This window comes from Lytechinus pictus, unplaced genomic scaffold (genome assembly GCF_037042905.1).
Source record: "Lytechinus pictus isolate F3 Inbred unplaced genomic scaffold, Lp3.0 scaffold_20, whole genome shotgun sequence".
Lineage (NCBI taxonomy): Eukaryota > Metazoa > Echinodermata > Echinoidea > Temnopleuroida > Toxopneustidae > Lytechinus > Lytechinus pictus.
In genome coordinates, this window is record NW_026974141.1 from 13,129,226 (window position 1) to 13,183,511 (window position 54,286).

General features: G+C 36.6%; 2 protein-coding genes and 1 long non-coding RNA gene across 5 annotated transcripts; all 3 read left to right on the forward strand.

The window, feature by feature from the left end:
• Positions 1–930: 930 nt before the first annotated feature.
• Positions 931–32,902, forward strand: LOC135157787 (ADP-ribosylation factor GTPase-activating protein 2-like). Of its 2 annotated transcripts, XM_064114675.1 has the most exons (14): positions 931–1,021; positions 1,208–1,336; positions 4,312–4,430; positions 5,820–5,892; positions 6,671–6,802; positions 12,443–12,620; positions 13,845–13,969; positions 14,431–14,591; positions 16,197–16,325; positions 17,144–17,296; positions 21,071–21,205; positions 25,163–25,289; positions 30,075–30,263; positions 30,737–32,902. In XM_064114675.1, the coding sequence occupies exons 2-14, from the start codon at positions 1,265–1,267 to the stop codon at positions 30,752–30,754; spliced, it is 1,611 nt and encodes a 536-aa protein (XP_063970745.1). In that variant the 5' UTR covers positions 931–1,021; positions 1,208–1,264; the 3' UTR covers positions 30,755–32,902. The 2 variants fall into 2 exon arrangements, 1 of the variants encoding a protein (XP_063970745.1); XR_010296756.1 differs by lacking the exons at positions 931–1,021; positions 25,163–25,289 and having other exon boundaries at positions 1,223–1,336.
• Positions 32,903–33,696: 794 nt separating this feature from the next.
• On the forward strand, positions 33,697–35,615 carry LOC135157788 (uncharacterized). Its single transcript, XR_010296757.1, has 2 exons — positions 33,697–34,218; positions 34,382–35,615. It is a non-coding gene; the product is annotated as an uncharacterized LOC135157788 (long non-coding RNA).
• A 2,273-nt stretch (positions 35,616–37,888) lies between these two features.
• On the forward strand, positions 37,889–53,080 carry LOC129283320 (actin nucleation-promoting factor WASL-like). Of its 2 annotated transcripts, XM_054919157.2 has the most exons (4): positions 37,889–38,679; positions 41,526–41,825; positions 47,008–47,416; positions 49,762–52,885. In XM_054919157.2, the coding sequence occupies exons 2-4, from the start codon at positions 41,551–41,553 to the stop codon at positions 51,214–51,216; spliced, it is 2,139 nt and encodes a 712-aa protein (XP_054775132.2). In that variant the 5' UTR covers positions 37,889–38,679; positions 41,526–41,550; the 3' UTR covers positions 51,217–52,885. The 2 variants fall into 2 exon arrangements, with proteins under 2 accessions (XP_054775132.2, XP_054775133.2); XM_054919158.2 differs by lacking the exons at positions 37,889–38,679; positions 41,526–41,825 and adding an exon at positions 45,445–46,702 and having other exon boundaries at positions 49,762–53,080.
• Positions 53,081–54,286: the final 1,206 nt, after the last annotated feature.

Sequence of the window (54,286 nt, forward strand, 5' to 3'; positions counted from 1 at the left end):
AGATGTCAGTTTATTTTTTACATCCGATTTTGATGAAATTTTTAGCATTATGCTTGTTTAATTGTAGTAATTCAAATCAACATTTTTCTGGGGTGGACTTGACCTTGAAATAAAAATAAACTGTGAAAAAAGGTTGACCGCGCAGAACAGTTTTGAAAATGGGAGGGGGGGGGGGGGCCGCGACCTCAGTATCAGATGGTATACTTTTTATGTTTTGTAAATGTCGGGGGGGGGGGGGGTGGCAGAAGCCCCCAGCCCTAGCTGTTCTACAATCCCTGTGATTCTTCTTCTTCTTCTTATTCTTCCTCCGCTTTTTTCGGAGATCAGCACCAAGATGCAGTAAGGCGTAATCCATTCGTCCATCCAGTACATTGCATTTGGAGGTTAATTTACATAATCAATTCATTGAGGACAGGAAAGGGCATGAGGGCATGAGGGCATATAAGAATTCCTAAAAATCATTCATTTTATTATATATAGAATCATAGTATGCTGTATACTCAAATCCCCAATTCCCCGAAGTTTAGTGTAGGCCTAATTTCCACAAATTGTCATTTTTTTCATTAACAAACTTTGGACAATAATAATCACAAGCAACGGCTGCAGAATTAGGCCCAATGAGGCAATGACCACAAATCATTGAATCAGATCATTTTGCCTCCGACGAAGATTCTGCTAGGATCGAAAGCTTAGGCCCCTTTTGACTTTCTCTTTTAAAAGATATATATAGACTATTATAGAGACAAAATGAAAAAAATGCGGCAAATGATTTTATACACTTCTTTTGAACTTTATTATTTTGTTTTCGTTAGATTTTCTGGAATTTTCAAATTCCTCCTCGACTAAACAGAATTTAACCCCGCCTACCCCTCTACCAAATCACATCTATCTCCTTAATTGCCCCTATATACTAAAATTGAGTACAGTATTTGGAAATGATCTATATTTATTACCCCGGAACCGGAAAATCAAAACATAAGACTCATCAACCTTTTTGGAATAGTCGACTTTACGACGAGGGGTATTCTAAAACATTTAAATTATATAGATCATATTCATTTCGATATAGAGACCATTATTTCAAAAATTCATTGTCGAATTCAAGAAAAATAAAATAAACTGTCATATTTTTTTAATAAGTGGAATAAGTCCGTGGTTATTTGAAATATTAACCATACATTTTTCCTTTATTGTTAATTAAATTGAGGAATCCATTCTACGTCATCATTATATTACGACGACTGCTGAAAAATACTACGGAGAAATGGAAGGTGGTCCCACAAAATCCGATATTCAGATGATTTTCAAGCGTCTACGTTCGATTACAACGAATAAAGTAAGTATTTGTGATGTTTCGAGACGATATGATTTAGTTTCTATGATTTCTCTGTTGCACATTTAATGAATTTACAATCAGAAAACGTAGCATATTTTCTCGTTCATGTTGTGTTGTGTGCGTCCCATTGACATTGCATTCTGCAGTCTGATGACATGACAGACTGAGCTGAGATGATATTGAGAGGGGGAGAGAGAGAGAGCATAAATGTGCCGGTGGAAAACGAGAAGATTTTGGGTAGATTCTAGGCCTTAAACGTTAAAAAACTGTTGACATAACTCAGCTCATCGTGAATATATATTACATCTAGAGATCTGACTTAATCGCCTTCAGCTTGACTTTGGACAAATTCAATGAAATTGTTGTGTGTTTTGGGAGTGACTTGATTTGTAAAATACTAAAAGTGCTTGTAAATGTCAGTTTGACAAGTTCAGCTTTTTGCACCTTGGCTTCATCAGCCTCGGCCTCGGGAAGTGTGCCGCGCTGCGCTGTGAGGAGAGTAATGCACCTAAAGTTAGACGCATCCCTCGACCCCTGGGAATGCTGCATCACTTGTCAAATGTGAGTCGGCAAGACAGAGTTCCATATGCCATGTATGCACCCCCACTAAAACTGAAAATAAAAACATGGAGAAGGTTCAGAATAATATATCTAGCCCTAATAGTAATATAGAACATATATGATGGGGGAGTGGAAATACACACCAAAATATGGCTTTATTCCGTCAAATTTCGAGCAGGATCTAGTATGTGTAATTGTCCATAGACATCGGTTTATTTAGTCAGTAAAGGGTCTGTGAGTCGTAGACTAGGCGAATTATCAGCTGATAATCGTTAGTATAGCGGGAAGAGGTCTTGACTGATAAAACAAGGTGAGTTCGAGTCCCAACTAAGGTAAGCAAGAGTGAAAAAATGATAGAAAAATCTGAAGTGAACGAACTGGAAGTCTCAACAATCTTTTGTTATATTTGGTGGGGGTCGCATATATGGAACTCTTTCCTGTGAGTCAGATTTTATTGTACCATGACGCACATGTGTGTCTTAACAATCATGCACCTTTAGTTTACTTACATGTATAATGACCCTGCCAAGGAATAAAAAGTTACACACCACAAAAGCCACCAGTTCAAGAGTTTGACGAACCATGACCATCTCCCTAACGCACCTTCGTCAGAGTAAAACGTCAGAGTCGGAAGAGTAATGTCTCGCTCTCGTGCGTGCAAGTGATCACCCAGTAAAAAATGTGAGCTTTGAGAAGGAACAATGCATAGAGGCCATGGCTAGACACATCGCATGAGAAACTTGTTTCATCCATTTGGGCCAAAACATGTATAAAATACAAGAAAATGTGTAGATCTAGTAAATTCCGATACACGCCGAAAGGAGATCTATGAAAAGCTGAAGTGCATTAAGATCTAAGGAGTTTGCATACTGTTTAAATAACTGTTTTGTGAAAAATAAGCGAAACTTTAAAATGTCATAACTTTCTTATTTTACATCCGAATTTTGATGAAATTTTCAGCATTTTTCTAGTTTGATTTTTCTTTGTTTATTCAAATAAACATTTTCCTGGGGAGGACTTGACCTTTAAAGGCCTGGTGACGTGATTTATATGGCGTATCCTGCGGAAATATACCCGTTTGTATCACTGAAGCATCATGACGCACCCATGTAAAATGACTGACATTGATGCACCCCAATCCTCAAACTGTGACAGACCAAATGTTTCCATGAAGGGTACCCTGTATCACTAATTTGTTGGTAAATGACCCGACCATGTCGCACCGTTCCCGTGGCTCGAGGGGTGCGTCTTACAATTGATAGGTGCATAATTACTAGTAACTAATAGTCAATAGCATAAAAGATTAAGTTACTTTCCTGATGCCTACGACCTGGCATTTTTTTTTGTATCAATGGCACATCACAAAATATTGCTACATCACGTATGCAATTTAGTACAAGATCTGGAGCACAATTTCCCGCAGGTGGTAAAATGAAACTTGTTTGAAAATAAATGTTTTGACAAAATGATGATTGAAATCTGGCTTTCCTTTGTAAAATGCTAGACCAAATTTTTTAAATAGATTTTTTGATGGTCCGTCGCCATTTTGGCTTGAAACTCTAAATCTACATGATCTAATGGAAACTGATTGCGCGATCGTTAGGTGGATCGCCAACCAGATGAAATGAAATCTATGCAGTGTTTCAATTGTCAATTTAGATTTCTTAAGCCTACACATGCACAATAGAAACACCAAAATGTAGTTACATGCATTTAATTGCATTGTTTGTTTTTTTATTTGAAAAATATTAGATGTATATTTTTAATTGAGAACTCAAATTTTGGCACCCTTCATCCTCAATTCTAATTTTCTTTTATTCATGGCACCAATTTCTGTGTCACTGCCATTGGCAAGTGCGCTTCTGTGTCACAATGAATGCCAAAATTTTGGTTCAGTCACTTCAGTTTCACAGTGAGTGCCAAATTTATGTTGGAGTAATTGTTTAGGTATAAGCCAACTATCAGATATTTCTTTAATACATTTGACTGTATCTCAATTATTTTATAGGGACGGTGATTTTACGTTAAAAAATGGTCTGTTCCGTTTCCGAAAACGTGTAATTCATTTCAAACTCGATCTAGATTGGAAATTCTATTTTGTCATGGAAAATTCATATGCCAAAACATGAATTCTATATAACAAAGGTAAATTCTATGAATTGTGACACAAAAGGTAAAGAACCCAAATGGATTCCTACTTTGATTTACAAGTACACATGTAGGCCTAAATGCAAAATCACTGTCCCTAATTATTAATCTCATTTGTGATAACGATTTCAAAATGAGATAATCAAATAAACCAACCATCCAAGTGTCTTTATTTAAAAAATGTGTCACAGGATTCTGAAAGAATGAAATACATGTAAGTGTTACGACTGTCATTTATCAATAACTTTATTGTTTTTTTGTTGCAGACATGCTTTGACTGCAGTTGTAAAAACCCAACCTGGGCTAGTGTCACATATGGTGTATTCCTCTGTATAGATTGTTCAGCCACCCACAGATCACTCGGTGTTCATTTAACATTTATCAGGTAATGTATGTGTACGCAATTAATTTCCTGGGGGCCGTTTCATTAAGCTGTTCGTATTAAGAACAACTTTAAGAACGACTGGTGATCCTTTCTTACGCGCTAAACCATCGCCAATGAATGTACCATTTACCACAAGAAAGGATCACCAGTCGTTCTTAAAGTCACTCTTAACTTACGAACAGCTTTAGAAACACCCGCCTGGTATGGTATCTCAATTTGCTCCACAGTTTTCTACAACTGCAGCAATTTTTTTTACATGTAGGACAGAACAGAACATAGTTGATTTTCATAACCAAAAATGCTAATCAAATTTAAGGAGTAAGAATATTCCCTGATGTGAGAGCTACTTGTAAATTGACACATTTTTTGTGTGTTGCCTTTAAATTTTTTTTTTTACATAGGACTGTGACAGAATATGGTTGATTTTTGTTCTCATAACCAGAAATATTAATCAAATTTAAGGAGTGACATTGTTCCCTGATGTGAGAGCTACATGTACTTGTATGAGCAAATTGACACAAATTTATTTTGTATTGCATTTTTTTTACATAGGACTTTACGGAATGAAGTTGAAAGATTTTCTTTCAAAACCAGAAGTGCTAATCAAATTTGAGGAGTAACATTGTTTGTTCTTTGATGTGAAAGTACTTGTATGAATTTTTTTAAACATAATTGAAAATTTTCTCTCATAACCAGAAATGCTAATGCTCCTGATGTGAGAGCTACTTATATGAGTAAATTGACACAATTAAAAAAAAAATAGTTGTATTAATTGCTAGTAGTATTGTAAGACTTGTAACATTTGTAAATAATTGGTATAATGATTTCTATTTCTATTAGGATGTCAAAAAATAATTTTTGTTTGCTCTTTTGGTTTAATTAGCACAGTGATTCATAATACTACATGTACAGTGTATACTTGTTTGCGTGCTACTTTGTTTGCTATTTGGGTTTATTTTTGCTCCCATTATACTGTATGATGGTTTGTGGTTTACTGGTGAAATATCATGGTAGCTGTGATATGTGTAAAATGATTTTTTCTGACTGTGATAGCCTAAAAAATTATTTTCTATGAATATACATTTTCTTACCAATGTGATTAGAATACATACATACATGTATGAATGCCCCTACATGAAAATGTAAACCTTATTTTATTTCTGTTTGTGTTATGATTAAGTTTTTATGGGGTGGGGGGCTGCCAATGTTTATCCCATACATGTACATGTACATGTATGTGATGACAGTGAATAGCTTTTGTCTACATTTTTAACAACTCATCTTTAGTACATGAATCTGTTTAAATGTAATGTCACACAAAGAACGAATGTCCTGTTACTGCTAAAATAATCCCCCAAAATGTTTGTTTTGCTTTCATTTTTGCTGTAGATCAACTCAATTAGATACGTCATGGACATGGCCTCAGTTACGTGCAATGCAAGTTGGAGGCAATGCAAATGCAGTAAGTTATTCTATTCAACCTAGGCTTCGATTTGCTGTCAACCATAGGTTTATCAATGTGTTTTTATTTGTATCATTATGTGTTTTTTGGGGGTGCTTTCAGTTGTGTTTTCTATACATGAAAAATGGAAAGTAGAAGATAATTTTAATCGCATTGATTTATATAAGCCTTGTTAAATCATTGATTTTCATCAGAGGATCCAGTGTTTCAAAGATGTTTAGAATAAACTCATGTTTGTGTTCAAATGATTCTTTGTTGTAAAAATAAAAATATTTATGCAAAAATGAAACATAAATAAATGCATGGTAGCTAGAAATGCTTGAATGTATAAAAATATCATTCATCATTCTCTGACGCCATTATAGATTGGACACGCATTGCATACACTCCAAGTTGACTTATACGTCATGACCATATGTCAAACTGCGCAGTTCATTGGCATGAGGGAGTCTCGGCACCGATCGACTGATTAAAAATCTCTCTCTATGGGTACCCCATAGTAGCTGTGTATATTTGAGTTTGATATTGATTTGATATTTATTTAGGACTCTAGTATGGAATAATCACTGGGTCTGGATGATTGACAGATTGTTAATTTAGGTTTATATATATAGCTCTACATTTACATAATGCATGATTCATGACACATACATGTTATTCTACTTTTGGTTGAAGCTTGAATTCATCTGGTATGAATATTCATCTCTATGTGTATCAATAATTTATGCATACACTGTATATTCATGACACTTGCATTCTCTATTCTCTGTTTTCATAGGTCGCTTACTTCAGACAGCATGGAGCTTCGACCAATGACGCTCAAGCTAAGTACAATAGCAGAGCAGCCACGCTCTACAAGTCAAAGATCAAGGAACTCGTAGCAGCCGCCATTAGAAAATATGGCAAAGAGGTAAGTTTCGAAATGGCATGAAGCATGCAAAGTAGGAAAAAAAATTATCTTGCATGTTGTAGCACCATTATGGGGAATCCCATACTATTTGTCATTCATATTCATACTTTAAATATTAATGTGTGAGATTTTATCCATTGGTTTTATTTATGGGTTTGTTTGGGGAAGGCACTGTACACTGTTTAAGATGTCCACTAATCGGGAAAGCTATGCTTCTGCCTTATGTCTGCATGCACACATTATGACCCTGTTCTCATTATATTACCTAAAACTATATAGTTTCTTGGAAACTGGTTCAGGAAACCAGTTTGGAAGATCGCTTTGCTAGCATTCTCATTTAATCACCCGAAAGTGGTCACTTCACTTCATTCAAAGCGGTCTTGCTGCTACGGGAACACTCTTGGTGTGGTGACTTGTTTCATGCAATATTTGAAACTGCAGCATAGATATTCTGCACACAGTGTGTTGAGTAGCACGCTCAAAATGTGCGAAGATTGCTTCCTGGAGAACGGTTGTGTCCTCATGTACGCTACAACCAGTTTTAGCAAGGCAAAGCGATCTTGAAAACTGCATCGCAAGGTGGTTTTCCAAACAGGTTTGGATGATCGCTTCCAAGATCGCTTTGAGCGTTCTCATTACGCGTTAAACCAGTTTCCACTAAACTAGTTTTCACTAAACTAGTTCCTAGTGAACTAGTTTTAGGAAGTTAATGAGAATGGGGTTTATAATACAGTCACATCAATGAAACCGACTCCAAATCAATCAACGATATGCCATTTAGAAATAATGCAGTAGCTTTGATCGGTATGGAATTGGTATCATTGGTGTGAATGTAGTATTACTCTCCGTGTTATTGAAAGATAACTTGTCATGGTTTATTTATAATTATATATGTAGATCTGCCTGTGCGGGGGGTATGAATAGGTCCTTGAGTGCACCGGTTCCATGACATTTGCTCCGGTGACAATAGCTTCACTCTAAATTCCACACACTAATCGAATGACCAGCTTCAACCCTTGGTTTAACACTATACCCAACCCTAAATCTGCTACGCTCTAAATTCCACACATTAATGGAATGACCAACTTCAACCCTGGGTTTAACACTATACCCTACCCTAAACCTAACATAAAACCCTATTGCAACCCTAACCCTACATCTTAGACAAAATTAAACCCGGAGCAATTGTCGTATGAGCAGATGTCGTGTCACCAGTGCACCTACTATGTTGGGAGCTGGTGTTCTTGAAACTGCCTTCTGCCTTGAACTTTGATATGGAGTGGATTATTATTTGCTGAAATCTGATATCATGAAAAGCACTGGAAGTGTATATGCAATATCTTCAGGGCTAAGCCAATTATACTTCCCAACAGGGAATAATTTGCTTTGCAAAATAGCATTTTTGGTCATAAGAGAAAAGCTCTCAACTTAGGAATGTACAGTCCTATGTAAAAATATGCTATACAAAAGACTTGATGCATAGCAGTCTTTTTAAAATGTGGAGCAAATTGTGATGCGATACCAGGAAAATCATTCCCTGCCCAACGACATATATTCCCTTCCTGTGCCTTCTTCAGGGGTTTTCTTATTAGGGGAAGTGAAGTACATTATACAGTGTTCTGGCTAGAGACCTTGTAGTGGTGGTTGCAATTCCATGGGCATGGCAATATATTTTTTTAGGTTGAGTTTAAGTGAATGAACATCATGTAATAGCTATCTGAAATATGGAAATCTTTAAAAATTAGAAGAAAAAAAATTAACAAATGTAAAGAGAATGCTTGTAAATTATGCAAGTAAAACAAGGAAGGATGGAACAGTAAAGACAGAAATTAACGCAAGTACAATTTGTTGTCTTCCCGCAGAAAGGCCGTTAACGTATTTTGGCGCCAAAAAATCTTCTTTTTTTTTAATTGCTGAAATGGAAAAAGCATGTCATGAACTTTCTTCTGGTACCATTCTCGAACCTAAATGCGACGTCATTATGACTTAATAAGCAAGAACATTCCCACGTGCTTTTAATAGACGCGTCCTTAGTCTGGGATCAAGACGCTTCCCGTTCAACGTGCGTGCGCGCATTGACCGTTTTGCGCTAGCAGCCTTTCTGCGGTCACTGGATCAGCGGATTGCATATTTTTCTTCCCGGAAAAAGGGCGTAAGGTATTCCTTAAGATTAGAATGCATTTTGAGTGTTTTAAATTAAAAAAAAATATCAATGAAGAAAACAACTTGCTTTGTCAGAAAGTATGAGAATTAGGACAGAATATAATACACTAGCTGCTAAAAGCACAAAAAGAAGGTCAAAATATAATTTGCGTTTTCTTGAAAATGTACTTTTCGCCACTAGCGTACCTACGGGGGGGGGGGGGGCAGACTGCCCCCCCTGACGAGTCACAACCAATGCAAGGGACATATCCCTGTCCCCCTGACGAGTTACAACTGACTCCCTGGCTCGCTCCTTTGAACTTGAAGACCTTTTTTTTTTGCTTGTCAAATTTTTTCCTGGTACGAAATCCTTTATTTGTGGTTGAAGACCTGGTTTTTTTTTTTTTTTTTTTGCGGACGAATTTGCCCCCCTGTGAAAAATCCTAGGTACGCCACTGCTTTTCGCGCATGTGCACGTTAACAGCCTATCTGCGGGAAGGCGACAAATTCCTCTATGCAAGGAGTTGTGTTTGAAACTTTTTTTTTCATATGATACATTGATAATACACAAGCATGATAAGAATAACATTAGACAGGAATAAAAGACATAGGCCTGTGATTCGCTCCATCTTTTATTCTGTAGATGGATAGGAGTAAGAAAGAAGATGTATTGAAACGGGTAAGTATATGATGGTATTGGATTGATCCTACTGCTACTATGGTGTTAAGGGGTAGAGCCAAGTAGGACAAGGCAGGGGCCGCGGAAGCGGGGGGGGGGGGGGGCTGGGGGGGCTTCAGACCCCCTACTTTTTTCCAAAACTATGTACAAAAACGTAAAAATAACCATACGATTGTGATTTTTTGCATGGTCAGCCCCCCCACTTTTGGCTCAGCCCCCCCCACTTTGAAAACCGTTCCGCGGCCCCTGCAAGGCTTAAACCAGGTCAAAAGGCTGAGAAATGAAATGTGCTGTGGCTGTATAGTGTAGTTGATGGGAGACTAATCCCTTTCGCAGAGCGAAATAATAGCAGGGCCCGCTGGGAGAACAGTTTTCGGAACTGAAGTGGCTACCCTGGGTAAATATACTGTTAATATTATTATTATTATTAATCCATCTGCGTCTCTGCTTGCACAGTCATCTGCTGACCTTATGGTCGAACTTGCTAAAGTAAAACTAAGCGATGTACTTGCATATGAGCCCTCGTACTAGGTCTAAAGGCAATTTCTGTCATTGAGTTGAGTGCCCATATCATCTCCTGAGTGCTTTTCCAACCTTTGCCACACTTTCCAACAGAACGAATTAAACCTATTGTCTCCTGCAAATGGTAGGTTTTTGTCAAGTAAGATTGAAGTAGGAAAGGGTTTTTCCTCCAAGATTTCCTGAAAGAGGGGAATTGAAAAGAAAGACTATCGTTATCCAGACCTTTAAAAAGTAAAAGAATTTTGGTTTTAGGTAACTAATTACCGGTATTTATATTAAAGCAAGGGCAATTTCTTGATGTTAAATATTATAAACAGAAAGGTATAATAAAACCACCATTCCTAAGGTGTTTCTTTACAAAAGGATCAACTCCATTTGGTTTCTTTTGTAGTTGCTAGTAAATAATTAACTATACAAGCAAAATGGGTCATCTGTAGCTAAGGGTTGGTTGTTGTCTCTACATGTACATGTAAGTCTAAAGCAAAAATAGGAAATTATTTTATTTTGCTTCTAAGTGTAATTGCTTGCAAGCATTATTCTAGCTTTTTTTCTTTTTTTTAAACCAATTTTTAAAAAGCTCTTTCGGTGGTTTTAATTTAAAGTGTGGTTTCCATGGGACTGCAAAAGGTTTTGGAAGGATGTGAATATTAAATAATAGCGAAGTCCATTACTTGCATTGCACGGGGAAAAAGTGTGTCAAAAGTGTGCAAAACATGCTTCTGAACCTGTGCGTAATTTTGCTGCATAAAATACAAATGTTGGTCTTTGCCATATTTTTACAATCGTACCCTTTGCAGAATGTTGGTGAGCCCGCACCGACTTTAATCTTGAACATTCATGGCTAGCTTTCTGTTCCTTTGTTGAGTTGTTGTTGTTGATGTTATGCTGATATTTGCTGCGTTTTTAGGATTCTTTCAAGGCTTTACAACATGTACGGGTTGAATCCAAGGTTCTGTATCATAAAACCTGTAAAAAAGTTTGCTAATAGCCAATCAGATGCTCCGATTTCAGTAGATTTTTAAAGTAATTGTATTGCAAGTTTGCTGAAATGTGACCCTCTGTTGTGTTTTTTTTTTCATGAAGCATTTTATCAGTTGCAAGTTACAAACTACACATTATTTGGGGCTGAAATTATTGCATTTTATTATTTTAGCGTAGAGCAATAGAAACAGTCTATAAAGTATGACTGTCTCTATTAATGGAGACTACATGTACTTATATCCATATACTAAACTGCACTACCAGTACATTTATGCTTTACATGTAGATTGATATTGCAGTCTATATGTAAGAATTAGACGTGGCATTTTTAGTAACTTGGACTTGGCAGTATTGTATTTCAAAACTTGATACACTTGACTTTGCTCTTGATTTTGTTTATGTTAAAGGCATTGGTAGTTAGTGATCAATGCAGCTGTGATTGAATAAACCTTACTGAATGCATCATAGCTGGGTAGACCAGTGAGCTAGAGAATAGATTATAATGATCCATATTTGTTGCTGTTTAATTTCATCTTGCAAAGTGAATGCAGTCATGAGTCATCCATTGGCACATCAATATTAATGTGGAAATTCATTCATTGTTATGTGGGCCAACTAATTGATGGAAGCCTGTTGTGATCATGTTTTATTCGACTTGACACTGTCTATTAGCATTTATCTTTCAGTGTTGCATTTTTTTATTTTGCAGTTTATCTGTCAGAAATGAATAGAGATTAATCATTAAAAGAATGCCAAGAAAATAACAAATTTGCTTGGAAATTGCCATATACATGCATTTCAAGTTTATGATACAGTGTCAATTAAAAAATTTTAGCGATAATTTTCTTCTGTTCTTTTACATTAAATCCTGTTTGACAATTTATGATGTGCTTGAGACATATCCTGTATCTAAATCAAGTCCTTGCAGGTTATCATTACCGTGGGAATCTGATTCACTCAGTAAATTCAGTGCACAACTTATGTACATTCTCCACTCCCTAGGGAGTATTCCAGCCAGCCGCCATGTGAGGCAATCTACGGTGACTTTCATACCCTCCACTCCCCGGGGAAGTATTCCAGCCAGTCACACAAGGCATTCACAATGTTGGGCTAATGCAATGACTTTTACACCCTCCACTCCATGGGGGAGTATTCCAGCCAGTCATGCTGGGCAATCGACAGTGACTTTCACACCCTCCACTCCGTGGGGAAGTATTCCTAGCCAGTTACCATATGAGACACTCGATGCTGGGCAATCTACAGTGACTTTCACATCTTTAATACCATGTTTGCCTTCTTTTGTTCTCACCCAACAGCTTCATCTTGAGGACTTTGTTCAGTCGCCTCAGCAGAAGGAAGTAGATTTCTTTGAGGAGCATGCCGATGAAGCGCCCTCTAACATCACACCCATCCCTGCAGGTACAAGCAATGGCAGGTTATCAAGCAATCCAGAACCGGTCAAAGTTCCTGCACCATCAGCCTCTCCAAAACCAGGTGAGACATCATTGCTTTATTGTCTCGCTCACCGGAGGTGAAGGCGAGACTTACGGATCCAAATGTCGTCCGTCCGTCACAAACCTAATGACACATAACTCCACAACTGTAAGTCGCTTTTCAACCAAACTTGAATGGTAGATGGACTTGGGGGACCTGCATGTTATTGCTGCAGTCGGAGGTCACATGGTAAGGTCAAAGGTCATTTTCAGGTCAACGTTAAAGTTTACATGCAAGACTCTTATGACACCTAACTCCGCAACAGTAAGTCGCTTTTCAACCAAACTCTGATGGTAGATGGACTTGGGGACCTGCATGTTATGCTGCAGTCGGAGGTCACATGGTAAGGTCAAAGGTCATTTCAGGTCAACATTAAAGTTTACGTGCAAGGCTCTTATGACAAGTGTTATTCCATCCCAGTCATTTCACAATGAAGTTTCGATACAATTCTGTTGCGTGCCCTCGCAAATCACGATATTTCTGGTTATTTTTATAAGTGGGCGAGACACAAAATTGCTTTTGCCTTGTTGAATGATTAATGGCTGAATTCTAATCTTATGCCTAAATTAGCATAATTAATATTATATATAATATAGTATAAATTTTAATGAATTTTTAACAATTCAATATACAATTTTGAAGATTGTGTTGGTGAGTGTGGCTAATGCAATTTCAAAATAGCCGTAGTGGGTGTTTTATAAAGCTATTCGTAAGTTCTGACTTGAAGCACAACTGGTGAATCTTTCTTGCGCTAAATGATCCTTATGTGGCTAACTTAGCATGTAAGCGAAAACAAGTTCCAGTCGTGGGTAAAGTCATATGGAACTTTATGAACAGCATTATGAAACACCCACCAGGTTATAATGGGTTAAGGGGAAGTTGTACCTAAAAATGAGTATGTAAAAAAAAAAATCAACATATGATGAATGATTATTTTAAAAAGTAGATGCTGGTGTATTTGTTTTAAAAGGGGCAGTCCTTTACGAAAAGACAATCGGTGTAAAAGCAGAATAATTTAGATTTCAACAAATCAATATACTCTGAACACAGAGAAATTTTATATTTAAAACTATTTGTTATATATATGTATATATATATAGATTCTATTAATTTTTTTCTTACTAAATGCCTTGTGGAGTCGACACCATTAATGTTTTCTTGATGTTTCAATACATCCTTTTATGTTGCAATAAACCCTGTTGCATATCAATGTACCCTTCTCAGCCCCCGAAGAATCAGTAGGTGCACCTAACGTTGAAGCCGCTCTCAGTACGTCGCCCTCTCAGGTCAAAGTAGAACCAAGGAAACCCACTATAGGACAGAGGAAACCTGCAAGCGCAAAGAAAGGGGTAAGATAACGCTAATCTTGATCATCCAGCAATATTCTTAGTATAGCTATAGGCACCATCTCAGGGAGAAATGACTGGCTGTGATTGTTAAAGGCCCCATATTTTAATACAATAATTTTGTTCATCCAGGGAAATCTTGTTATAAAACAAAACTGAATAATCAAACTCAGGTCCATAGAAAACTAGAAAAAAAAACAATTTAGTAGATACTAGTACTTTAACATATATATCTGCACCCACATAAAAAGCAGTGAGATCTTAATTTAAGCAAGAAGATTGAGAAATCCTTTTTACAGTTCCATTTGATTGATTTTAAAATTTAAGAAAATTTGAAAGTTCTGCTCTATAGGGTTTCAATTTTTTATCCAGTTTTGAATTTTAATGTATTTTTTTTCCATAAAATCTGTGAAACGGATAATAGTGTTAAAATATTCCTTCATTGTCAATTTTTTATCCAACAGCTTGGAGTGAGGAAAGGCAAAGGACTTGGAGCTCAGAAGGTCAAAGCAAACTTTGATGATATAGAATCTCAGGCTCAGCAACAGGATAAGATGAGGGAGGAGAACGCTAAGATGGTGGAGCTTCAGAAAGCCAAGACAAAAGAAGAGGAAGAAGCCAGGATGTAAGTCCTGCTCTTAAACTTTGTCTTTCAAAACATTTTGGCCGGAATTTACAAAGGTGGTTTTGAAAACCCACGGTTGAATAAGATGAGGGAGAGTGGACTCATTAATTCAAAACAGTGGACTCATGAATAAATTAGAGTGGATAACCACGGCAACAGGCGTCAATTTGGCGCACTGTGACAAAAGCGTGCATCAGCATTGGACATTTTTTTAATATACGCGGTAAATAGGCGTAATTCATACAGGAAATCTGCATAAACCATGGACTCAACCGTGGCTTTTCAAAACCACCTTTGTGAATTCCGGCCTCGGTATTCCTCAACATTGATATTGTATGAACCCAACTATATTAGAAAAGATGAGATTCATTAGTGATATAAAAACATAAAACTTAAATGATTTTAAAATGTCTTGGGTTGTCCTCGGAGTTTCCATGTAAAGATCCAAATGAAAGGTCATCTGATATTCTTTTAATAATAATAATGATATAATATAGGGTATTTATATTGCGCACATATCCACCTTGTTAGGTGCTCAAGGCGCTCCTATATTACCCGGCTAAGCTAGGCGTTCATAGCGCACACAGCTTTTTATACTTCCTACCGGTACCCATTTACCTCACCTGGGTTGAGTGCAGCACACTGTGGATCAGTTTCTTGCTGAAGGAAATTACGCCATGGCTGGGATTCGAACCCACGACCCTCTGTTTCAAAGTCCGAAGACTAATCCACTGGGCCACAACGCTCCACTCCACTTTTAGCCTTTTCTGGTGACAATTTTCCAAAATCATTTCAACGAACTCCAACTGATGCTCTCTATGCAAATAATACAGCTGACAGTTTCTTGTAGTTCTTCCAGCAATGCAAATTTCTAATGTACGCCACATAAATGAAAATCTCATTGATTCTACATGTGAGCGACATTTTTAACGGTAATCTCACACAAATATATTTTTTAAATCTTTTGGTGGGGGGGGGGGGGATTTAAGTCTTCTCTTAATTAATTTTGCTCAAATGTATGTCATCTACATGTATGTTTGAGGTTTACAGTTTGATATCAGTGTTATCAGGAGGTCATCATTTGTATTTCAATGAAATTAAATGAAATCAACAAAGTTGTTGAATATTCAAAATGTGACCTCTCCTACTTTTGGAACATTCTTAGAATATTAGATATGCGGGCTTTTCTGTCGTGTCAATAGTAAATTGAATATCATTTAATTTGTGTGACTAGCCCTGCATCAGGTCAGTAATTTCAAAAATGTTTACATCAATCTGAATTCCACCTTTTCGTTCCTTCTCTTTTTTTCTTTCCTGTTAATTTACTTCTTTTTTTTCATTTCAAAGGGGATCCACACTTTACAAGCATTGCTTTTAGTGGACCCCCTCATTTCCATTTATGCTCAATTTTATACTGGTTTTTTTTTTTTTACGAGATGTTCATCTGTAAAATTGTATCCGATTTATATTACTTTGTATTATGTTTGAATGGAAATAAAATAAAGAATTGTATTGAATTGAATCAATGAAAGAGCATATCCTTGATAGATGAATTCACCTGTTAATCTCTACTTAAGCCTCTCTTTGTTTTGATTATGTATTCAGGGCATCCATGCGTCTTGCCTACAAAGACATGTCAGTCGAGATGAAGAAACAGGAGGAAAAATTGAAGAAAGAAAATCCAAACAAAGCCAAACAAATGGAACGCCTTGGAATGGGTTATACTGGTAGAGGGTAAGTGTTCTTTGCAATTTACAATTCATTTTTCTGCCTAGCTAAACATCAGTTTGTAGTTGATGTTATGTCATGTATTGTGGGAAAAATGCTGAGGAAATATAAACTGTTTTCTTGTAAGTGTTAGAATTTAATCAGAAATTCCAAGGAAAGATTTGAATATATTGATCATAATTGAGTTTGTATGAAGATTGTAAATGAAGACATTGCAGCTCAATCTACACATATTATTTTTTAATTCATGATGAGTAATACCTTTTTTTTCGATGTGTTGGAAACTCTCATCATTTCCCTTATGTAACACACATTGCTGTTCTTGATTTTTTCTTTCTGTGCATACATTTACATATACCTCTGTTTTATATTTTGTCTGACATACATATCCACATTGTACTGCACTTAACCCAGGTGAGATGAATGGGGTACCTGACAGGAATTTATTCCTTGAAATGCCACCGCGCTGTAAAGCGCTGCGGGGCTAAAGCCAGGGTAATAATATCCAAGTCCTTTGGAAGCGCATAGGGATGTTAAGACATAATGTGATATGCGCTATACAAGAACTGCATTGTTATTATTATAACTTATCGTTATGATATGCTATTGCCATTGCAGCACAATTATTATTATTAGTAGTAGTTCATTTCTTGCTGAAGGAAATTACGCCATGGCTGGGATTCAAACCCACGACCCTCTGTTTCAAAGTCAGAAGACTAATCCACTGGGCCACAACGCTCCACTAGGGGTAATATGTGGGTGGGGATATTCAATCGTAGTAATTATTGATATTCATGGTGTTATATATTTTATTCTGATCGCAGTGGAGTTTCACATTCAGCCATGAACGATATGCAGACCATTGAACAGGTCAACCCGGTCAAATCAGGCGGTGGCAGCAGTCGGTCAAGATCTAGGGATTTCTTTGATGATTTTGACTCTGGCTTTTCACGTAGTTCATCTTCTTCCTCATCGAGGTAAGCCAGGGAATAATTTTACTTTCCAAATTTGATTACCATTTCTTGTTTATTTATTTATTTATTTCATTTTCAGGCAAGAAACATGACAGCAATAGAAACATTACAAAAGAAATGTAAAATTGAGCACCAGCCAATGCCTGGGGATCACCTAAAAGAATTGAAAATTATGTCGAGAGGTTCTCCACATTGGCTGGTCCCTACATGGAATGACACAAAATAGCAACAAATTCAAACATGTAATTACAATACTTCTATATAAATTAACCTTCATCGTAATATAAGGAGAGAAACAAAAAACAAGGTTATAGAATGAATACTTCAAGAAAAATGCAGATTGGGTCAAATCAGGAATGAGTCATTTATCAAATTAGAGACAGAGATGCTAGGTCAATTTATTGAATTTTGAGAGTCTGAAATGAATTGTTGTATATGACATTTGTCACGGTTATGTGCGGGTTTAACAAAAACAAAAAGAGCAAAGTAAGTATATAAACAATAATGATTGTTGTGATAGAAAAGCTTTCATCCATGCTCTGTACAGTCCTATGTAAAAAATTACTACACATTTTGTGGAGCTGTCCTAAAAAAATTGTATAGCAAATTTCGATGCGATACCAGGAAATTACCCCTGATAAGCAAAGATTCAGAAATTTTTAAGCAACTACAGATATTGTGACATTTGCTGATGATGTCACATACCTTTTCTTTTGTATTTTATTATATGATATATCAACTTTTCTAGAATTGATTATAAAAAGTATCTGCCATATTAAAGTTAATTGTGGTATTGAATTTGCCGTTCTCTTTCTATGAGTGCTATGAGTAGCTAGAAGAGCAAGCATTCTGGGGATCCTTTGTCAACATTTAGGCCCATATTATGAAGTCAGGTTTAATTAAAACTCAGGTTAAAATTTGTGGTTTTAGTATTGATAGCCCATTGTTACATAAATCACTAACAGTAGAGATATCATATTTCAGCTCATTTGGCTCTCATATCTTCATAATTGTCTAGGAAGTGTAAAAAGATGATTCTCTTCACCATCGATGGGTCAGGAAAGAGCACAGTAAACATAAGAAACATACAACTTAATAAAAATGTTGACACTTTTGGCTTCCCATAATTTTAGCACAGAGTTAGACCATGGTCTAAGTTAAACCTGACTTCAGAATACGGGCCTTAGCATTCAACAAGTTGTCAGATCTAACAACTTTCCTTGGTTTTAATTGATGGAAAAGCACTCGTAGTATGGTAACTGTAGGATAGAATAGGACTTTTCGGATAAAATGTCTGACAAGTCCTTTCATGAAGCGCTTACCTGTTACAAGTATGTACATTCTACCCCCTATATGGGCAACCTCCCTGAAATGTCTCCGCTGTGTGCTTCATATGATTTTTTTCATAGCTTGACTACTAAATGAAGTGAAGTGAAATTTGAGGAAAATAATGTCGGGGGGTGGGTTGAGTTAGCCAATTAAGACCGTAACGGAGCAAACTTTACAGATGCTACGGGACACCAGATCTGAGCTTCTTCGACTTTATTGAGGTTTGCCAAAACCAACAAAATGAAAGGAGTAACAAAACAACAACCCTGCAATGACAGAAATGAAATAAGATTATCAATAACACCATTTCAAAAACATGTCATTAGCACTTGCATCACACAATGTACATAATAGACTGCAGATATTGAATACATGGCAAAATATTGATATTGAAAGTGGGGTGTATTCATCTCTATCATTTACTGAAATGATAAAATACATGCATTCCTCAAAAACAGCTTGTAAATATTATCGTTGTAGCTATCATCTCAAAACTATTTAGTAGATGTAATAAGCATATTACTCATATTTAGTCAGATGACATAAGAATGCATCATACACTGTATACATCACGATATTCTATTAAAATGAATCATTTATACACAGAAATAGAAGAGTCCATGTAATTAATGCCTACCCAAAGTCAGAGGCTACTGGTGGTTACACACCACCTACATCACCCAGGATACCACAAAGGAGTAGCAGCTTCTACATTATTCGAAATCTCGATGAGGATCAAATGAGTCGGACCAGCTATAATTAAAGAAAGCAACAATCGTAACCATAAGATAATCATAACTCCAACTCATTATAAAATTGCTAAGAATTCCCTGAATTAATAGTTTAAAAAATATTATATTTCTCAAACAGTTCTACTACTTTCAGTGTGGATAATCATTGGTAATGATATACTCACAAATATCTAATGTTTTCTTTTGCACGAATAAATAATCCAATTAGTAAAAACTATGTTCATTAATTCCAAAGTTTTGATCAAGACCCAAGTACTTGATAGAGCAAGTAGCTCTATCGAACGGAGTCAAACTGCATATTTCTGTCTATTGAGCTTAACACAACCATTCTCTATTACAGTTTACTCATCTGATACTGCAATTAAAAGAGTAATTTAAGTCTACAAACAATCTGTGTATGCTCAGTAAGCAAAGAAGTCATAGATCTAACTTCTTAGTTCAGAACCATAATCAGAAATCATCACATCATATAATATAACGAGGTCAGCTAGAAGCATACCTTACCATGGGCGCCGCCATCTTGAAATACAATGTTTACTATAGAACGCCCTCTATGTTATCTTTTAAATAATCTACTAAAACTTTCTCTTCAATTCAACAAGTAATCCTAAATTTCTGACCTTTCAAATATCAAGTATTACTTATATTCATTATTCCCAACAATGTCTAGCACAAAAAGTAAACCAGTAAATATCCTCATAATTTGTAAGTTACAACTCGTCTTTGAACTTGACCGAGATACACTTGCTTTGCTAAAGTCATGAAAGTAAAAGTGACTAAATTCAATCTTAAAACAAGTCATTCTTTTCTCAAAATTTTGTCCATGATAGTATAGAAACGATTAGTCATTAAATTAATTACATTTTACTGTAATTCTATGCAAAAATAAGATAAAACGACACTTACATCAGCCCTTTCCCAGGCCTGCTTCGATTGCAGTCCGACCTGCACCAGAACCAGGACGTGCAATAATCTACCTAACGTAAAATGCCAACAAGCAGTGGAGTCACGGAACCACCCAAAAAAATATCATTCCGCTAAGGATTTGTTAAACTTTGAAACAGCCAATATGAAAAGATATAAGTATATATATTGTTTTCACTCAATATTACGAGAAAACAAATCCTTAAAATCCTTTAAAATACATAACAAGGATTAGAAAATAACTAGAATTATATTTTTCGAGGGTACATACATCGATCATCCTAACCCTATCCAGTGATCCGGCCGATCAAGAGAATTCCAAACACCTGTACGAAAATAATATGCAAATTAGGCACATTCTTCTCAAGCAACCAAATGAAAATTCCACTTTCCGACAGTAATAATATTAATAGATATGATTTATATAGCGTCTTTTCCATTTTGATTAAATGCTCAAGGCGCTTAGAAGAGAGCAAAACATAAAAGTAAAGAGAACTAAGAGAAGTACAAGAAAGGGTAATATTACAAACGAGAAAAAAATGTCTGTCTTCAAAACTAGTACCCGCTGGTGAACAAATGCAATTTTAGGTTGCCGTTAAAGGATGTTGCAGAGTTTGAGTTCTTCAGCTCCTGTGGTAGTGAATTGGGCTGGTCCGGCATGAGCAAAGGCTCGATTGCCCCAGGATTTTTTAGGATGGATGTGCCAAAAGATTTGATATTTCATGGAATTGCCCTTTTAAAAGCAACTTGTGTTTTGTATCTTTATTTTCAGAGGTTTCAAGGATTCCAGCACTGCCTCATTCTGGGATGACAAAGACGAGAAGAAAACAGATTCCAGCTGGGATATTATCGACAAGAGTGAGACGAGACAAAGCAGTTACGACAGTATCGCCCCTTTAGAATCAAGGTAACCTGCATGAAAATTTTCATTTGTATATGTGTGCTGATCATGGGGCTAGGTTTCACAAACAGTCAGGTTTTCTTTTAGCGTGTCTTGGGGGCCCTGTCTCATAAAACTTGGCATGTATATAACAAACGCTTGAATTCAATGAAATATATTAGTAAACAGCCAATCATTATTTGCATTCTCAGTTGCTTGTAAAGAAGCTTACATTTTGTCATTGAAATGGAGTGTTATGAAACATGGCACAACATCCCCAAGGTGGATTTTAATTAAGATTCAAGTGTGCCGCAAGTCACTCTCAAATTCCTTGTTGCTTGTGATATTTAACTTTTTTAGCTTTGGGTAGATAGCTCAATGAGGACATACATCACTGTGGAGCCAAAAAGGAGCTTAAATAATCGACGTATGTGCTTTGGCATTTGCAGGAGCTTATGTCACAAAAGTGTCACAAAGATTTAAGTATGGCTTCAAGTCGTGCTTAAATTCATGCTTAAGCCCCAATGCACAGAAGATATCTAACATGGAATATAACTACCGGGTAATGAACAATTGCGCGTGTCCCATGGCCAGGGCATGATCTGACCAACATAGCAAAGCTCTATACATGTATACTGCACGCAACTAGGAGTTTGAGAGCAACTTATGTCCCACATTTTTTTGTAAAACACCTTCCAGATCTTGTCTGTTTTCATTCATTGATATATGTGTGGTGTAAATTTCTATGCTAAAGGGGAATGGATACTGATATTTGCTTTTTAATCAATGGATTGGGCTGAATGCTTGGCAAAACCTTTGCTTGCTTTATCCCCCCCCCCCCTCAATCGTTCTCTTTTTTCTATGTTATGCTGTAATGTAAATATTTTTTATGTTACTGTTATTTACTCATCACCTTTCTGTCCTATATTTTTATTCCCTCCATTTCTTACTTCTTGTGTCTCTCCACCTCTCTCTTTCCTTCTCTCTTTCTATCCTCTCTATTTTCCCCTCTCCGTCTCTGTCTGTTTCTCTCTCTTTCTTTCTGTATCTCTCTCTCCCCCTCTCCCTTTCTTTCTCTTTCTCTCACCTTCAGTTCTACCCTCTTTCTCCCCAGCTCACTTACTCCTTCCATATCTTTTATTCCAATCCTGTTTTTTACTTCACTATTTATTGACCCGACTGCACCCACAAACTTGAATGGTAGCCATCCAATACACTTACCAATGTAGCTTTAAAAATATATATATTAAGCATCATCAATTTACATTTTAGACCTTCAAAAAGCATTTTCATCATAGTGTTTACATCTTTCTCTGTAATATTTATAGGCCAATTCCATTTTCCATCTGAAAATTTGTATTATTACAGTGTATTATTTAGCTTAAAAAGGAAAAGGTTGGTTGTCCAATCATGTCGATCCAATCAATCGTAACTCTATGGAAATCCATCAGTGTCATAATTTTTTCTACAGGAAATTTGCGCAATCTCCTTAGTAAACAGAGAGAATCACACTGAATCTTCAAGAGAACGATGAACGTATGAATATACATCATAGAAAATATTTTGAACAAACATGCATGCATGTTAGATGTTGATGTTGCTGGCTGTCCATAGTTGTGATTGATTGGATCAATCATAACCCTTTGTAAGACGGGGCCCAGATATGTATTCACTGTTTCATTATTAGGGCTGATTTTACACAAGTATACCTGTGAAATTTTAAAAAATGTCACTTTGAAAATGTGAGTCGTAGGACACAATCATCATATACATCCAGCTTGTCCGTTATTCATCACAATCTATCAACAAATGGGTCAATGAAATTTGCCTTGCATGCTTTTACAAATTTTTCAGTTGATTAATTATCCTTTGCTTTGCAATTGCACTTCTGATTTACATTGTGTGATATTGTTTAAAGGGGAATCCAGCCTTGGCCATAAAATGTTGTGTTGGGAGGGAGAAAAATAAATTAAACAGAATGGTGAAAGTTTGAAAGAAATCGGACAATCAATAAGAAAGTTATAGCTGCTTTAAAATTGAGATCACTAATACTATGTAGACTTCAAATTGGCAACGGCGTAAGTAAATTATGACAAGGGGCAAGGACAACTTTCCCATAGGCCATGTACTTTATTATCAGGGATTTGTGGTTTTCTCCTAAGTACCCATTCCCCTGGGGCAGTAATCTAAATATAACCCAGGTAGTATATTGTTGTATGTCCTCATGAAAGAAAAATATAATTTGAAATAAAACTTTTGGGGAAAATGACATTTTAGCCATAATATGTATTGGAGTACATGGAAGAGTAGTCCTTGCCTTACATCACTATGACATCCCATATGCGGCCAATTTGAAGTCTCCATGGGTATAGTAATTACCAATATTTACCACTTTTGAAAATTCATAATTTTCTTGTTGTTTGTCCAATATTGTTCAAATTTTCACCTATCAACTTGTCTGATTTTTCTTTTAATAAAAACAAGTTTTTATTTGGGTTGGATTCCCCTTTAAGTAGTAGCAATGAATTATGATTTCAGATTTGGAAAATTAATTGGCTTCTTCCTTGCAATTTTATTTGGACTATTAATAAAACTCCAAAGCAAGAGAAAATTGTTGATATTCTGCAGCATGTGCAAGAACATAAAGACAATATGATAAACCAACGCGTAACTGTGGTTTTTACAGGGTTCACTAATGTTTGCGAAAGACATGAATTATATTAAAGGACAAGTCCACCCCAACAAAAAGTTGATTTGAATAAAAAGAGAAAAATCCAACAAGCATAACACTGAAAATTTCATCAAAATCGGATGTAAAATAAGAAAGTTATGACATTTTAAAGTTTCGCTTAATTTCACAAAACAGTTATATGCACATCCTGGCTGGTATGCAAATGAGGAGACTATGACGTCATCCACTCACTATTTCTTTTGTATTTTATTACATGAAATATGAAATATTTAAATTTTCTCCTCATTGTCAAGTGATACAACGATTAATTCCTCCCTGAACAGGTGGAATTAGCATTGTTTAATACTATATGGTTCAGTCAAGTTGGTCCTTATTGTCAAATCTATAACAAATGAAATATTGTATAATTCAAACAATAAAAAACAAAAGAAAAAGTGAGTGATGGACATCATCGACTGACTCACCTATTTGTGCATATCACTGTTTTGTGAAAAATAAGTGAAACTTTAAAATGTCATAACTTTCTAATTTTACATCCGATTTTGATGAAATTTTCAGCACTATGCTAGTTTGATTTTTCTCTTTTTATTCAAGTCAGCATTTTCCTGGGGTGGACTTGACCTTTAAAAATGGCAAAGTCAACAGTCGCATTTTATGCAGCAAAAGTGCACCACAAGCTTGAGAAGCTTTGCCAATTTTAGAGAGAGTTGCTTTTGTTCAGTGCAAATTTCAAAACATTTAAAAACTTGCGATGTTTCGGCATCCTTTGGACACTATTTCTTCTTGGTAATTTTTGCAACCATTGCTGAAAAGCTCTTTTCACATGCGTAAGATCTTAACAAATGGGTTGTTCCTCCGATAACTCTTTGCAAAGTCTTCGTTTGTCTCACTCAAGCTGCGACGTTTGCACAAGATTCGCGCAAATATTTAGGTTGTGATTCTTTGAACAATGTTATTCGCATTTTTATTTCCATATGTTAACTGGCTGTAGTTTATCAATGGTACACACGGCATTTGCACAAACTTCATGAGAATTTCGCAAGAATAGTTTTAGGACTCCATTGTCACAATGGATTCAGGAGAATACTTCTTAGAATGTGAACTTTGCCATTTTTCTTACATTTGCGTCCTTCACAAAACAGCAGTGAGCCCCATGAAAACTGCGCTTTAGGGGTGAATCGGTCCAGATTCTTATGATAAACGTGAATTAATACAGGGATTGAGCTGTTTCAGATTCTTGGTGATTAATTGAAACTAAGTCTGTGTGTATAAATTTTGGAACATTACCTTAGGACCAAATCCACGCCCAGAAAGACGGAGTATGACTCTGGAGCGTCGTCAGGCGAAGCCTTGAAGCGTTTCGCGAACGCAAAGAGCATCTCATCAGACCAATTCTTCGACCAGGAGAAGAATGCTGATGTAAGCATACGCTAATTTCTTCATTGAAAAAAAAATGCAAAAACATTCTGACAAATTTTGACTGACATTTCTTTCTAATCTCATTCGTCTCATTGGAATGGTTTGGTCAAACGATTTTGAGTGCTATATAAACATGGTTTATTTCCAGTTCGTCTAATGCCAATTCGTCCAATGGCCAATTCGTCTACTGTCATTTGGTCTACCATCAGTTTGTCCACTATCCACATGGTCCAATTGCCATTTCGTCAATCACCATTTCGTCTAATAACCAGTTGGTCCAATAGCCAGTTAGTCCATATACCATTTGGTCTAATTGGACTAAGTGTTAATCGTGCAAAATGAATGAAATGAAATGGATATTACACCAACTGGTTACGAGACGAAATGGTCATAGACGAAATAGTGATTAGACGAAGTGATGATTGGACCAAATGGTTGCTATCTAAGATGACATGTTGATAGACGGAATGGCATTAGACTAAATGAATGTAGACCATGTGGTGAGTGGACGAATTGGCAGTTTACCAACATGATACCTGGGCCCTGTAACACAAAGCTTAGTGATCGATATTAGGCTGGTCTCTACGATTGATTGCATTGATTATTGTGTACGATCAATCATAAACCCACAGTCAATCGCTAAGTTTTATGTAATCGGGTCTCGTGCGATTCTTGGCATGGATAATGGAACTGAAGCCTTCTTCCTATTCTGAAGGCAGTGCAGCCTTGATATTCCAGTTCTGTTTCTTATCTATGATTTATGCAGTTTCTTTGCAAACTTTGAGAATGCCTTGCTATGTTTGATTTTTATTATTTTTTCTTTATTTTTTTTTGCTATCAGTTAATGCAACTTGAAATCCAGGTTGGATTGCCCTATAAAAGTTTTGATTTTTTTTTGTGTGTGGCATCTATCTTTTTTTTTGGTTAAGAAAAATGAATTGTTGGTGCAACAGTATTTCTACTGACTTTTTTTTTTTTTTGGGGGGGGGGGAGGTGGGAGGGAGTATTCTATCAACACAAACAAAGAGTAAATATATCAAAAATATGTGTTACAAGGAGGGAACTACATATGAACCAGACCTTAATTTTTGAGGAGCGCGATCGCGCTGGCGCTCCTACCGCGCTCCTAAAAAAAAAAGGAGAACAAAAAATTGCGCTCCTAAAAAAATAAAAATAAAAATAAATATTTTAGTCCCACATGTAGACTTCCATGGTGTTGCCATGAAAATCTACATATGGGACTACAATATTTACCGAGTTTAAATTCAAATCAGAGTCAGGAAAGAGGAGAATATTCTTCATTTTTGTGATAGTTTTCAACTAAATCAAAATAATTTCAAGGAATTATGGAAAATAGATGGCCATTTTTTTTAGCAGGAGCGCGATATTTTGTAAACGTATTGACCCAGGCCTACTTTCACCACAGATTAATTAATAGCTACACAGCAATTGAGCTCCTCAAAAAAATAAGGAGAGCGATTTATTGAGCTCCACGAAATTATAAACGTGAAGGACTGATGAACATCAGGCACTAGCATACCTGGGAGGGAGAGGAGGGGGGGGGATATAGAGAAAGAGTGCTATTCCCTTAAAAGGGTGGTACAAGCTGGAGATGTTTATATCTCAATAAATGGAGTAAAATTCACAGAGCAAAATGCTGAAAATTTCATCAAAATCGGAACAATTTGCATTGACAACTGATTATTAAAGTGCATTAGTTATTTATTGCCGCAACTTATTTCATCATAATGGAGACACGTCACTTACACATGTATGAAAAAATGAAACATTATTTCATGTAATAACAAAAAAAAAAATGAAAGTGGGGATGTGACATCACCCCACCTAATGAATATTCGTGATGATGTGCATATTACTGTTTTCACAAAATATTGATAAACTTTAAAATTCAATAACTTTGCTATTTGTTTTCCGATTTTGATGACATTTTCAGCACTTTTGCTCTGTGAATTTTACCCTATTCATAGTATACATAAATATTTTTCAGCTCGGACCATCCCGTTGATACCCATAGTGAAATAACAGATATATTAAATCATGGTTGTACCCTGGAACGCTTAACATAGATCGCTGATGTGGTTTACGGTACACCATGTGAAGTGTTGTAGAAACAGTGGATAGGAGAAGAGAAGAAATGGATAGGCGAGAAAGTGGAGATTTGAGAGTAGAGTATTCTTTCTTGAAAGTAGTCCTGAAAAGGACTGTAAACCAGGAAAGATTGATGAGTTGAGAACAGCTTGAGTAGTAGAGCTAGTGAGGAGATGCTGGCTTGAGTCGGCGAGTAGAGATGATGAGCAGTAGAGAGACTCGACGTTTCGGGCAGGTTGACTGTCCGTCTTCAGGAGACTCCTGAAGTCCTTTTCCTTTTCAGGACTACTTTCAAGAAAGAATACTCTACTCTCAAATCTCCACTTTCTCGCCTATCCATTTCTTCTCTTCTCCTATCCACTGTTTCTACAACACTTCACATGGTGTACCGTAAACCACATCAGCGATTGTACATACCACCATGCAAACCTTCAAACAACATCTAACATAGATCGGCGATCATTATGGCTGCTAGAAGGTCGTAGCAATCAAACAAATGGTTCACTTGGCTACCGATGGGTGAATGAATTAAAATCATGGTTGACCCAGGCTCACCTAATATGGGTTTTAGTGATCATCAATGCTGAGTGAAAGAACATTATGAAGCAGTCAAACAAAGCCTCCATCAGCTTAAACTAACACAATATTCATTTGAATTACCCTCGTATACTCTCATGCAATGCATCATCAATGTACAAGTGCACAGTTGTCCGCTAGGTCATCTAATTACAATATTTAGCAAAACTGTTCATGAATTACAAAGCATATTATTTTGTCAGATGCCGGTAGAATATCACCATTTTATTGCATAAAACTAAAATACCGGTACTCATAATTGTGGAATTCATTCGATACCCAGGAAGGATGTCGTGAGACACATTATCCATAAATCCATTAATTATTGTTCAGCCAATCAGATGCATGGATTTCAGTAGCTTATAACAATTACCAGTGAAAAATCACTGAAGGGATGCTTGGTGAAACACTCCCTGAGATTTGCCATGAAGCATTTTACACCGAAATGGCAATTTCAAATCCAGGTGCCCAAAGTAATTGAAACTTGCTCATGGTATTACTCCTCACTTTCCTCATTATACAAATGATATATGAAAATTTAAAATCTTATAAGGATTTTCATTTGAATTGCATAACTAATTTGGAAGAAGAGATATACCGGTACATTTATTTTTGGACATCAGTTGAAATTATGAGAGATTTGTTTCGTAGTACATAATATTAATATGATTTAATGGAAATTTCAATCTACTTCAGTATTATAGATTTATTATGACAATGAAAAGAGTTTGACTTTTGCTAGGTGTTTAGAGTGTCCTGCATTACTTAATTTTATTAAATAATATACTCACCCCCCCCCCCCCCGCCCCCATCTCCCTCTCAATGCATCGTGAATGTATTATGTGACTGTCATTATTTTCAATATAAATTGCATTGGTTCTATCTATTTTTTATTTTACAGCAGCATGGCCCCATCTTACAAAGAGTTACAATTGATCCAATCAATCGTAACTCTATGGAAATCCATCGTGGTCATAAATTTTTCCACAGGAAATGTGCAAAATGTCTTTTTTAAACAAAGGAGAACACACCGAACTGTCAAGAAATCAATTAATTTATGGATATACATTCATGTCTAGGAAAAAATTTGAGCAAACATGCATAGAATATGTTGACTTTGCTGGCTTTCCATAGTTGCGATTGATTGGATCAATCGCAGCTCTTTGTAAGACGGGCCCCCATGATGATCTCTGCATGATAGAAGCATTTAAAATTTATATATTTAAAATTCCAGTATCTCAAATCCAGAAAGTTGGGTTGGGGAAGGGAGGGGGGGGGGGGGCTTTCATGAAACATCACAAAGTGATTTTCATTGACAGATTCAGTCTCGACCAATCAGATACAACGATTTCAGTAGCTTACAAGAGTCATCAGTAAAATTATTACAGTTAAATGTTACTTAAAATACTTGACCTGTTGATTTGCATTTCCTTATCCCTCCCCTGCCCATGTCCCCATTTTGTCTTTAAAAAATTCTCAGGATTATGTTTCTCATTCTATCACAAAATTAAAAAGGGGTCATTTCCTAAAGCTGTTGGTAAGTTATTTATAATTGATTTTACGAATGACTGGTAATCCTTTTTTTGTAGTAAATGATATATATACGAAAAATTATCATTGCTATTATTAAGCTGTAGAGAAGGGGTCATCAGTCATTCATAATTTATGAATAACTTTATGAAGCACTCACCTAGGCTCTTTTCACTACAGAATTTTAATGATTTAGGGTCCGTAACACAAAGCTTCGCAATCATAGAAGAATATCGTTCTACGATGATTACATTGACTACAATGCACAATCGATTGTAAAAATCAAGCGTAGGATTAATTGCTAAACTTTGTGTTACAGGACCCTTGTTGGGTGTTTCATGGAACTGTTCGTAAGTTACGAGCGACTCTGAGACGACTGGTGCCCATTTCTTGGAAATTAAATTACCGCCGATGGAAATCCTGTGTGAATCATTTACCAAAAGAAAGGATCACCAGTCATTTGTCAAGTCCTTCTTAACTTACGAAAAGCTACATGACTACCCACCTGTTCTTATTGAATAAGTTGAAATGGGATATCAAGCCAAATTTTGTTCCTCATTCTCTCAATAGCATGAGAACCAGTCTGGCCGGTTCTCAAACTCGCAATCCATATCAAGCGACGACTTCTTCGGGAGGCCAGCGACGAGGGGGCCCTCCGGGGCTGATCTGGGGGCCATAAAGGACGGCATGAAGGACGGCGTCAATCAGGTCGCCGGCAAGCTGTCCCGTATGGCCAACGGGCTCGTCAACTCTATACAGGTCAGTGTTCTATTTCACGCTTTGACCCATATTCTGTACTGTGGGACCTGTTGCTATTTTCTGGTTCCTTTTATCATGTAACATAACGTATGGATAGCAAAGCCATGTACAATATCTGTGATGTGATTTTTTTTTTGGATGATGAAGATCAAGTTCAAGTTCCAATTTTTATTTAGGGGTCACAACTATGGTAGTTTTGGCATTTGGTAACTTTCGTGGAAACCTTGATTATGATTGGCTGCTGGGTTTTGTTACCATGGTTTTTGCCATGATAGTTGCCAAAATCTTAAACTTACACCGAGTAAGGACATACTCTTATTGAAACAAATGCAAGAATGAATGGTTTGCTAAATGGAGTTGGAATTCTGAAAGCTTCAGCATTTCTACACTTATCACTACTTTTTGACCTTCATATTTTACAATATCATGATTGTGATTAAATATTCTATTGTTTTGTTTGCTTGTTTTTTCAGGATCATTATGGATATTGATAACAACATGTCTAGTATAGTATACCCCATCCAAGTGTCTTTATGCTCCATTCAAAACCAGATAATCATAAGGGATCATCAACAGAAATCTCCAACCCACACCAAGTCCTCTAAACACAAAGCCTAGCGACTGGTCTTACAGTTAATTTTTATGACTAATTGCACATAACAATCAATTATGTAAGTTGTAAAAATTAGCCATATTATCAATTGCCAAGTTTTGTGTCATCTGGGCCCAGGACTTGTGAAACATTTGTTAATTTATTCATCTGATGTAAATGTGGGCGGACGAAGGCCATCAATACCAATCTTGTAAAATCTATCCAGGCGCACACCAGGGGGAGCATTTCATGAAACAGAGAGTGTTATAAGCAACAGAGAGTGTTATAAGCTACTGAAATCCTTGCATCTGATTGGCTCAGAACGAATTTGTCAGTGGAAATCACCAACAAGGTGCCGCATGAAACAGTCCCCGGATCCCAGTTCAAGGATATTCTCTTATAGCTTGTAAGATGGACTGATGCTACTACATAACATCTCTGCACGAAAGTAAATGCTTTGCTGGCCATTCACAAATGATAGATTGGCCAACTTCACCGTAGATGATTTCATGAACTCAGAACAGACCTAATGATTGAAGAATTTACTCCAAGCTGCAATTTTGTCCTATTTTTGATAGTTATTTATTCAAGTTCATTTTAAAGTCATTCAATGTTCTTCCAAGTTGTATGAATTATTCATATTTATTAATGTATGAATTATTCATGTCTATTAATGTATGAATATTCATATTTATTAATATATGAATTATTCATATTTATTGATGTCCTTATAAAATCATGGTGGAGGGATTTGATAGCAGACTAATATTTTCTTAGTACACCCATTCTCATATTCCGTATTTAAAACTTATTCCATCTTTTAAGAGTTATTAGCGAAATACCATTGCTATGGTACTTTAACTTTTCAGGGGATGAATCATGACACAAATGTCTTTGGTCTTTTCCTTCTAGCAACTCTTGTAAAGTTCGATAATTGATGCACGTCTGTCATTACTAGGCATTTGTATGTTCTGACTTTCCACATGTAAAATCAACACTGCATCCTTACACTCTAATTAGCTTGTACATTATTCATTTTCCACACACTCAATTGAGCTTGTATATTGTTAATTTTCCACTATCGTCTAACATCTCTAGCATGGTTATATGATTTTTTTTTTCATATTTGTCAAACAGTGTTTGACTGCTTGTTTTACGTTAACCTTTTATCTGTAATAACTTTTCTCGAGTTAAAGCAATATTATCATATTTCATGGAGACTTTGATACTATTCGGGTGCTTGTTCCACCCAACTGGAAAGAGTCTTAACAAGCAGTATGCACAATATGCAATGTGTTGTACATTCCACACATTGCCTCATATGGTAAAGTCAGTAGAGTTAGCTGGTTCCACTGACTGATGTAATTCTATTACATTTATTCATGATTGTGGGATCAGCAAATTATAATCCTCTTCCCATGAAAAATGAGGATATATGGTTTCAAGGTTAGGTATCCTCACACTTTAGTAACAGGGTATAACATCTTCTCCTCTTAACCAAATGTTTGCACCATTCATGCTCATCAAATTTTGTTGGTTTCACTCTACCTTAAATTGCCTGTCAGTCTGGGCCGTGTCTTACAAAGAATTATAATTGATTCAATTCAAATTCAATTTGTGATTGATCTGGAATTCTTATCTCTTAACTACACAAATTAAGATCAATTGAAATTTATTTATGTCAACTCTTTATGTGCCTGGTACGAAAAGATAAAATTAAACATAACATTGAGTCTTTTGCAGACTAACGGTATGTTCAAGAGTTGTAATCAGGGCTGAAGGTACGGTAGAATATGCAAAATGATACAAAATTATTACTGGTAATTAGAACTCAAAGCAGCAGCTGGTTATCAGTGATATGATAATAGCGTTGATCTCATTCTCTATCTGTAGCTTAATCATTCTTATATGATTCTAGTCAAAACTTTCTTATGATGGATTGTTTGTAGATTAATCTTGGATTTTATTAATATATTTCATTCAATATCAAATACTTGATGACTGTTAGATGCCTTATTTCAATTGAATTCCTATTTAACGCTTAGATGCTTTTTTCTTTAAAGAATGCTTGTTTTATTTTTGTATGTGATCATTTACATACTGTTAAATTGAAATCAATCCTCGTATTATACTCTGAACTGTCATTTTGTTAAAGTTTTGAAGGATATTATAGTACAAAGCAAATCATGCACTATAATATACTTCATAACATGTGTATGTAATTTAGTATTCTGAAGCAATCTTTACTCCTTTTTTTTTTTGCATTTTTATCATCCATTCAGAATTACTTTGATTTTTTTCCTGTGCAAATATCAAACAACACATGTTACCTATGGCACACCTATTAGGGAATCAATTCAAGATATATTTCACCTGAATAGATATAGAGAAACGTATATTTATTCGAGTGAAATATATCTTGAGTTGATTCCCTATAGGCGTGCCATAGTTACCAGCTATCCAATTAATCTTTATAGCTAACTCTCCTGTAGAGACTGAGTAGTAACAGAAACTGGTTACTGGATGTACATGTATCAACTAGGCCCCATCTTACAAAGAGTTATAATTGATCCCATCAACCTCCAGTATCCATCAATGTCATTATTTTTTCTTTAGGAAATTTGCTCAAATGTCCTTTGAAAACAAAGAGAAACATTTTGTATTGTCAAGAAAACAGTAAATGTAATGAATATACATCATATCTAGAAAATATTTTGAACAAACATGTATTTTAGAAGTTGACATTGCTGGCTTTCCAAGGTTGTGGCTAATTGGATCAGTTGTAAGTCTTAGGGAGGAGGGGCTCTGGTCTCAACTGAAGTGTATCTGGTTTTAATTGGTATTATAATTAAAAAAAAATAATGGTATCCTATGTTAAAAAAGCCTATATATAATATGATGTAATAAAACTATCTCAAATTTTTCTATCGATGGGATCCTACTTAATTTTTAAAATCAAGAGATTTGACAGGAAAATCATCACCTCCTCCCCCCTCCTCTTCTGAAGAATGGTCAATAATTCATTATCACCCTTACAGCTTTATGAAAATGATACACTATGGTACCGGGGCACTTTGAATCTTTGTTTTTTTTATCATGTTTGTAAATATATATCAAGAGAAAACTATATCATTATGTGTAGTATAGAAGTATGGTATCTTTAAATAGCAATGTCTTTATTTTTCAGATATTCCAACATGGCGCTCAGTAATTCCAGCATGTGGAAAGAGATGTTTCTTTGTAGAAAGTCACAAAAAACGTGTGAACCAACAAAAATGATGTGATGAAAGTCAACAAAGAGAATTTATTGTAGCCAGGTGTCATTTTAGTTTAATGTTAATATTATTTTATGTTTAAAGAGATGTGTAATACCTTGGTCACATTTGCTCAACGGCGGCCGTACGGCGAGTCGAAAACAGCCGTTTTAACATTTTTGTACCAACTACATATAGGTGGTTTGAATTAAAATTAATAAAACGGCTGTTTCGACTCGCCGTACGGCCGCCGTAGAGCAAATGTGACCAAGGTATAAGGGCTTGTTTAATTAAACATGATGCAACAAATGAAATCAGACTTCAGAATATGGGCTATTTGATCTAATATCAATTTGGTCTTGTTTCATTATGGTCTATGCTACACCTGGTCTAATACCCACTTACTGTACACTGCAAAAAACGCTAGTGTTAATTTAACACCAGCCTGGTATCTATAATCCGTCCACCCCAGAGAGGTGTTGAAACAAATGTTAAATTAACACTGGCGTTTTTGCAGTGTAATTTACATTCAGTCTAATGCCCTGTTATTCTAATATCCACTTATCTAATATCTACTTATTATTTCTTACTGCATCGAATGAAAGTTCGGTTCATAAACAGTTATTCTAACAACGTAAACTTAAAGTTAAATACCAGTTGTGGTAACAATCTCAAAATGAAATCGAACAGAATCCAATGAATTTACCACCAAAGTGTTTGTATGTATAAGTAAAAAATATATGCCAAATAGCTCTGGAAGAAAATGTGTAATTACTGAGAAATGAGAAAAACAAGCACGGAATTCCATCAAATATCGGGTATTTTTCGGAGCAATATTAATACACTGTCCCTTCTACGCTTTTCTGCGTCAGTGATCATACGAATTATCGATTTTGAGCTCATATTTTCATGATTTTACAAAGATAAGTTTACATTAATGTACCAGATTATGATGTATGATGATATTTTGACAATTAACCTTGATTTAACAGACTTTATCATGAAATAATTGTTTTCTGCAACTACTGTCTTTTACCTTTAATGGTATTAGAACAAGTGAATATTAGACCAAATGGATGTAGCCTAACTGGAAATGAAGACAAAATGTGGTCAAAATGGCAATTAGACCAAATGGTTATTAGATGAATTTCTTATATGCGACGTAGGATTAGACCTAACGGAAAAGAGACAAAGTGGGTGTAGCCCAAGTGGCAATTAATTCAACTGAATTTACCAAATGGCTAGTAGACAAACTAGGATTAGACCATGTGGATGAGACCAAATGGAAACTAGACAAAGTGAGTGTAGCCCAAGTGGCAATTTACCTCATCATACCTGAACACTGAAAAAAAAAATGCTGAGCATTGTTGCATCATATATGAACAAGGCCTTTAAAATTGTATTCCACATGATCATAATGTATTACACATCTTTATTGCTTCATGTATTTAATCCTCTCTGTCAAAGATGCAGTATTAAATTGGATCTCAATGTAAGCTGAACTTGGCTCAATCCAGACAATTTTTTATTTGTGTATTTTGTTGTCTCAGTCCTGTAATGGTTTCTTCAAAGGAAATTCGTATTTTTGTGGAGGCTTTCTTTTGAAAATGGCTTTAATTTTATGATTGTGTAAAAAAAAAAATTACATGTACACGTTATACTGGTGACTCTGCCTATGTCGAATCGTTTGAGACCACAGAAATCTACTCTACCAAGGGGGTGTTTCACAAAGATTTAAGTATGACTTAGAGTCGCACTTAAATGCCTAGTTGCGTGCGGTATAAAAGGCATAACTGCATTGGTCAGATCATGCAAAGAGGATGCGCACTACTTCGTATTGATCAATAAGATTGCGCGTTGCATTTCAGATACACTTCGGCTATTAAGTGCGATTTAAGTCTTACTTAAATCTTTGTGAAACACCCCCTGGGCGAAGTTTGACTAAGGAGATGTAAATGACGTTTTGCATATTCATATGTGAAGTAATGCTTCGAGTTAGGCGATTATTTGAGTTATGTAATGTCGACTTATGTAGAGTCTACTGTTCTTGTGATATGTTTTACACGTAATTATTGTCACCCCTGTTTTTAGAGCGATTGCTGTTCATTGCACCATCTCCACTCCCTTGGGAGCAATCCCTATAACTGATAATTGCTAATGGAAAAAGTGCTGAAAATATTGAAAACTACAGGGATAGTTTGTGGAAATGCAATTTCCATATAAACGCAGCTCAAAAAAATTAAAATACAACTTCTACATCCCCCTTCACCAAGAAATTGTTTTACTCTATATCATGGTATCCTGTGAGAAATTTGTAATTCACAAATTGTTGTCAAAAAGTATTTGCCCATTAAAGAGAAATTGTGAATATGGGACTGCAAACATAATCTTGCTTGATTGTCATATATTAAAATATGAGGGCACTTATCCGATGCGATTTTGTTTTTAATTGTTGCTATTTTCTGCTTCTATTAAGGCCCCTCAAAAGTATACTTTAAAGGAACTTGCACTCTTATATGGGTCATAGCCATGGATACAACTTCCCCTCCGAAAATGAAAAATGAAATAAATAAACAGGTGAAAAAAAAAGGTCTTTGAAATGCTACCCCCTGAAAGGGTTTGTACTTTAATTTGTTTCTTCATTATAATATCTAAAAATACAATGAACACATGTTTATCAGTGGAAACCGCAACATTTTGACCTTATAGAATTGTTACCACCTTTATTCCATAGGAATATGAAGTAATATCTGCTTTCATTATCTAGTTCCACAGTAAACCCCTTCTCCATTTTGAAAAAAAAATAAAAAAAAGTTACTTCAAACTTCATACCAGGAATGCTTTGAACAAAAATAGCCATCTTTTCATTTTTTTTTAATGAATAAAAGGAAAGCAACTCTCGGTCACAGATTGAATGTTAGCGTTATAACAATATATTTCCTCTACTTATACTTTGTGATTACAAAGTCATTGAGTAGAAGAAATAACCAGTTGTCTCACGATGTATCAAACGTAGTTATTTCTTCTACTCAATCCTTCACCACGATGAACCTCTTCCACATCGAAGTCATTGTTCATCTATTATATCTACCTTTATAGTGTACTTATATATTTTTAATCAACATTTAATTTCTTTACATACTCATTTTCATCTACCCCAATCTATTTCGGTAAAAGATAATACTTCAGCTGACCAGTCCGACCATATTCTTTTTTTTTTTTTGGGGGGGGGGATTTCTCTCTCCTAACTTTCAAAGAATAAAAAGATGCTCCCCTTTCATTCTTTGAACTTAACCTTGCAATTGAGTTCACGGTATATATTATTCAAAAAGGATAATGTGACGTCACAATACCAATAATTCTCTGATCCTCTCCACAAACCCCGGACCGTATTGTTCACGGGAGAATGATTTTCTCAAAAAACAGGATAGATCCTCCCTTTCAAACGGAGCCTATAATCGTCAACGGAGTGTCCTATTTTTGATACCATGAATAAAAGGGAGGGCTGGTACACACGGTATTGAATAGGACAAAACAAATCGCGTTGTTAGGTGACTTGCTCGAATAAATAGAAAACCAGTTTGGCAGTGTTCAACAGCTCGCCCTTCTAGTTATTCTGCCCGCGAGGCTGATCTCCTTCGACCCAAATGAATGAAACATTATTAGTGAAAACTGATTTATCAAGTTAATTGTCCAAAGAATCAATTGCTTAGATCACGAGAGCAACTTATTTTCTAAAACTTTGTGACAGGGATTCATGACAATGAAATCGAAATTTCAGTTTAGTTGGGAGATTTCATTTGATTAGGCCTAGCTATATGACTCAAAGTTACAAACGTATGTGCAATAAGAAAATGTGTGTTATTACTTGAAGTTGAATTGACTTGGAATGCACCACTCAAACATGTCTTTATTAGTGGATGTATTGGTGTAGGCCTACTGTGTCATACGTTAGCGGGGGAGGGGGTCCTCAGTGGCCCCCGCCCCCCCCCAAAAAAGTGGCATAACGCAGACGCCTTCGCAGAGTATATATGATGATGAATTATGTGCTACTTCATCTGGTACTTCATGTAGCGCCCTATGGAATCCTGGATTTTAGGGAGCACCCCCCCCCCTACCAACTAAAGAATCCCAATCTGTCAAGTACGGTTCAATGTCAAAATCGAATCGAGATCTCGACCGAATCGCCTTGGGCCGAAATGTCTAAAACAATTAAAGATTGTTGTACGTTGAGTCAATACTGTGAGAATACCCCTATTGAATGGGCCGAAAGCAAATCTCAGTAGACGAGAAGGTCCCACACTGATAAAGGCAAACAAAAAACAAAATCGATATTGAAGCTATTACCGAGGCGAGGTCTCCTGCGAGGGATTTCCTATACCCGTTTAACAGAGGTTTAGTCATGGATTTATATCAGTATTTGTTACTTTTAAATCATATTTCTGGAACCATGGACACATTTTGATGAATTATTAAGCTCGTCCTTTATCGTCAGGAAATGGCAAACTATTTTCAAGAGCATGATTATTTTCTTTAAGTGCATGGACATGATTTTTTTCCTGAAACATCGGTAAGTTAATTGTTTTTATTGTTCATTAATTATCTCATCATTGATTATTTTCGGGATATGAATTCATAGGACTACGAGACAAAAGATATTGTCCTGATATAATTTATGTTCAATTTTAAGGAAGTTCATGCGGTTCCAACTGAATGATAATGGTCATAGGATTGTAATGTGCCGATAGTAAAAAAGCTAACATTTTAAGGGGCCATTATTTGTTACCTTAATTCTCGTGTCTTAAATGAATTCATGATGATGGCGATATTACTCTGATCATAATCATTACACTCTAAAAAAGATTGAGTAAAAATTTACCCAATATTGGGTAGAGAGGCAACATGCGTGGTTGCTGCATCTTTTTCCCCCATATTGGGCAAAATGCATGTTTTAAGAGTAAATTTCAACGAAACATTGCGTGAAATTGTTTGGCATAATTTTACTCAGCAAACATGCATGTTCTCATTTTACCCAGAATTGGGTAAACTTTTTTAGAGTGTACGATGATGATGATGATTATGATGGTGGTGGTGGTGATAATGATGGTGATGATGATGGTGATGATGATAATGATGACGGTGATGATGAATGATGATGATGGAATAGTCTTCCTATAAACTTAATACAAATGCCAACAACATACAAATTTAAAAGAAGTATTGACATATTTTGGCAAAATAAGCACTTTGAGCTTCCAAGACTCCTCACACAAGCTCATGAAGTAGTAGTTTTCAGCAATGTTAATCCTAAAAGAAGCGACCGGGAGTTACAGGCTTGCGCCTTCATCCCGTACTATATAGATGATGATGATGATAATAATAATGATGATGATTAATTGATTATGATCTCGTCATCGCCTTTTTACCGTAAAATTCTCCGATATTATCATAAACGTCAATATACAGTTAGGCAGGGCGTGCATGCATGGTTTAGTAAAAATGAACCCCAAAGCATATGCAGTATCTTAATCGCTTATCATAAATCATTTTCATTAGATTAAATCTTTTCTCAAAATTTTGCCTTTTTCATATTGTGTGCAATAATAATAAAAAATATGTCCATTTTCTTGTAATATGTTTAAACGCCTGTGTTACGTTAAAATAGTGGTTTATGAATGCAATCGTTCTATTTTCCTCCCTTATATTCTTATTTTACTGATTCATGTGAAATTTTCAATACATGATATGCGACACACAACTCTATACCTTTCCAGGTTTCTCGTCACCCGGCCTCTTTCTCTCTTCCACACTTCAAATTCAACACACACGATTATAAAATAAGTTTACTAAAGAACTAACAATCGCTATCCAATACTCATCAACAAAACACCTTAACGCATGCAGAGATTTTATTGAAAACAAACGCATTTTTTGGTTCGCTCTTTCTAACAAACAACATAAGGAATACTTCCGGCCAATAAAATATACGTTTGTTGAAAAGATGCTTTGATATACTTGCTCTATTGAAATTTCAGGGATTATGCGAATGTTAACTCTCTGTTTGGGTTATTCAATTTTGTTTGTTAACTTTTATGTGACCTACATCCAAAGTTCTAGAAGGGCATGCATATACTAGACAAATTTAAAAAAAAATATATGATAAAATAATTATATTAAAAGAAGATGCAATCTGGCGATCCGAACATATTAGTAATGTCCAATTTTCAAGTCTTGGGCATGGGCTTTTTATATTAAAGGTATATTTCACGAGGTCTTGGCGTCACTGTCTACGAAAATCATAATAATTTATGTTGATCCCGTGGTTCTCTTTTAAAAGAAATAAGTTTATTTTACATGTTTATATTATGACTGGAAATCAAATCTCGGTAGAATTGAGAGTGTAAGTTTACCCGATCTAGGTGATGATTTCATTTTGCTTCACGCGATAATTGACGAATCGATATTGTGTCAATACAGACCCTTTCTTAGCATGGCAAACAATCATTAAGAGGACCTTTCTGAGGACTTGTTAATTGAGTAGCTATATACCGAAATGCGGTATCAGGGCATTTTGAAGGGGGTGGGGCGGAAATACATGTAATTCATGGTTACTATTTATGATATTTATCATTAGCTTTCTAAATGGAAGTATGGCCAAGTCATTTCCGTTTATATATTCTTCTTTTCATTTTTTAAAATCCACTTTATCCTATATATCACTGGAGATGGTCATCCCCTGTCCCTGGAGCGCCGCCAATAAATTGATCATTACCTTCAATGTGTCGGGAAGAAAACCCATTAACGACTAAATCAATATTTGAAGTACCATATAATTCAGCGTCAAGCCTTATTAATTAATGGTTGACAGAGGGGGCATGGTCCTATTTCGAAGTCCATCCCTGTTGACGGGACAGTCTCGCCAACGTTAAAAATATTAATTTCAGTGACATGGTAATAATAAAGACAGACTTTTAATAAAGTTGATGGTGATGGTAATGATTATGATGATAATGATGTAGTGACTGTGATGATAGTGATGATGAGGGCGATGATGGTAACGAATATGATGGTAGTGGTGATAATGATGATGACGACGACGACGATGATGATGACGACGATGATGGTGATGACGATCATAATGCGTGGAGATAATGACGATGCTGCTGCTCCTACTGATGATGATGATGGTGATTGTGATGATGATAATGGTGATGATGAGTGAGATGATGGTGATGATCATAATGTTGCTGGTGATGGTGATAATGCTATATGACGATGCTGCTGCTCCTACCGATGATGATGGTGGTGGTGATGATGATTGTTTGGTGGTAACGGATGATGGCAATGATGATGAAGATGATGATAATGATGAAAGAGAATTCTAACCACCTCCTTTCAACTCTTCTATTCTGTCAGTACAAATTGAGAAAGGGTGACAACAATGACGAATACGGACAAGATACGATTTGCATCACCATCGCGCAGATCCGTGTCTAACCATAGCCCTTACTCAGCCTCTCGTCAGGACCAGGTTCGGTCCAGCATGAAAAGTCGAACCGCTGGTCCAAGACCACTGGGAACCCCAGCCAGTGACATATCGATGTACTACGACCGACTGATGGCCCAGAGCGTCCGTTCCGAGAGACAGAGGAGGTCACGGATGGGGCAGTGTGCTTCGGCTGATTTAGAAAGGAGGCGTAATGGTCAACAGAGCAGGTAGGTTAATAATATGTCGATCAATAATGTATCTATATGCACTGACGTAATAAGCAAACAAAAATAAAATCCCCGCCCCTCCAAAAAAAGTGAGGTGCACTCATAAATCAAGAGAGAACGCAAATTTGTGGCCTCTTACTCTTTCTCAATGTGGAAATTCTATGGAACATACTGGCCTACCCATGTCCTCTTCGTTTCATATTTATTTCGTATTAATATTTTGTAAGCAAGTGTTATTGCGACATTCGGTGGTAGACTGGAAAGACGGGGGGGGGGGGTGGAGCATTTTTACTTTATCATCAAAACGGGGGGGGGGGGGGCGTATAGGATATATCTAACGAATGAATTTTTCTTTTACCCCCGACCTTCTTTTCCTTATCACGGCTCTCTTTACTCCTTGAATAATATTGGAAAACGCCCTGCCCGCCTCAGCCCCCCTCCCCGTTGTTAATAATAAATAATAGTAATAACCAGCATTTAGTACGCTCTCCATATTATAGTAAAACCAGGAACTCCCACTTCCCTGGTAAAACTATATCATAGCGTTTACAAACATAATACATACATACATACACCCACCCATACACCCATACATACACCCATACACACATACATACATACATGACGTTGAATGGAAATATAATTAATCAGATTTAAGTGTATCAGTTTGGCGTCAATGTCTCTTAGACAGATAACATTAGATTAAGACAAAAGGTGATTTGTTTGTATCTGTGTCACAAACATTGAAGAATGATAAGACAGTAATTGTTAAAGATTGTGTTGAAGTAAGGTGGGAGAGGTTGCTGCTGTCCCGAAATAGCGAGAGAGGTATAGACAGATACTGTATAACATATACAAGACAAACTCCACCCTTTCTTCGCTTTTTCAATGTATGAAACAGATATCACGATTAAAGTCCAGATATTTCGTCTGTTAATGAGTTAACCAATGTCAAAAAATGTTTACCTCAAGATTTCAGAATACCTACGACTGTTATGCTTATTATGAAGTTGTCTAAAGAGGCGTAATAAGGCAAAAAGAAATTGAGGGGGCGTAGTAATTGATTCCGTTTTCACTTTGTGGAGTGAAAGAGCGATGCGAGCGAGTATAAACTTTTGGGATCTCAATAAATCATGATCAATCAAACATTTATTGTACGGACACTGTTATTCGATCATGATTAAAATATCAAATTATGATTGAAGAGCTGATCGCTTAAGCTTAAATTTCTTTGTTTTGAGGGTAGATTTCCTCCGTAATAAAAGTATATACACTTATTTAAATTATCATTTATTGTCCAAAAATACATTGGTTCTGAACGGGGCAAACCATGCAGTTTGTATTAACTAGTAAACAATTAAGAACCAAAATAGGCTTATATTTCTTGTCATCACTCAGTGATTCACTTAAGTTTCTTACTTTTTTGCGCCCCCTAAAAGTGGCGCCCTTGGCTTATAATCTCTCTAGGTATGTCTCTGTCCCCAGTTCTCATCATTTACCATCCTCACTCTAAAAAAAAAAGTTTACCCAATATTGGGTAAAATGGGAACATGTATATGTTTGCTGGGTAAGATGATACCAAATCCTTAGCAAACTTTACCCAATGTTGCGTTGAAATTTACCCATTAAACTTGCATTTTGCCCAATATTGGGAAAAAATTACACAGCAAACATGCTTGTTCCCTTTCTTCCCAATATTGGGTAATTTTTTTTACTCTTCTTTTTTTTTTATAAGAGTGCTCTCTATTTGTTTTATTCTCACCTCTTCCTCTCACCTCTCTGTTTACCTCTTCTATGTATTCTACCAAACTGTGATAGGACCAGCAGACCACACCTTTTTACTTGCCTTTTCTGAATATACCCCCTTTTCTCTTTATCCCTTTCGCCAACACCCCTTAATTTCTCTATTGTCCCTTCTTACGCCCCTATACCGAAGTATCTAAAACCATAATAATAATAATAATAATAACGTCATATTTTACCCAGAGTAGCCACTTCAGTACTGAAGTTCAGTTCTGAAAACTGTTCTCCCAGTTTTTTTTCCAGGAATTTCTTCACCTACCGGGTACCCATTCACCTGAACTGGGTCGAGTGCAGCACAATGTGGGTACATTTCTTGCTGAAGGAAAACACCTCATGGCTTGGTTTCGAACCCACGTCCCTCTGATTGAAGGCAAGAGTCATAACCACTAGACCACGACGCCCCTGCACTCATCCCCTCTTGACACTCTCCTTTTCTATATTTACCCCCTTAATGTAATTATTCTAACAAGGGACATTAGTCCATATACCCTCTTGTTTCCCTAAAAAAACACAACCACCCTTTCTCCCTGTACCCCTTTTGCTATGTATTCTACCAAGGGGTATAAGACCTCACCCTCTAGAAAAAAATCTCCCTCTCCTTTCTCTCTTCACCCCTTCTATCCATTATATCGATAAGAGATGTAAGCATTGCCGTACGAAAATAATTTTTCCGGGGGGGGGGGGGGGCAAAACGCGTAAAAAATTACGAAAAAAACAAATTTGAGAGTGAGTGAGAATAGCGACCGAGCTTCTCATGGGGGCACTTTTGTATTTTCGACAGTGAAATTAAAGGATTTCGTGCATATTTTTGGTGAATTTTACAGAAAATTTCAGTAAAAATGTGTTACTTTTCAAACTTCGGGGGGGGGGGGGCACTGCCCCCTCCCCCCTCCCGCTGCCTACTGCCATGGATGTAAGACATCATTCCCCTCCTGAAAATCTCTTTACCCCCTTCGCCTATTATATCATACCAGTGGGTGTAAGACCTCATCCTCTCCCTTACCCACATTCCCCTATTTAATATACCAGGGTTGTAACTCCACACCCTTGTCCCTCATGAGACACTGACCGAGTCACTTCTAGGCAGCCTAATATCTTGTTTTCCTCCTCAGAATATTGATCGTCCATTGTCCATGGAACATGATAATCCATAATAAGATAGGCCATGACCTAATCATGCGTACCGTCTAACACATTAATACCAATCGATATCATTCTGTGATGCCCCAGTTACATCAACATAACCAACTCCTAACCGACCGATGATCTGTCATTGATAATAACGTAATAGATTTGATCGGTCTGTCGTCGGTGTTGCCTAAAATGACTGTGGCATGACTCTTTAGGAGAGGACACGTTTATAGTACGAAAATTAGACCGAGCTAATTTTCATGGCATCGAGCGAATACATGACACACTAATCCAATCAATGTATTTGTATGAATTTTCGAAGTATCAATTCCCACCCCCTCAAAAAAAAATAATACCGATAATTGTTTTTTTTTTCAGTACGGAGCATCTTCTAATAATGTAAAAGTGCACATTAATTCTGGTGAAACATCTGATTGATGGTAAAGCATTATACATTCCACATGAATCTCTTACACGATGAGCTGATATGTGAGTTGTAAAAAGAATTAAGAGTCGAATGGAGTCGCAAAGTAACGATTTTTTTTCTTTAAGGTTTTGAGTACCTATATATACTCTCAGGATATTTCCCCCAAGTTTCCGACCTGAATATGACACCATGTCATAAAGTTTATGAGCCCCGTTCATAGTCCAACTGACTTTAAACAGTGTCTGAAGAATATTCGCTAGTATAGCCGCGAAGATTTCTCAAAGTAGTACATTTTGTTTTGGTTGTTGATCGTAATTTGGGAAGAGAAAACCAAAAAGGTCATCTTTTGTCAACGCTTTCACCTATATTCAATAAGAACATGAAGTCCTTAAAGTGTTGACGATGAGTTACACAACTTTTGCATCAAAGGAAACTCCCAGAGCCGGAGGCAATGTCTTTTCTTCTGTACCTAACTGAGCGCAGGCCGCCTTTTGAAAAACAGATACGAACAAAGTTGTCGGACACAACTCAATCAATATTGATTGCGCCAGCGATGAGCACAGACAGTTAGAAGGGCCATCTTTTTTGTTTACGCGAGGAATCACTTCAATCTTGCCGAAGTGTCACTGAGATCATTTTTCACCGATTCATCGACGGCGCGCGTGACAACCGTTTTCGCACTGTTCATGGTTTGTTCTTCTGGTAGAAGACATCGTAATCGTTTGAAGTGTCCACCATAAGTTTTACTGGATTACCTTTCATGAAGGGGAACTTTCTTTCTCTCAAGGGACTTATTGATTCTGTTGGTCCGTTAGAAATCATTTTCTTGAACTTTAAAGCAGGATTTCTTTGACTTTGTTCTCTGTCCAGTACAGAGTTATTAGGTCTGCTAATCTCAGTGGAGGATGACGATTAATACGGTTCACTGAAACTCAGTACACGCAAAGGTTGCCGAACTAGAGCAGTTCTTGTCGATCCTGTCTGATGTCCTCAAAATTCAATCTGTTATAGCTGAATAGCATGTGACCTGCTTCTAACATGGAATCATTTTAAAATCATTGATCATTTTAATCTGATAGGAAAGGATTAATCACCCCAATTCATTTAATCATTGGAAAAGGATTTTGCTCGACTCAATGGCCATGCCGTCTCCAGGTGTTCCGGCGTAACTATGTCTGCCGATTGACCTTAAAACCACAAAATATGGATTTTTTTTCTTTGCATATTCACAGGACAGAAAAAAATTGCCTTAACGTGAATTAAAAGGTCTCTCTATGAGGGTGCAGGCTTTGTAAGAAGAATTTTATAAAAATATTAAGGTCTAAAACTTTTTTGATGTCTTAATATTTATCATTGGAAACAAGTCATATACTAGTAATGATGTCTTCGCTTAGTGATGGTGAAAATATTTCCCGAACTATTGTGTCAGGAGTGGGATTATTTCATGTGTATCACTATCCACCGTTTCACACTTTGGAATATATTGTGTTATGAGAGATATTACCATGACTACGCAGTAAGTCGAACACTTCGTATTCTTTTTTTTTAATTTCTGCAGCATTTCTTAAAAATTTCCTCGAGTCATTTAGCTGTGTGTCTCGACAATTCATTTAATCAATAAAGTTTCTGTTTTAAGTCTAATATATTTAGTAGCTCATTTCCCCTTTTTGTTTTTTTGCAAATTTGAAATGAATTTTCCAATGTATGCGTTCAATGAATACTAATGTTGTATCCCGTTAATCTTTTACCCTCTTTTACCAAATTTTACCGACTTATTTCATTCAAAGGGCTCGTACTCCTTTTCATTTTATTTGACCACAGAAGCTGGATCCACAACGGATTGGCCTCCCGCGCTGCAGACCGCCACTCCTTCAGTGGTTACTCGTCTCCACAACTCACTCGAAGTCAGACTCGCCCCGACGTTGGTACCCGCGAACTCGGCTTAACGAGATCACACACGGTGGGCGAGCTCCGGACACCGAAGATCAACCTCACCGGCGTGACGGGCGAACGACCTCGGCCGGAGATCACGAGAGCGTCCTCCTGGTGCGCGATGCCGAACGTCTCCTCTCGCTCGATGTCGCGACTTTCGTCCAGTTCGACGTCGAGTCTGCCGATAATTTCTGCTAGTTCATCGAGGCAAGCTGATGCCCTCGTCAGTGCGTCATGTGAGGGTCTGGTGCAACGTGTATCGGCTCTTCGCAGCTTGGCGAATAATCCGAGATTAAAGGTAGGAAAAGATGAATGATCGAACAAAATATCGAATGAAAAATGGACGAATGAACGGATAGTCGGATACTTCCTTGAAATCATAAAACAACAATGTAACAATTAATGTGAATAAACTTGGTTTTAGATAAACAACGCAGATACATTAATTCAACAATTCCTGCTTATTATGGGTTTCTATTAGGTCATATAACTATAGGAGCTGAGATGTGCCACCCAGATCCAGGAAATCATATTGTCATGTCGACATCTGGTGGAAGAGATGATCACTAGATCTTGGATCTTTATCATTTCGAGGAGATCAGAGACACGATATATAAACGTGATGAGATATAGTCAGCTTTTACACAATGTAGTCATGGCACGCTTGTCATCACTATATCTGATCATCTCTCCTACTTTATGTTGACACTACAGTGCGTATCAAAAAAAAGTTTACACTTAGAAAAAATCCTGTAAAATTATACATTTTTAATCTCCTGAAGATTTTTCCACATTTTAACATTGGTACAGATCCATTTAAGCAAATGACGATATAACTGTTGAAAAATATTTCCGCTTGAGTGAGCACCACTTACTTTTGAAAAGTTAGTGAAAAATGATTTGCGCAGAACTTTGAAATAGTTATGCGAATAAAAGTAGACCTTAATCATGAAGAACACATGGAATTTCACTAGTAAAATTGATTTGAAGATATCTTCAACCTTTTTTAATTTGTTTCCTTGCCCAAAACACTTCAAAGAGTGCATTGCACCCCACCCCACTCCCCCACACACCGAGGCCATCGTGACGATGTTTGCTTTACACTGAGCTGTGATTTACATGAAATGGCTTAGGCTTGATTTTCATTTTGATAATCATTGTCAAGCTTGGGAAAAATAAGGAGAAACAAGTATTACATGAAAAATGAAATGTAAACCCACTTTAAATGATAAAAACTTAATGAAAAAATTCTGGAGATTCTGATATAAACTTTTGTTCAGATTCAGTTATGTCCTCTGATCCAGCTGGCACAAATAGGGTAAAGGTTGTGCTTACTAAGTGTTAAAATTTCAATTTGGGTGGCAAAATTGTTACAAAATGCTTGAATGTATCCGTTTTATTTCAATTGACTAAAAGTGCATGGGAAATGTATGAGGAATGTTTTGCAGGGTAAGTTTGATTTCACTCTTTCCCCTTGACACAGCGTGAAAACGAGCATTTCTGCGCAAACAGATTTCTGCGAGCTTTACAAAAAATGGACAGTGCTCACTCATGTGTAACATTCTGTCAAAACTTTTACTTTCATTTGATAGATGAGACCCAAACCCAAAAATAAATGTGAAAAAATTACCCACATGTTGTATATTTTCTAATTCCCAGGGCTTTTTCAAAGTGTAAACTTTTTTTTGATACGCACTGTAGAGATCCTAGATACTGACATTTGACCATTTCTCCTAAAGGATGAATACGTGATGAGATCCATGGAGCGTTTCCATCAACATTTTTGTCCGACAAATTGTCAGGTCCGACAACTTTCCCTGATTACTGAAATTGGTTGAGAGGCACTGGTACCATAGTAACTGTCGGATAAAACAGTACTTGTCGGATAAAACGTCTGACAAGTCCTTTCATGAAACGCTTTCCAAAGCTTTCGTTATCTGATCACCCATGTGGCACTTTTATGCTCCCATTATCATACTTATAATTATAAATATTACAATTTCTTATTGCAAGGCCCCACTTTACAAAAGTTGCCATCAGTCTCAAGTTTTAATTTGATGGGAGTGCATCTTAATTGCACTATTTTTATATGACCCTTATGTGTTATATCAAATATAGTTTGGATCTAATTGATCGAGATTTATTCATCTTTATTTGTTGATTTAAACATTTATTCTTCTGCTTTTTAAATTAATTTCTCTATGATTTGATAATAACCATTCACTCATTTTGTAATGTTTTCTTTGAGAAGCTATACCGTCACAGTATAATATTTTACCGTATCTCTGTTTGCCTACATATAATTATAGGCCTACATGTAGTCATATTATGTTCGATATGGAGCTTGATAAGCAATTTAAACCTTGTAGTTGGGCGAAAAATGACCCACTTTTAACCAACCCTGGGCAACATACTGTCCACACAACTATTGGTTAAAATCTGCCCAATTGGGTAATAAATTTGCTCAATTTGATAATAATTGCCCATAACATACATATATTTTTACCAACAAACATTACCCAACACAGTATGTTGCCCAAAATTTTAAGTGTGTAGATTAAAGCTATAATAGAATAATAATCATAAACTCTACGTCCATATTAATCATATTGTGTATTTTTTTTATTTTTTATTTTCATGTAGGTGAGAATCGTCAACGGATCACCCAAAATATCGCCGCGCCTCAATTCGATCACATCGGGACGGGAATCAACCACATCTCAGAAAAGACCTCACCGGGAATCAACCCGAGAAGTCGTGGTTGAGATCTCAAAATATGGTTACCATTCTCGCAGCAACTCACCCACCTACCGCCGGCTTATCAACGCGAAGGAGCAACTCGACGTCGCGCTCTGCAAGAAATTGCGCTCGGTCAGACAGCAGCTTGACGGACAGACAGCCCGTGAAAACTCCTCCATGGACGAGGGATTTCGGTTGAAAATTGACGAGCGCGGGTCGGAGGATTGGTATAAAGACATGGTGAAAAGAGAATTGGAAAACGACGAAACTTCGGAAGTTATTGAGAGTATGACGATTGCCAACAGCGAACCCCTTGCCACGTTCGAAGCGTTGGATTTGAAGAATCCGCGTCCCCACGTCGATCTCAACTTCGATATTCGATACATTCAGGCCCGCATCAACGATTGGGATGTTTTGAACATTAACGTCGAGGAGGAAGAGAAGAAAATAGAGGAAAGGCGGGATAAGGAGAAGCGCAGACGACGCGCACCGTCGCATTCTCCGACACATTTCCGACGAACCTGCGAAGCGTGTTGCGTGGACGGTGTGCATGGAAAGAACAAACAGCGTGTGGACTTCCTACGTATGAACAAATCGCGAAGGGTTAAGTTCCGCAGACGACAGAAGAACAATAATGACGATAGCTATGATAACGATAGTGATATCGAACACCCTATGATGATGGATGAACCTGCCACAACCCAGTCGGATATTTTACCGCCGCCATCACCACCGCCTCCTACAAAACCACTCAAAACTAAGAAAACCGTCAAGATAGAAAGACCAAAGTCGTCGAAATCGACAAAGTCAAAGACTTCAAGTAAAGCGCCCTCTGTGGCCCAACCGGAGGAAGCGGTAGAAACTGAACCCGAAAACCGGTTACCGTTGTTACCGCCTTCGTTACCGCCTGCAGCATCACCTCGTCCGGATAACCGGTCAATATCCGTTTCTAGCGATCGCGAATCGCCTGTTACCACGGTGACGAAACCACAAACGCCACCGCCGCCGGAAGAGGAAAAACCGAAATTGACTGACAAGGAGAAGTTCCTGATGATGAGGAAACGAATGGAAGAGAGACAGAGAGAGAAATCGGAGAAGAGGGAAAATTTTGTTGATTATTCTATGATCGCATTCCACGGGACACGCAAGGAGAGAGCGGGGAGGGGTCAGAAAGGATTAGGCAAGACCCTTTCAAACAGATTGGAGAGTATGGCGTCTTTTAAATCAAAACAATCAGATCATGGAGATGGTAAAAGGGAAAGTTTGATGTCGATGTTGGGAAGTGATTACGACGATGATGACGACGATGATGAAGATGATGACGATGATGATGATGATGAGGATAATGATGAGGAATAACCTATATATTCTATGAACATGGGAGAGTGTACTAGCAATTTTACCCTCAGTCAATACATCGATTACTGTCGATGGGTTTATTTCTAATTGGTCTAATACCAATTCTTCCAATTGCCAACTCGTCTACTATCATTTGGTCTACCATCAGTTCGTCCAATATCCACATGGTCTAATTGCCATTTCGTCCACTCAACATTTCGTCTGATAACCAGTTGATCCAATAGCCATTGGGCGAAATGAATGAAAAGAAAATGGGTATTAGACCAACTGGTTATGAGACGAAATGGTCAAAGACGAACTGGTGATTAGACGAAGTGATGATTGGACCAAAATGGTTATTGGACCAAATGGTTGTTAGACGAAATGTTGATGGACGGAATGGCATTAGACTAAATGAAACTAGACCAAGTGAGGAGTGGACGAATCGGCAATAGACGAATCGGCAGTTCACCTTGTCGATGTACATAATGGTCAACCCAATATCGATGTTCTTCAAAGGTCAAGTCCACCCACAACAACAAGATGATTTGAATAACTAGAGAAAATTAAGCAAACTTGACATTGAAATTTCATTAAATTACATTTGTACAAAATGAAAGTTATGAAATTCTATAATTACCCGTTACACTGTAAGAAAACTGTTTAAATTTAAGAGTTGTTCAATCTCGTCACTCTAACAATTATTGTTCAAAGTTATGAACAAGTTGTTTAAACAGTTTGAACAATTAAAAAAAAGTTGATTAAAAGTTTAAACAACTTGTTAGAGTGACGAGCTTAAACAACGTGCTATATATTTTACCGTGTAATGCTCAACATGGGTGTTGATTGTGTACGTTGTTGGTTGCTCCTTAAACTTACGTCATGCACTGACTATCATAACAAGAGTTTATTAATTAAGAAAAGACAGAAAATAATAAAGGATCCAACACTGATCAAAGTAGTTTGTAAATGAAGTTATTTCACTTTTGGGCAATTCCATGAAATATGTATGTCCGACCTTCTATAATTATGTAAGACCTTCATGAAACTTTCCGTCTCTGATTTCTGGTTTTTTTTTTGACACTCTGTAATGCTCTCAAAGGACCATGACTTGGTCAGTTTATGAACTGAAGTACAACTTGAGAAAAATAGGGGTCGGACGTACAAAAAGGTTGATCATTTTATGGAATTGCCCTTTTGGTTTTCGCTGAACGCTGATATGATATACATAGTGGTTGGTGTGCGAATTAGAGAGCCCATAGCGTCATATTTCTTTTGTATTTTATTACAAAGTTTCCTTCAATGATTTCAAATTTGGTTTGTACCCCCCTTCGAACATAAAATCGCCATTGTTATATATACAATTACATGTGAATTGGTGAAAAAGATTTAATTTGGAATCTGTAGATATAAAGTATTTTCTCTTTTGTGAAATGAAATACAAAAGAAATTATAACTTAATTTCGAGACCTCCCATATAAATATAACAGTTTGGTGAAATTTACAACCGATTTTGTTGATTTTTCAGTGCTATCCTTGCTTGCATTTTGTCATTATTTATTCAAATAGGCTCGTTTTTTTTGTTGTTGGGGTGGACTTGACCTATATAAAAAGGATATTGTAAAATTTAAATATTTTCTTAGAAATTCAAATGTAGATGTATGACAATCAAAACAATGTTAAACTTGTTAAAAAAAGAAAACGCGCATTCCATTTGTATTATTTTGTCATTGATTAATTGGCGTACGAGCTAACGGATATTTCCCCTATTTTTTTTCTAAACGTTTGCAATAAACTAATTAGTTGTCAAGATTGCAGAAAGAATTACATGGAAAATTACAGTGGTACAAATCTATAAAAGAAAATGAGAGAAAGAAAGAGAGAGAGAGAGAGAGAGAGAGAGAGAGAGAGAGAGTGGAGGGGAGTGAGGGGTGGGCGGGGGAGAGAGAGTGAGTATTATGTTAGAGAGATTGCGAGGGAGATGTTCTCTTGTAATTTTTAGGGTTAGTTGCAAGATACTTTAACAAGCGAAAGTCCTTTGATTCAATCTTTAGTTGATTTGAGTTCAATTCCAACTTGGGTATATTGTAACCCCCGTCATGCTTTGCAATTGAACAGGGGCCGCGGAACGGTTTTCAAAGTGGGGGGGCTGACCATGCTAAAAATCACAATCATATGGTCATTTTTACGTTTTTGTACACGGTTTTGGAAAAAAGTGGGGGGGGGGGCTGAAGCCCCCCCCCCCCAGCCCCCCCCCCCGCTTCCGCGGCCCCTGTTGAACGGATGTTTTTTTTTCAATTACGTTCCATGCATTAGACCGTTTATACAGTGCGTCCCAGAAAAAACGAAACCGAGTTTAAGCGATGATTTATCATAACTTAATCACAAATACAATAGACAAATGACCTACCAATGTAAAGCTTAGAATCTCCTCTTTCATCTGATATTACCTAGATTATTCCTCATTCACGCATGAGTGAGCACAAACAATTTGAAGAAAGGATACCAAAAACTCATTTGGCGGGGGGTATCTGAATTTCAAAAAGAAAATCACATGCCTAAAAAGTTCAATATCTGCTCTTTTATTTGATACCTTAATCACAAAAAATGGTCAAGAAGTAAGAAAGTTATGTTCCCTCGAAACAATGCTTGTATTTCCATAATTTCATTAAATAAACGTGTTTTCACCGGTTTCCCACAGAAGCTATCGCATGGTTAACAAAAGACTTAATGCATGGCTGGTCGTCAACAAAACAGAGTGTCAAGTGAGTTTGAACGCTAGCCTGTAGAACCTCTTAATTTTATGAAATTATTGAAATTTAAGCCTTATTTCAAATAACCAGAACTTTGTTATATCTTGACCATCTTCTGTAATTGAGGTATCAAATTAAAGAGCAGATATTGAACTTTCTAAAAATGTGGTTTTCTTTTTCAAACCCAGATACAGCCCGCCAAATGACTTTTTGGTATCCCCTCTTCAAATTGTTTTTGCTCACTCATGCGTGCATGAGAAATAATCTACGTAATATCAGATGAAAGAGGAGATTCTAAGCTTTACAATGGTAGATCATTTGTCTATTGTATTTGTGAT

Coding starts and splice junctions, on each gene's coding strand:
- LOC135157787 (XM_064114675.1), top strand. CDS start 1,265: ATGGAAGGTGGTCCCACAAAATCCGATATTCAGATGATTTTCAAGCGT. Junction 6,803..12,442: donor TTAGAAAATATGGCAAAGAG/GTAAGTTTCGAA, acceptor CTCACCCAACAG/CTTCATCTTGAGGACTTTGT. Junction 14,592..16,196: donor GAAGAGGAAGAAGCCAGGAT/GTAAGTCCTGCT, acceptor TTATGTATTCAG/GGCATCCATGCGTCTTGCCT.
- LOC129283320 (XM_054919157.2), top strand. CDS start 41,551: ATGACGAATACGGACAAGATACGATTTGCATCACCATCGCGCAGATCC. Junction 41,826..47,007: donor CGTAATGGTCAACAGAGCAG/GTAGGTTAATAA, acceptor ATTTGACCACAG/AAGCTGGATCCACAACGGAT. Junction 47,417..49,761: donor CGAATAATCCGAGATTAAAG/GTAGGAAAAGAT, acceptor ATTTTCATGTAG/GTGAGAATCGTCAACGGATC.